Genomic DNA, 72,089 nt, shown 5'->3' with positions numbered 1-72,089 from the left:
CAGTTAACCTCAAAGTCTTCCTTTTAAAATTCATATGATCTGCAAATTCTTTTCCACTGGCACTTCTAGCAAATGTGGAATGTTTCTACCACACAATTCCTCAACCATTTCCGCAATTTTACTGTTATCAGTTCCCTAAGGGGACTTGATTTGTTTGTTTATTTCAAAAGAATCCTATTTTTCTAGCATCCCTTACAGCTCCAGCAACCTTTAGAATTTCTTATCTACCTTTGCAGTTTTCCCTCTGCTGGTGACAGTAATCTTATTATAATCTATTCCAGCCTGCAGAGAATTCTAATGAAATCTCTTCAGTGTGCCTCAGCACACTTGTAATAAAGGCAGGGTGACTCACACACTGAAGTTTCCAAGCAGTGTTTGAGGAGGGAGAGAACTGGATAATTCAGAGAACTGGGAAGGTTATCATGACAACTATTTCAGTTTCAAACCTGTTGAGAAGGAATCAGACTGCTGTGGGTTGCTGACTATTTGTTGGATAATGTGAGATTCTATCCCTGCATTTGAGGAGTGTTTTCATCCAAGAATTTCAAAACTTAATATGCGTGTTCAGCCACAGGGAACAGAAAGAAACACACAGAACTGGGAGGAAAATATACTGAGAAGATCTTTGTAACAGGCTGAAATCAAGGACTTGATGTGGTGTTCTGTCATGCCAGCAACAAATTTGTATTTCTTGATCTTACACTGCTGACTAATTAGGCTTAATATGTCCAGTGTGCTTTGAATGAGGTATTAAGTGCACTGCAGAATATGTTTCAGCTCTAATAACCAGTAGGAATAATCCTGTTAAGGTGATTGGGCCAATTCCCTGGGTGGCATGCATAATGCTGGCAGTAATTCCAGTATGCTGAATTACATTTCCCTCATACACAGGCATGGCCATAGTTTTGTAAACCTAATGTGGAACAAAATTAGCAAGGCATCACCTAGAAGAAGATCTCGCTTGTTTCAGATTACTGTATTTTCATAATTGAAATAATATCTACTAAACTATATTAATAAATTAAATCAAGCTTAGTAATGTTCCTAAGGGGAATAACATTTAGCTAATATTCACCAGACACTTATTTAGCCAATTTGTTGGTTTATGTCCATGTGTCTTCTAACATTCAGTGTATTAGTAATTTCTTTTGCTGTTTAAATTTGATTACCTTATTCTATTTAAAATTTCTGTAATAAAATAAAATACCCGTATCTCAAAACTATCAAGTTGCAGAAAATAGTTTTTACTTTCTCAAGTCTTATCAATGCTGAATGAGGAGCATTTGTCCTAACTAATTAGGTGCTTAGGAATATAAACACAAGGATTATATTTTCTTAGCAAGAAATACAACCACATCTATCTAGCTGTCTAATCTATCTTATTTTATATAAAGCTATATTTACAGATCCATAGAGATCTTCTGTAGCAGAACAAGCTGTTCTCCCCATGCCCCAAACCAGTGAGGACAGTACAGAAATCTACAGTAGATGTGACACCAAGTAGGTTCTTGCTAAGCTAAAAATATTTCTTCATGAAATGTTGGCAAGGAATGAGCTGATTTATCTTAAATAACACAGCTTACCTAACCTTGTTTTCCCATTTCCTGGTCCCACTACTGCATTGATGACACTGGTTCCATGCCAACACCTTCCCAGTCATCTTCTGGTCTCAATCACTGTCCTTTCACTGACCTACAGGTAACTTTAAAACCTCCCATTGACCCAGGATTGTCTCCAAGTCCTTTTATATTACTTCTGAAACAACAGGTTTGCATAAATTGAGATGTGGACAATAGAAATTTTTTTGGCATGGTTGAGAGGCAGCTTTTCATTTTTCTGGAGGGAAAAGTCAGCTTGGATGACCCTGAGAGCAAGTCCATTCTCAGCATCCCAGCATGTTTGTAATGGTTAATCCCCGCTCACAGGACTTATAAAAATATAAATAAAGTGTAGGTATTTCCTCCTCCAGCACTCCTGTGGCAGTGTGTGTGACAAAAGCTTATCTTTTCAAAAGCCTCTTAAGCCTATTGCCCATTGGGAATCTGTTAGTAACTTTAGGAGCAACCAGGGCACACTCTTGCCTCAAGTTACCATCAAATATTATTAAACTTGGGAGTTTTTCCAGCCAGCCCTCACACTACATCTGACTTCATCTCAGGTCAATCGAGTTATCAGATCAATGTCTTTGGTAGACTTCTAGCTCCTTTCTTGTTTTCTCTTAGTTTACTCTTGTTTCTTTCTGTGGAGGTAATTTCTAAGTTTTGTCATTACCCATCTATAAAAATATCTCATGTTTTACTGACCTGATTGCACACTTGTAAAATGAAGACTGCATAATCACCATAAAAGACTAGAACCAACTTAACTGGAGATATTAATGTCGGTCTTAGGGGCCTGATTACGAGCTTGCTTAGATCTAAAGCTATTTAATTGCTTCACTTCTGCAAAACATCTTTATGTTCTAAATACGTTTTGTGCTACTGTAGCTTATGATTGCATAATGTCCCTCACTCTTTTGACAGTGACGTGGGTAAAATTGGATCCATTTCCAGATCCAAATCTTGCTAATTTCTAAACTGAACTTCCTAATAGTTTTGCATTTAGATACGGAGTTTGAAGTTTCATCCTTAAACTACAAACTATTCAGAGTACGGGACAGCTACTCCCAGTTTAACAAAATACTAAGAGCTGTCATTTACAAATAATTCAGGCTTAACCAGATGTTTGGCATGAAGCACATTACCACGAGTCTGGATAGCAGGAACAAAGTAATTGTTCCTGAGGGCACCACTTGCCTTTGTAGTAACTGGCAAAATGATGGTAGATTTGGAATAGAGAGGTAACATTAGAATCACATTTTCAGTACAGAGAAGGGGCTCCAAAATATTCATGGAAGCTCAGTGAGAGACCCTGTCTTGCAGTTGTTCTCTGCACTCAACCATCCTCAGAGATGACTTTATTTTGCCTTCCAAGTCTTGATTGTGATGTGGTTAAGTCCAGTACAAAGCAAGGACTTTACTGAACAAAAGTATTTTTCATTCCAGTCAGAGGATCCTATGTTCTCTCAAGAAAGGCTCTCACTGCTGGTGACCAGAATTTGAAATGCAGTAACTAATTTTGGTACATTTCTTCAGGTTTCTTTCTTTTTTTTTTTTTTTTTACAATGGTTTCATCTCATTATAAACTCAGTGGAAAAAATTCCCATGTCACCATAAAGCTCCAGTCCCTGCAGTTCAGATCACAGAAACAGTCAGTTCCCTGTTTTTGCAAATGGAAGAGATTGAATTTTGATTGTCCTCACAGCCTTTTCTCTTCTGCTCATGCCATCATAAATCTTTTTAGAGGCATTTCATTATGTATTGTGACAGTTGTGCTTATAGAAATGTTTTCACTCCTCTTTACAACCATTCTACAAAGCACACTGGAGATAAGTTTTTCCTCTTACCTTTTGTTGCACCTTTTCTTCTACCTACAAGAAATTGGAAATGTTTTCCTGCTATTGCTCATTTAGAGATCTCCTTGGGTACTGTCTTCTTTATTTAATAGACCCTTTCTTGTTCTCTGCTCTATTTTTAGTTTAGTTAGTCCTATTTTTAGCTGTCCTTTATAAAACACAGCCTCTTCATTTTTAATATTGAGGCTTAAATAGTCTGATTATAGTTAAAAATTACAATAGCTGTTTTTTGACCATATAGATTTTACTTCTGGTCCTGTCAGTATCTGTCATTTTCATGAGATTCTTTTAGACTACGGGAGGCTTCCTTGCAAATCTGAATCTGGGTCTGACTTTTCCCTTCACAGTGATGCACTCTTTGCAAAGAGAAGAGAAGTACTTTCTACACTGATCTGTTCCTTGAAATTTTTAAAATGCAACCTACCAAAGTCTTGAATAGCAGAAATGGCATCATTGTGGATCAGAGTTTAAGCAATTATCATACAAAATTCCTTCATGAAAAAAAGGGAAACACTTATACATCATATTTTCACTTTGGGTGGTATCTCTGGCAGTGTTTGTATCACAAATCATATGGATGGCATGTTTTTCCACCTGTTGTAATAGATGTAACACTACAGCCTTACAAACATACCAGGTGCTTAGTGTGATTTTCTTCTCCATTTTGTTCAGATCATCTACTCTTTTGGTTTGGTTTTTTTTAAATGATTTTCTTTTAGGAGATGGTAATTGCGGCAATTTCGGAGCCTTTCATTCTATAGTTCATTACAAAGCTAGGTGTGGAATTATACGTTATTTTACATTGACTGGTAATTGTTCTAAAATCCTCTATCAAAAAAAGAAGTAAAAGTAATTGTTGACATGTTAGATGCTGTAGGCTCTGCTGTACAGAACATGTCAGATCTACGAGGAAAAATAGAGTGGAAAATATAAAGTGCTACAATTGGTAGAAGAAGTTAAATTATACTACATAACATCAATTGAGATGTCTTTGAATACCACTGGTAATCATCCACCATTAACTGTTGTTTCTCAAACTCTACAGTGTATTTTATGAGGTATTTTGACCAATTCAAGCACATATGAATAACCTTTTGTGTTATTTCTTCCTCCAGACTTGTGCTGTTTAATCATTCACCCAACAGACAAGCACTATAAATCATTTCAGTCATTCAGCCCTGCCAACCTTTCTGCAGTAGCTTTCAAAGAATGAAGAAGTCACAGCAGGAGACTTCCTCAAGTGCACTTTAAATCATGTGTGGCAGGCACCAGTAAAGATATCCTCCTAAATGTAAACATGGTGTGCCTAGGCCAGCAAACAGACCATTATTTTAGACTGTGTAAGCATCACTGGGCCTCATGGTTTGCCCTTGAGTGCCAGAAGTTTCTATGTGTTTATCAAAGGTTATAAAGTATTGAAGAAATAGCATATGATCACAGAAAGTTTCTCCTAAAACATAAAATGCCCTCATGGTCCCAGTAAAAATTTTTGCTTACAGAAAGACTTTTCATTTGATCCTTATGTCTCCTTGCTTATCAAGGTCTTGATATCCTTAATTTTTAGCAATAAAATCCGGTGTTGGCCAAAGTGACTCTTTCAGAGTTCTTGGGCACAAAGCACTGGATTGTGCTGCCCCTGACTGTTTGGTCCCTTGAGTTGCACGAACGCTTCCAGGGCTGAATCAGGGCATTGTGCAAGGTTTAAAGGATGAGAGGAATAGGCATTCTCCCAGATATCAAACCATTATTGCATTCAATAATGGTTTAATTAATTCAATAATATCTTGTGCCTTTTAAGTAAGATGGTGCTGTTCAAGACAGTTGTCTTACAGTGCATCTCTTTAAAACTATTCTATCAGCTTGTCCAACTACAACGACAATTCTGACTGAAAGATGAGGATCTAATTAAAGCAAGTTAAGTTTTTGCTGTCTTGTAAAGATTTAATCTTAAAGGCACTGGACCATCTGGTACCAGATGGCACCATTTCCTTCACTGTCCAACTCAGCAGGTGCAGGAAGGCATGAACCAGCCTCTGAGTGACTGCTCTGTGGCAACACAAGCTTGCTTTCTTCAAGCTGATCCTTCCAATACCTGAAGCTTTTGGGAGGAAAGGGGATTCAGACACTCCCTTAGAATCAGGAAAGCCCCATTTCTTCCACAGGTCCTAAACCTGACCCTTGACTGTCAGACTCCTGCTGAGATTTCACTGTCAGCACTAGGGACCATAGAGGCTAGTGATACCAGTCTGTTTGGAGGGAGACAGTGCAGGGAGGGACCATTTCATGATGGTTGCTGCCCCCTTGTCCTGGGTTTGCTCCCTGGCACACTCCTGAGTAGGAGGCAGTGGTGCTTTCACCTCTCTGAGCTCCTCCAGTACCTGCTCACAAGAGTCGAGATGTGGTGGGCTCATCGATCCTACCTGACACCAGCACCAACGAAAAGCCAGGGTTCTCCTCATCACAGGCAAAGGTTTGATGAAACATTTTGTGTTTCGTGACTCCTGCTACATTTGCCTCAGCAGGAACCCCATCACCTCCAAAAAAAAGGGGTCTTTCCTGGGTGAGGCAGAGCCCCGAGCCTCCCGTTCCTGCTGAGCTTGCTGTTCAAGTGAGTCTCCAGTGCTGCTTCTCCTGCATTAAAAACATACAGAGAATTGCATAAGAAAATGCCTTTTCGCGAGAAAAAACCTTTTTGTTCTTTTTTCAAGATCCAATCTCCATTGAAAGCATTCAGCTATGTTTTTTTCTTAGGCAATTAATTTAACTACAACAAAAAAGATTTAATACTTGATGACTCATTACAGGATTTAGGGATATATCCAGAGTTCATTCAGCTTCCACTCTTGAATGTCTTCAGTGCAAGGTGCATCAATCTTTTAGTCCTGGAGCTGCCTGTGCTCCTTAGAATTTATATTTTTTTGTTCATCTCTGCTCTTCAAAATTATTTAGATGGGAATAAAGGTGAAAACTGAGTGGATAGCCAGAGTCACATACTATAGTCCAGGGATTCTCTTTGATGCAAGAAGCTTTCTCTCTGCAAGATCTTTTCCAGCAAAAGATGTGTGGATTGTGACCTTGATATCTGATCTCTACTAGAGGAATGAACTTCTTTTCTTATCATATTTTCTGCAATCTCTTGGGACTAGTTTTGTATATTATGTTCCATTCACCTTAGATTCTTTCTTAGAAGGGAGACATTTTGAGATCTCCAGAAGTTTCATTTCAGTTTGAAAATACACAAAAAATTTGTTTTTTAGAATGAAAACATGAAGTAATAATAGAACTCCAAATGAAGTCTCAGGATCACTCTCCTTTTGATACTGAGATTCAAAGTCACCACCACATGCTCCCACAAGCACATCAGTTCATAAAAGCTGATTTCTTATTTCTATGGGGCTTGAGCTCCCAAGTATGTGCATGAGTATTCTGAAAACAAGATTTCAGACTAGCAAATACAAAGGGGCAAGAAGGGATTATTACAGTTTCAAGACAAGAAAGATGCAAGACAGGATGCAAGGGGAAAGAAGAGTAGGGATGCTTTCAGTTTAAGTGAATGTAAATAATACATGCTGATTTTCTAGTGAGAGATGAACACATCAGGCCAGGTGCTGCCAGGAGCCTAGGAGGAAATGGGATGGAATTCCATTCCTGCTCTCCTTAGCACTGTGTCCTTGTTCCACACCTGCATCCAGACAGGAGAGGTAGTGAGGGGTGCTGCCATGGGTTAGGGCTTGGTGAGGGACATGTACAACAAGAATTGTAATATTGCTAAGTTAGTCCTCTGAGCCTCCCCAGGGTGCTGCCACAGGAACATCTCAGTGACTCAGACTCTGCTTTGTGTGCTGAGAAATCTGATCAAAGGCTTCATAAATCTTGTCACTGAGGATGGGGCATAAGACACAGTGTTCCTGCTCTCCCATTTTGGAGCAAGAAAGACAAGAAATTAATTTAAAAAGTAGAGCTGAAGCTAGTAATTCTCCAGTGAGAGTTTACTCTTCTGTCCCTATTTACCCTAGATCTCCATTCCTAACATACATGGAAATAAGAGAGAAAATATGTCAAAAATGTGACCAATATTTTTTAATTAACTTACACTTTCATTAAAAACATATTGGTTCACTGAGCTTTCCAGCCTTCATTCAAAACCTCTCAGACTCTTAATGACTCATGAGCAAGGATGTTTACATCTGCACTTCAAAGAGATGTCAGAGGAGCAGATACAGGGTACAGAGCAGACTTCAACCCACATCGTGGCGCTCAGACATCACTTTGCTGCCCTGCAACACTTCACATACACAAGTGGAAAATGATAGATAACCCCAATTTATTTTTTTCTAGTGGGCTAATGGTTAGAAATGGACATAGATGAAAAGGAAAGGGAAAGACAGAGAATAGATCATGGAATCATAGAATCATTACAGTTAGAAAAGACCTCAAACATCATGGGGTCCAACCTTTGACAGAACACCACCATGTCAACAAAACCGAAGTACCAAGTGCCTCATCCAGTCATTTCTGGAACTCCTCCAGGGACAGTGACTCCACCACCTCCCTGGGCAGCCCTTACCAATGGCTGACCATACTTTCAGTGAAAAATTCCTTTCTGATGTTCAACCTAAACCTCCTCTGGTGGTGCAGCTTGAGATTATGTCCTCTTGTCCTGTCACTTGTTGCCTGGGAGAAGGGACCGACTCCCACTTGGCTACACCTTCCTTTCAGGCCTCTGTAGAGAATGTTAAGGACTCCCCTTCTGCAGGCTAAACAACCCCAGTTCCCTCAGCTGTTCCTCATGGCTTATCCTCTAGAACCTTTGTTGGCCTCCAATGTCTTTCTTGAAGTGAGGGGCCAACAACTGGACACAGCATTTGAGGTGTGTCCTCACCAGTGAGAGTACAGAGGGACAGTCATCACAGGGACAGACTGATTATCATGACAGACGCTGAAAGGGTAGGGTAAACAAGGACTGATTTCTCCTTCCCCTCATTTGCTTTCCCACTGCCTGTGTGTTCCACAGGTGGCTTAGTGGAGGTGGACCTGTGTTTGCATCCTGATGGTGCAGGACCAATGACACACACACACAGTTCTTTGACTGGAAATGTATCACCAAAAAGACATCTTGGCCAAGTACAAATGTTAGCTGAAAATGGCAGCATCCTGCTGCCTGCTTCTGAAGTACTGGAGGTGTAAAGAGCTCTGCTGTCTCACCCTGTGCTCTTTGCAGATGCCCTCTCACATGAAAACTCTTTTGATTTCGGCTCAAGGCTCATTCCCAGACTTGTACAGCAGAGAGGCTCCAAAGGTCACCATCTGCCTTTAAAAAATGAACACATCTAAGAAACTCCCAAAGCTACACAGGAGATGTCTCTTGACTTTATATTATTTGGTTGTATTTAATATTCTACTAATTTGCCAGATGCTTTCTCCAGGGTTTTGACAGTGCTTCTGCTGCAGTAAAAATCAGCACTGCTTCTTGGATCTGATTGCCTAATTCAGCACTGTCCTATGGAAAACTATCTCACATTGTTAAACAGTTTAATTTACTGAAAGACTTCTAAACAAATTCATTTACCAAGCAGTCAAGGTCATGGAGTATACATATATTTTAAGGTTTTCAAATAAAAATGCCCAAAAAAAAGGCCAGGCAAACTGATGTACTAAGACCTAGGAGTGAATAAGGGATGATATTTAGCATTTGAAAGTTGTAAAGATGGGTGAGGCTAGTAGAGAAAGAGATGGAGGTTCAGCTGGGAAGCTGTCACTGTCTCTCCCTGGGTCATGGCCTGCTGTCATTTAGGTCCCAGCTGAGTTATGTCGCTCCAGACTACATTATTTGATTTTTTTCTTACCTGCTCAGGACCTTAGCCAAGGGCTGGTTTCTCCAACATGCAATTCATTATGCCCACAGTACAACCTGCAGTCTTTTAATCTTCCTTGAGTTTTCCATATCTGTTGGTCATGATGTTTTGACTTCATCTACTCTTGTAAAATTGGAATTTTACTGAAAGAGGAGCTCTTTGGACTACTATGAAAATCCACAAAATCCATCAAAAATATCTTATTCAAACATAAAAAGACCCAATTTAGGCTCAGTGACATCTGATACCAGACTTCTGTAATAGCATTTGCAGCCTCAACTTCTGCCCTTGACTTCCTCTTCCTATTTTGTAATTTTTACTGTCCTTTGCCCATTCCTCAAGTACATTTTCTCTTTGATCAACTTCTTGGTTTATTTTTGATCCTCCCTATTCCATGTGTGAAAACCTGTCTTTTTTTTGTTCTTTCTCTTAGGCCTTACACTTTCCCTTCCTCTACTTTTCATAATTTTCCTGGCATCTTCTTCTTTCCTCCTCTCCCTCCTTCTGCTCCTGGGGCTCAGCTGTGGCCATTGGTGACTCTACACAATTTCCACAAGGAGCTTACAGTTGTTCAGGGAAGGGAGGTGACCCTGTGCTCCCCCAGCTCACCTGAGGGCACAAAACACTCGTTCCCATCTCTCCATATCCCTTCTCCTTGGGGAAAGCTGAGCAGAGGCTGGACTAGATGGCCCTGGAGCCACCTTCCAGCCTGAACAACTCATGTTGAAGAAACCCTCACGGCTTTTTCCCTGGATTTAGAGCACAGCAGTAACTTGCTGAATGTGAGGCTGCAATTATTGCACGTGAGCAACCAGAGCCCAAGCAGGTACTCAGACCTCTAGTGAATTGATTTCAGTGTTGCTCATTGGGACTGTTGAGTCTCTGGGGAGAGTATCTGTACTGGGAGGGCTGATTTAAAACTTTTCTTCCCTTGCAGTCAAGATCAAATACAACAGGGAACATTTATTTCCTGCCTAAGGGGCTTGGCATTGTCCTGCTAACAACAATATTCCCTGAATGGATTTTAACTTTTTTTCTTGTTAATCTGAAATTTGTATTTGAAAGTTTCCCTTAAATGCATTTAGACATCTCCCTGGATGACCAATTATCTCAATTCATATAAACCTCTCATGCGTGAGCATTTCCTATGATAGCAATAAATGAAATTTAGTAATAAACTCTCATAAATTTATTAAGGTCCCACAGCCACAGATCACCATTGCCAGTTCACATAATGCTTCCCTAGTTACTTAAAAGCTGTATTATATGCCATTACACTTATAATCCCACTTAATATTAGTCCACATAACAACCTCTCAAACATTTGGAACTGAATTTACAGTCTCTCATCAGTGCCTCTCTGAGGTTTATTGCAACATTTCCTCTCTAAATGTTTTTGTGGTCTGAGAAAGGATTATTCTCATTGAAATGTCATAAGCTCAACAACTCACTTATTACTCCCCTCTCTATTCTTTATGCCTTATGGTTTTTTCCTACTGGCTCATTTATTCTGTATTCCACTCAAGCTAACCCCTCTCAATGCAGATGACAGCTTTAGGTCCTGGTTGTAAATCTTCAGTACAAATAGCTCTAGATCCTGCACGTTACCTGCAGCAATGGCAAACAATAACTTCTGGGGATGCCATTGCCTTTGTAGCCTTCGCTGCTATCTTGTAGAATAAGCTTTACATCTCTGCCTCCCCCTGATTATTCACAAAAACACACAGCAGTCTGAGTTTGTGTCATGCCAACATCTCCCCCTGACTAATGACCCCACATTCAGGTGGGTCAGGTATGTCACAGACCCAGGCATGAGTTTCCAGCCTGAAATATAAAACCAGTTCTCATCTAGTGCTGTAAAGTTCAAATAGTTTTTGCTATTAGAAAAGGCTCTGTAGCATGCAAACCACAGTGAACTGGACCTACTGGTTTATGCTGTCACCCTGAGACTTGGATCAGAGGGCTTTTGAATTTGCCAGGTGAGGCATGACATGGGTTTTACCTTTTTGTCACACTTTCTGCAGGCAGCTTCTACAGGAAATGTCTGATGAAGTTCCCCCTGTCTGAAGAGTTTCCTGGGCAAGTACAGAACTCCTCACGTTCACAGTGACTTTTCTCTCTGTGATGAAGTATGTCAGGATTACGTGTCAAAGCAGCCATCAATAAACACGACAGCATCCTGCTTTTGCAAGGACTTTTGTGGAAAACCCTCATGAACCATGAGTTTGCCAAGAATCTGAATGCAGATCCAGGATGTGCTTGCCAGAGCCGAGAAAGGTGAACCAGGCTGGCTGCTGATCTTGTCTCTATTCTTCTGCTTATCCTGCCAGCAGCTTTTTTCCCAGTTACACTGCACTGGACTGGCTTCCTGTCCTTCACAGCCCTTGCTGCTGCATCTGCCCCATGGATGGATATGGCTCAGCCTCTCCCATGCTGCTACCCTCCAAGATCTGTCTTTTCTTGTTGTAGATGACTTTGTCATGGAATAAGGCTTTTCTGACAAAATGCTCCAGCTTTTGTGGAAATACAGGAGCACACTGTACATGATGTATGGATTGGAAAACAGCTCCTGCCCGGCAGGCTGGCAGAGAACACGAGCACTGCTGTGTGATCCATACTGTCCTGAGCTTTTTGCAGCTCTGCTCAGCAAGGGGCAGCCAGAAAGCTTCCAAAAGAACCAGGATAAAGCTTTTCCCAGATAACACTGATAAGATCAAAACATGACTCTATTCCTGTCTCTGTGTAGAGTTTTAATTAGGACTTTTTGGCAGGGGGTGGTTTTCCTCCCTCACTTGATGCTGTGGGCACCAAGACAGAATTTTCATATTCCTTGGTGATAGGAAATGAAATTAAATAATGAAATTAAATTAAATTAAATGGCGCCTCAACAAGAGAAAACAAAAGGGAAAGGACACCTTTTTCAGCAGAAGAAAAGCAGCCTGGTGATTAATCTCTGCCACCAGTGGGGTGGCTGAGGCACAGACACAGACACGGTGCGGGTGCTGGTTCATGGCCACCCAGCAACTCCTGCCAGGCTTTAAATCTGGGATTGGCCCTCCAGCCCTGAGGGGACTCCCTGCTACTGCAGGACAGCAATGGGGAATTGAAGGCATTTGCCTCTCTATTGCTTCCATAAAACATCTGGGTCTTTAGCTAAACAATTATAATAAAGAAAAGTTTGTGTAGGACTTCTGGAAGGTTTGGGATATGCCTTGCTCTCCCAGCTCCTCTGGCAAAGAGGCCAAACACTGCACTGAAGGTGGAATCTCAGCCAGCCCTCTGCAGCCTGCTCCAGGGAGTGCTCCTGCAGCCTCACCTGCCATGCCTGCTCCTGAGGAGATGCCTCCATTCCCACCTGGCTTGGGCCATTGGGGCCATTTCCACAAGCAGCAAGATGGGCTGGAGCTTCTCCAGGGAAGCAAATGGCAGAAGGTGGGCAGAGACAGCACAATCTGGATCTCTAAAATGTGCTTTTTTTTTTTTTTTTTTTTTGGTGGGCAATCCAGATTGTCACACAGAAGGCTGTATCACATGCAACCTATATATTGATAGAATTACACTGGATCAAAAGATAAACCTTTTCTGTGTATTTGAGCTGTAGCATTAGTGATTTTGAAATTTCCCGAAATCCCCTTGCAAGCCTTCTTCACATCAGTTTAAATTAGGTGGATAATGATATAATTGTTATCTCTTTGTTTTGTCTTTATGGATGCTACATTATTTTCTCTTTTGCAAGTGTTTTTTTCGTTTTGTTCTTGCTATTATTATGCTGGGGCTTCAAATAGCTGAGCTGTCTGCAAATTCATATCTCCTCAGAAGAAGCATTTGGCTCACCTGCTGACGGCAGAGAGCATAAGTTGGAACGCTTTCAAAAGAAAGATCTTATTTTACCAGCAGCAACTGTGCCTTTCATTCAACCTGGACCAGCAGATAGGAAGCCAAGGGACTGTTCAAGAAGCAATTCCAGGCAGATTACAATCTAAAATCAACTTTGAAAGAACTATGATGAAAGGGAACTATATTATTTCTTTGAGTTTTTTGTCTTATTTTCCCCCCTTGTGGTTTTTTTTTTTTCAAGAGAAAACAAGAGTGAAAGCAATTTTCATTCAGGAGGAAAGTAGAAAGTATATTGATTCAGTTTCATGTCCCTCAGATTATTCTTCTCTCTCATTTGTGAGCTCCTAAAAGAACACTTTCCATCACTTTGGTGATGTGATATGTCCAATATTTGAAATTTGTATATAATGATTCCTCAGTGATTTCCTTGGCTTGGGAATTTTTTGGGTTTTTTATTACTGTATGATATCTGAAATAGGTTTTTGTTTTATCTAGAGAGACTCTTTCATGCCTTTAATGAAATATATTTTATTTTCAAGAGAGATCATAATCTTGATTCTCTCACAACTTTAATTCTACTGAATGGAGGACTGTGCCCTGGGGCTGCACTTCTCAGAAGGGGAAAAGATCACAAACAGCAAAAGGCACAAAGCAGTAACACCAGGTAAAGAGTTCCTGTTTCCTCCCACCTGGTGCTCTTGGAGAAGAACTCAGATGTGCTGCATGTGCTGCATGCTGTGCCTCTGTGTGAGTACAGGTGCCTTTCCCAGTTTACAGCATGCCACAACTTGGAGCAGCAGCAAACTGTACAAGGGTTTGAAAATCAAGGACTGAGGCAGTAACTGCCTGACACCTAAGGTCTAATTGTTCTCCACCAAGAGATCAACTCTCCAATTTGCTTTTGTGGTCTCTTACTGTAATGCAAGTCCTGAAGAGGACTGTTATTACAATAAGAGATGGATGCTACAGAAGGGATTATTTCCATGTGCATGTGGTTCTCCACACTATGGTGCTTCCTGAGGCCCCAGAACCCATCCTGCTTGTGGCCTGCAGGAGGCTGTGGTGACTCCTGCCATGGTGACCATCCTATCATGGTGGACACTGGAATCCATGCTCTAGTGCAGTGACTTTGCTGTGCAGAAGTAGTGCAGGACTCAGATGTACTGTCCTAGGGCCACAGACTGGGCACCCTGGTACCCACCTCAGGCTAGTTGCACTGCTGAAAGCATGATGGACTTGTCCTCTTTCTCCTCATCATCCCATGGAGCTCAGCATCTCTCACAGCTCTCCTGTTACTGTATTTCCCATGATATGGATGCCTGAAATAGTGCTAGGGCAGCCCAGTGACGACTGTAATGGGAATACAGAACATCTATACTGCATGAGTTGAAAGGCCCACCCAGCATCTTGCTGGGCCAAAACCAGATTCTTATGAGGGAGCACAAAGCAGGACAAATGCAAAGTAGTACCTTCCCAACTACTGGGTTCTTTCAAGGGGCTTCCTGAGCCAAAGGTTGCATCCAGACTGTCACATTCCCTCACCACTGGTGGACATTAATGCTTAGGTGAATTTGTCTGATCCCTTTTTTAATTCACTTATAAGTTTAGCCTCTGCAACCTCCATGAGCACTTAGTTTCACAGTTTAATTGGATGTTAGGGGAAAAGGCATTTCTTTCTCATTGTTTTAATCCTTCTGCTGATAATTGGGGTGCCTTCTAATTCTCATAGTGGGTGGAAGATTGAGTAATTGTTCTGTGTTTACTTCAGTTATCATTATAAACCTCTATTATCTCCCTTCTCAGCTGTCTCTTCTTTTCAGCTAAAGAGTCCAAGTCTAATTAGTCTGTCCTCATTTCTGCAAGGCTGAAACCAGCTCAAAATAATTGCCAAGCACGATCTCAGCACACTATCCAAATCATACCTACAATACTCTGGAGGTTATTGGGCTGCTTATAAAACCAATGCACATCTTTCCAAGGCCTGCTGTGAATGCAAAGGGCATGCCCAGGGTACTTAGAGCAGAAGGTTAACACAATAAATAGGTGACATTTTTGTTCATAGTGTCACTTTTGATCAGCTATAAGGTGTAATTGAATATACTGGTAAAGACCATGTGCTTTTATGTACACAGGAAACTTGCACCTGGCAACACAAATACCTGAGAAGATGCCAAGTAAACTGTGCTTCAATTCTGATTTCTACAGAAGGGGAAAAGTTAGAACTGGCAAGGTTCAACAGTGTGAGTTCTGTAGTGGTCTGTTGTTTTCTGACATGGTTAAATCCAGCTGCAATGAAATGGATTGGGTCATCATGCACCAAGAGCTAAGATGTTTTGAAAGTACATAAATACAACTTAAAGATGTTAAGATTATATAAAATCATATTAGTAAATGAACCACAGGTACAAGAATTAACACCTTAAGTATGCTTCATTTGAACTAGATTAATATCAGAATCAAAAACTTGTCTTTAGCCAAATCACAAGGAGGGGTGTTCTGTCCTTTGATTATATTCTTCTCCATGTTACAGAATGTGCTCTTTGCAAACTAATCTTTTAGTGCACATCCATTACAGGATGTAAAAATGAGACAGACATAACTTCATCTATAAGCACTTCAAAATCAATCTGATTTCACAAACCAAATTAAGACTGAGATTGTACAGAGTATAAAAGGACTATGCAATCATGAAGTTCCAAATCTGCTGAAATAATCTGTATAAATTTCAAGTGAAGGGAATTTCTTTTAGATGTCACATGGTACTGCAATGCCATATATATGCCATATATGTTCAAAATAATCCCAGCAGTCACAGCAGCTCTTTGGTTAGTATCATGTACAAATTTCTGTGCACAATCTGACAATAGTCTGAATTTGTGTTTAGAAGCCAGTTTTCTCTGGCAGTAGTTGCCTCCCCCATGCCGGACACACAAATTGTATTTTCTCTTCCCGTGTGGCTGTCAGAGATCCAGGGGTTTGGGTTCCTCCAGGCACTGGCAGGACAGGAGGCACTTTTGCCTCCTGGGCTCCTGGTCCCCCTCAGTGTAGATTGTTCCCTTCCACTTTACACAAACTTTAGAAATAAAAATTTTGAAATCTAGAATACTATTCTAGAAATTTGGGAGTTTCTAGAACACTAGAAATACTGGAACTAGAGGAAAACCAGATTTTAAAACATGTAAATCCTCTGTGAGATAAAACTGACCATCTTTTTCTCACTCAGCTCTAATTCTGACGCATCAACCAAGCATCTTATCATGTACCGAAATTCAATAACCTTTATAAACCAGAGATTTAAGTTCTGTGATGAGGCCCAGATTTTCAGATGACATTGAGACTTAGAATGTGGCTGTTGTCTGGGCTGCTTAAAGGGAAATGGAGGGAAGATCCTGAATGATGTGAGGTCGTTCTGCCTTGCCTTGTTTGCCCTTCATCACTCTGCACAAATCAAGTGCAGCTCCATCCACCTGAGTGTGAATTATCTCCCTGGTAGTCAGCAGCACTTGCAAAAATCTTGCTAGGGCCAGCATCTTTTAAACTGCTTGGTATTTTCCACATTTTGAAGGTTATTTGTCCAGTGACTGCCACCTGCCTCCTCCTTATCTTTCTTCCAGGCTAATAAAAAAACACAGCTATTAATACATTCAAGAAACCTGGAATAGTGATTCCTAGATCTTTGAGATTTCATGCTACCTGGCTATGGAAAATCAATTTTCAGACTCTTGAAATGGAAAGAAAACTCCCAGGTGCAGCAAAATCATATATCAAAATGTTCCTCCAGCAACAAACTAAAAATTAATTCAGACTTTGGGACAGAGTGCCACATCACTTTTCTGTTTTCTGCTTTGCTTTTCTAAAAGTGATACAATGTCCTCATTTATGTTCAAGGAACCATAGTAACCTTCTTGGTCTGGAATTGGGATATATTTTAAGGCATACATTTAGGGAAATGAAAATCCTGATATCTCATGGATGGTGGGCTCTTTCAGTTTCCTTTAGGATTCAGAGGGCACGCACAGGGGACACTGGTCCTTTTGAGTAACCCATAGCTGAACAAAAAAGCTGCATCTTGCTGGTAGCTGAAAAGAAAAATCCTGAGTTTTCTGAAGTGTGGGGCTACTCAAGGATGACACATGGAAGCAGGTAGAAATGCATTGGTCCTGAGCTTTCATCTGGTCTCTCCTTATGAGTGCAAAATGAATTTGAAGGGCAATCTGGGGAGAGTTTCACAAACACTGAACATGGGTGTAAATGATTACCTAGGCTGGGTGTCAGCAGATACTGACATGGCAGCAACTGCTTAACTCCTTCTTTCCTTTTTGCTTACCTGGGTATCAAGGAATGAATTGGGACACGTCAGTGGCTCACCCCAAGCCCTGTGGAAGTGTCCTCTCTCATACATGTGCTGCTGTCTTAGAAAGCTGGTGACATGCCCCCTTGATCTTTATTTTGTTTTGGGTTTCATGTTTGGAGCATTGCAGATGTGTTGCACAGTATAAGCACATGGTGTGTTACATGCTTTGACTACTGAGTAAAGCAATAAGGAAGGAAAGAACCAGAGCCCAGACAGAAGCAGGAAAAGCATCTGCCAGAGAGTACAGCCCCAATCTCCAGTGACTTGTGCTTGCATTGACGTCAGTCAGCACAAAGTGTATGTTCTTTCATGCACCCTTGTGATTCCTGGTTGTTTTTATTTTATGTGTGTACTGCATTGTTTCCCCAGCAGCAGTGTGCCCTGGGTAGGTCTGATCCTCTGTCAAGGAGCAGAACTAGAGACAGCGGGGCTGTGTCAGCACAGCAGAAGCCATGCTGGGGTGGTGGGATTGTCATCAGCAGCCGCTCTCAATGCAGCAGGACAGCTCTCAGGAACGCAAAACAAGGTGTATTTTGGTCAGTCTGTAGCTCTTTGAATTACAGGTGATTCTGTAATCTTGGGAATCATCTCTCCTCTTTATTAAAAACCTAAAACTCAACTGTTCACCAAGTATACACAATGGTGGAGAAATGGTGATGTGGAACACAGAGTGCTGGAACATATAGCTTTGATATATGTTTTGTGTGTTAAAATCATGAATATCCATGGTCTGACAGGCTGGTTTTTCTTGCTGTGCTTAGTGCAGATCTAGTACAAGGAGAAGCATCTACTGATTCACTGATCTGGTAAGCAGTAGATTTTTCAAGTAATATCCCCAAAGAGTAAAAGAATAAAAGAATGTCAGTTTCATGTCTCATGCTAGAGACACAGCACAGGGACAGTAGATCCAGCAGACATTCTGTGCTCTGCTCCTTATTTCTAAGAGCTACACACCTATTAGTAGTTTTAAATTCAAGCATAGAATTCACTTTCTATTTACATTATTTCAAACCAATATCACAGGATAAGTCAGCCACTGAACAGAATCAGATGTGTCTTACTAAGAAATGCCAAAAACCTGCCATGCGCCACACCACAGGTGTGACAGGGGAAACTGGGAAATCAGCCTCATATCCATTTTAAAGGCTCTGCTTAAAGGCTCCCAGTCCTGCTCCATGTCACCAGCACTGCACAGCAGTGCTCCTACCTGGAGCCTGTGACCCAGCTCTCCCAGCTCGGGCTTTTCTGGCTCATGCAGATCACATTAATGTGCTTAAGGGAACTGAGGCATCCTTGCCTTGCAGCTGAACTAATGCTTCCATTCCTCACGAGATGCTGAAGGTGCTTCATGTGTGGCTGGGGCTCCTCTGCAGGCAGAGCACACCCACACACAGCCCCGAACCCAGCAGGGCAGGAGCCCTGAGGATTTCAGCATTTCAGCAGCTGTGACCAGTGCTCAGCACACTGAGGGGGCACTGTGCAGTGCCCTGCAGCCTCTCCTCCCCTGCCTTCCCACCTCAGCTCACCCTCCCTGTGACCAGCTCAGCAAAGACCCACCTTAGGAAGAAAAAAGAATTGAATCACCAGTTTTTCAAGGGATTTCCCCATGAAAATGGCTTTGTTTAGATAGAGCTGCTCCTTGTGCTCAAAATGTGTAAGCTGAAGAGCAGCAAGCTCTTCTCTGCAGCAAGCTCTGACTGAGTATTTGCTTTTTTCCTTTGCAGACCCCCCTGGATCTCCTCCATTCCATCCTGCTCATTGTGCAATTAAGAACTGAAATGGGAATGTGATCGTTCAGCCCAGCACTGAGGCCCCTGTGGACAGGCACTTCATTTCTCTCCTATCTGCTTTAATGGCAGTCCCCACATTTATTCCCCTGCTGCTTTGCTGTGCTGCTCTGGTGAGAAAGTCATTACCCTTTCCAGGGAAAAACTCCATGGCATACCAAAGGCCTGGAAAGTCAAAAAGCTGTTACTTTTGAAACAAGGAAAAAAAAAAAAGAAAAAAGGAAGAAAAAAAAGAGGAAGAAATGGAAAACCAGGTTTTGGAAGCTGCAGCAGTTTTCTCAAGGACAGCTGTAAATGGCATTTACTGCATACAAATAAGAGCCAGCAACGATGAAAAGAAAGCAACAAATAAACAAATCAATGACAATGCCAACAAAAAAGTGTTCAGCTGCCAAGAACATACTTTATCTCTCATTAGCATAATTATTGCTTAGAGTTTCAACTCCAAATGCCACAAACCATTAAAAAGTTATGTTATGCTTAAATATTTTGTCATTTTTTGGCAAGAAGGCAGGCTTAGGGAGAGGAGGGTGTGAATGGCATCGCTGCCTTGTTCCATGAAGTTATCTCACTCTTTTGAGGAATTACCCTCTTGCACTGATAAGCCAATGGCAGCCAAACCTGACAGAAGCCAACATGGCCCCAGTGCAGCAAAGAGTGGAGGGAGCTGCTGCCAAACTGCAGATTTTTGAGATGCTGAAAACAGAACCAAGGATTTTCACCAAAGGAAATTTCACACTAAACTTTTTACTGCTAGGGAAAGGTTGGGAGAGGCAGAGAGCTAAGGTCGAGTCAAGGACAGTTGCTTAGATTAATTTTTCTGGATATTGCTTCAGCTGCCTCTTTCCCCAGACCTTGCAGCATGCATAGACAGAGCCTAGGGACCCAGAGAGGCAGTGAGCAGAAGTTGGTGTCAGCTGGGCAGGAAGCAAAAGAGCAAGCAGTTGGGACTCCCTCAAGCCAGACAAGGGAGAGAGGATGGCATTTCCTAATCCTCCTCAAAGCAGTGTTTTAAACTGTGTAAAAAATTATCACATATCCCTCCAAATATGGCCTTATGTTTAGGCAGTGAAAAATCTGCATGAAGACAATTTTTACCCAGACTGATCCATCCCATTTAACTTGGAAAACAGTTGCTGGCTTTTTAGGAAGCAATGACATTATTGAGTCTTTTATAAATGGATAAATTTGAACTGCTTATTTCTGCCTCCATTTCTTGTCTCAAGGATGGTCCATATCATTTCCAAAATAAATTTAAGGGAACTTTGTTAGTAACCTCTCTGGGATTAAAGTCCTGAAGCTGACTGAGTCATGCATAATGGATCCAGCTCTGAGAAGTCCCATCAATTAAAACCAGGTGTGCTGCAGGAAAGTGCTCTGGCGGCAAATCACCATCAGAAGGACCTTTCAGAGTCAAGTCCACCCTCGTTTTATTGCAGGGGCCTGCTGGGTCATTACCTTTGGAAATCAATTCTAAAGTCTGACAGATGCTTTCAGCTGGCAGAGCTGTGCACTGTGGCAGGCACCAAATAGCTGCAGTGGCTTTTGTGGGGTCTGTTGATAGCTGGTGGCTATAATTAGCAGAGCCCTTTATGCAACTGTCGTGTCCCTGAGAGAAATCAATGCTGCAGCATTGCTTTACCTTCCTGGCCTTACCTAGACTGCTCTAAACTGAAATTTAAAAAATAATTGCTGCAAACGCAGCCACGAACTGCAGGCTTTGAACCATATTTTACAGAGCTTCTATAATGTATTACAAAGTTTCAGCTGTAGCATTAGGCAGTGCAGAATAAAGCTGTTTGCTCATACAGTTGCCTGGGGAGACCTCAGGGCTGGGAATCTTCAACAGGTTAGACAGATGTTTAGCAGGTATGAGACAGTATCATTTGTGCAGTTGGTTGGTTTAGAAGCCTCCCAGAGGTCCCTGTTTTCCTTATTTTGCAATGGTTCTTGTACATGTGGGATGATCGGGTTACTTACAAATTGTTTGGCAGACTGGAGGACTAATAAATCTTAATTGGGCTTCTGAGCGGATTCCCTTACATCAAAAAACGTGGATGGTATTTACATTTCTTTCAGGAAAAGCAGAAAATTCTCCCTCCACAGGATTTTCTGTTGTTGTAAATCTTACAAGATCAGAATACCTCTGAGACCCCCAAAGCTTGGACTGAAATTGGCTGGTTAGTGCAGTAGTGATTAGACAAGTGCTGACACAAGTACCTGCAAACAAGCAAGCACAGAGAGTGATTGTGAGAGCCCCATTACACCATGAAATCAGGCTGAAATGTGAAGCTGATGCAGGAGCCTTATGAGGCAATTTAACAAATGACCACTCTGTGGGGGAAACAGGAGGAGGTACATAAGGTTTTAATTACACTGATTATAGAGTGGGTTTTTAGTGCATTGCAGCTATAATTTTGTGTTAATCAGGCAATTCAAAGCCATCAGAAGCTCTTCTTAAAATTTTCTCATTTATTTTGTGTCACTGGTAAAGAAACCTGAGTGTACCAGTGTATCTAATTCCTTCATAGTAGCTGTCACTAGTAAAACACCACGGACTATAATATGCACTAAGGGTTTATTAAGTGGGGCTAAAGCAAAACAGAGATTAATGGCACGAATTTAATGTGGAATTTTATTTTTGTATGCTTCAATGGCACCTACTCCTGAAGGCAGAATGAGAGCTGCAGGTGATGAACTCATGCGTGAGTTTAGTGCTGATGATTTTTACTTACAGAAAGTAGAAGTCTTGGGGACATATTTGATCCCCTGTGTAACAGTGCAGGAGTATATCCACTCTAACATCTCTCAGAAAACCAAAGGGAATGTGCCAAGTAATGTTAGTCAGCTGTGTTTTTTCATAAAACTCTCAATAGTGACAAACAAGTGGGGAAAGTTGAGTGGGGAATTCATTTGAACCTCAGAGGTTGGTGCAGATGATCACTAAAAGAGCAGATCTGAGCAGAGAAGACGTGGAAGAGGGAGCACATCAAGGAAGAGCATCAAGAGGTAGGCCTTTTTTCCCCCATATCTTCTGCTGACAGAAGAGGGAATAAGTAAAGTCAAAGGAATAACACTGAGACCAGGTCAGAGGAGCTGATGAAACACTGTATGTATCTATCTAAAGAAGTACAAGGTATTAAAACAAATCTGACCAAGAGTTTCAAGTTTATCTTTCTGCTGTGGTCCTTGCTTTTCCCAATTTGTCCACTGCTGGTTTTCTCAGTGTGCATTTTTACAGTTCCATGCAAATTTATGCCCAGGGTTTCTGAACAAGAGATGCGTAGGTGACCAGCAAGTGCTCATGGCAGAATTGCATGGGAATATTTTGCTCACCTTTCGTTTGCCTGCAGTAGGTCTTCCCTTTGGACTAAATATCAAAATGCTGCCTGAAAAAATGCCAAATGGGATGCGCTGGAGTTCAAGACTGCAAACAGGCTCAGGAAAAAATTTGTCATAAAATTCCACATAAAATTCATGCTGTTAATCTCTGCTTTCCTTTGCCCCCTCTTAATAAGCCCTTAGTGCATACTACAGAGAGTCTGTAGTGTTTTACCAGTGATGGCTGCTATGAAGGAATTAGACCTGGCACACTCAGGTTCCTTTACCAGCGACACATTGATGGCTGCTGCAGGCTAGAGCTCTTAAAAATGTCATTTAAGCTTCTCCTACCTTCCTGTGCACACATGCATTAAGAGGAATCATCCAGGGGAAGCCACTGGAATTTGATGAACCTAGGCTTATTCCAGATGATTAGATGGGCACGGTGGAGGCCATTGGGAATGAGCCCTGGAAGCACAAGTTAAAATAGATTATTTGTTCATTTAGAGGCTTCGGGTCTTCTGCTGTCATGTCTTACCCACTGAGGGCTTTTGCTTTTGCTGGTCTCTGAGATAGAGTGTGATGAGGTTCTATGCTTATTTCCAGACTGAATTGGGAATTTCAGACCTCTACCCTTATTCCAGCTCAAAATAATGAGTGAAACATGCTGCCAGTGAGCTGTCATCCCTCTGTCCTCTTTGGGATGTTTATGTGGAGCTGGAATGGTGGACACAATGTCTTGCTGGGAATGGCAGCATTCAGACAGCCCTGTCCCTGTCAGACTGCTCAGGAAGGGCAGGGCAGCAAAGAAAATACTTTGCTTTGTGGGGCTGGGTTTTTGTTTATTGTTGTTTTGGGTTTTTTTCTAATATGTCTGTTTTAATTAGCAGCTTATAGGAAAAAAGCCCCAATATGCAAAATAGTTTTTCAATTGCTTTCCTAAACTCCCTGGTGCCACCTGTTTGTAGCACACGGTGTACTAATGCTGGATACAGGACTCCAGCAGCCAGGGTGGGTAGCATTTTAATAATTCAGACATGGTCTGCTTGTCAGAGCTGTTTTCTCTCTTTTCACACCAGCACAGCAGCGCTTTCCGTATGTGACAACTGGAATGTTCCCTCCAGACTACCCCGTGCACAGTCACTCCACACCGCTTTCAGAGCCCAGGCAGCAGATCAAATGATCAAGGATGCATAAATCTTCAGCAGAAGGCAAGGCTGGTACACAAAGGAAAGATGAACCACTGATCTCTGGATATCTTCTTGTCTTGTCCTGCTGTTGGCTATTCTCACAATTTCAGCAGCTTTTTGAGGTATGCCACCTCTACAGTTCACTGCAGGTTCTTATTAACAAAGACTCTTGCCAGGGATCATTTCTGATTAAAGGATTAAAGCACAAGGATGAAATTGAGAGGGAATCAATTTTGATTTCCAAGTCTTTAGATGCATGAAAGATGTTTTCTTAGCTCTGGATTCAGAAAAAAATTCTGTCTGTGTTGATATGTGTCATATTTGCTTCATCCAGCTGCTGGAGAAAAGAGGCTTCACTCCCTTTGAAGTTTACCCTTCTGAGCTTAGTGCTGGTACAGTAACTGAAGTAGCAACTTTGCCCTTTGAAGATGCCTCATTTCTGTCTCAGTGTTTCCTTCCTTTTTTTCTTTGGAAGCTGATGGAGTTAAGGGAATACAGAGCCAGTGTGAACTCAATATCAGTAAGGCTCTAAAGTCCTGGTAACAAGAACGCTGTAATAAGCTGAGTGAAGCAGTAGCGTTATCATCATTAGGTTTTATCATATCTATCCCTGACAAAAAACACTTGTTCTGGTCTCTCCATGCACTCTTGAGGTGTTGGAAATTACTCCCTCACCCTGACGACACAGGGGTGAGTCTTGTAACTCAGCACTGCCTTTAGGCACATAAACCCAGATGAAGCAAACACCCGAGAGCACCCCATCAAATTCATTCACACACCACAATTCCTCTAGCTCCTTAGAGATATGCATAACTGGAGCAATTTCATCATAAATTTTACATTTTTCATTTACTTTTTCTGTGTTGTTAATTAGCAATTAATTTTACAGCATCATTCTGACTTCTTGATTATTCAGACTTCTTTATTTAATATACTTTGGGCAGATTAAAAAAAAAAAAGTTAAAAAGTTCAGCTTCTCCCAGCCATTTTCATCATTAATTTCCTCCATTTCTCATTTTTAATTGCTGTGTTATCTCTCTAGCTCCATTCCCACTCCAGTACATTAGAGGGGAAAAAACCCATCCAGACCAACCTTCTGGTTTCTCCTAGCCCCTTTGGCTAACAGTAACTCATTCCAGGGTTTTAATTGCATTTTTAAGTAAGGCTGCTACAGCTATTGGCTTTGAGCCTTTCCTCATGCACAGTATTTTGTTAGCATGCAAAGCAGTGCACACTGTTCAACAGGGACAGCCTCTCACAGAGGCAGAGATAAAAAGTAGAGCACGTAATGCTGTCTGCTCTAAGAACCTGGGCAGGGAATATGGAGATGTTTGTTAGTTAATTTCTTGGCTGTCTCCCATGTTTGGGTTTGATTTAGTCACCTCATCACTGTCTCGGTTCTCTGCCTGTAAAATATCCTCTCTCTTACCAGCTAGTGGCACAACTACTCAAACATACTGAGACTTCTGCCTCAATCATCCTGCCATGAGCCAGCAGGCTCTTTGGCACACACCCTCACCCAGGTACCAAACAGACCCTGCCTCAGCACCAACACTTCTGGCATTGCAGGCTGCCAGGATGGCTGCCTTCTCTCACGTGTGCCAAACCCTGCACCAGCTATTTTCCCATATCCAAAACCCTTATTGACTGCACAGAGCCCAGCAATGAGCAGAGTGATGTGACTGCCTGTCCCTACCTAAACCTTGCCCTTCCTCTGTGTGTTTGCCCATCCTTTGTGTGACCCAGGATGGGAGTGCATGCTCTCTGCTGTGGACAGAGAGAAAATCCATGCTGTCCCTGCTGAGTGCTGCAGTTGTGCCACCTTAAGCAGAGCAGTCACACACCATTAATGCCCAGCTAGTGTGGAGGACACTCACCCGGGCGTGGGTTCAGTGATCTGCTATAACTGTACTGTGCATGACTCATCTCTCTGACCTTGTGTTAACATAAAATCCAGACTGGTGCTAATAGGAGTTGGGTTTAAACAGTTGTAAGGGCACACCCTTGGCACCACAGTCATTAAAAACAGCATTATTTCATTTCCAAGACCACGCGGATTTTAGCTTCCATATCCTAGGCCAAATTCTGTGTATTTACTTTTTGTATCTCAGAGTGGTTTCTGTCCTTTTCTCTAGCAACCATAGTTTTGCTTCCTACTCTAAACCCTATTAGACTGATCATAAACTCTATACAGTACCACAGAGAATGAAGCTGATAGTGTACTTGTATATTGGAAAACATTCTGAGAAGACAGCATATAATGTTCAAACATAAGAATGTGTCTTATTAATAATTGATATATTCTTCCAACTGTTCTGAGTGTTCATAAAATGCTCTGAGTTTCTCCAATGCTATGTGAGCTGTGAGAACAGTCACTGCTTACACAGTGACAAACTGTAATCAGAAATGAACCTGAGGTGTCATCATTGCTCTGCCTCCAGATTCAGCAGATTTCACAAAGCATTAGAAAAGCATAACCAGCAATAAGACTGCAGGGTAATTAGCTCATTAAAAGCAGGGTGGACTTCTTATAAAACAAGCTAACATACCTCATTTATTTCAGCTTCTTCAGGAAAATCTCTTCAGGCTTCCGATAACCACTGAGCCAGAAGCTGACTCAAGCACAACATTTAGGGAACTGGTATCAGATCAGCCCTTCCCATGATGAAGCCCCCAGCCAGGTTCTGAGGAACAACTGATCAAGATGGAGCTCACAGTTTCCCCTGGCCCAGTGAGGACAACCCCAAAAGAAATGAAAAATGGAGCAGCTGCACAGAATAATTATAGGAATAATTAATAAATAACTTCTTAAAAATTACTAGCATTTTAAAGTTAGTTTCTAGAGAGAAGCTGCTGACTCTAATATGGCACCCAGAAAGGTTTATTCCTATGGATCCAGATGTCAAGAGATGTTTGTAAAACTAAAGTGTCACTTTAAGAAGCTTTAAATGTATAATTATTTATAGATCCCTGCTAGTACTTCATTAATGTCATTAATTTCTTTATGAATCCTTGAGTTTCATTATATTCACATATACTAATTTTTTTCCAGCTGTCTCCACTTTTTCTTGATAGTCAAAACCTTGTTTTCTAAGTGTTTTTTATTTGTTTGCTTTTCATTACTTTTTCTTTTGAAATAGAATCTTAAAAGAAATGTTTGATACAATGATATTTACTAGAAAATTATAACCCTTGCAGACTTTTGAAGTACCCTGTGGATTTTAAAGGAAAACTGCATCTTCTCTAGAATGTTAGAAGAAGCCTCAAGAGTATCACCAGAAGATGCTTGTAACAGTTCAGAGGTTTGATAGCAATATTCAGTAGAACCTTCTGAATGTGTTCATAGTTCTCCTGCAAATTTAATAAGCCCTCTTGAGACAATCTCAGCTCACTGTTTGTTGATGGATTTGCTGTTTGCCATTTCCTTGAAAGTTCATGGCCTGAAGGCTGAATTGTTACATGTCCAAGACCCTTCCCTTTGCTTTATTTGGGGTCTATCAATGGGCCATGTATGGGCCATTATGGGAGCATATAAGCAAAAAAGGAAATTAGCTACTATCTCTTTGTGTTTGGGAAGACACAAATGATGTGTTTGAGAAGATTTTCAAAGTCATGGGAACAAGGCACTTCTCAGATTTCATATGGTGTTGAGCTAGGCTGTTTCTGGAAGGGGAGTTTGCTTGCAATTTTTTAGCCTTTGAGTAATCTCTGTAAACCCTTCTCGGCTGCTTCACGTGCTTTGCATTTTCTTTGTTCATCTATTTTTAAATACCCAGACAGACACACTATTATAGTTCAATTTATTCACCACTATTGATTTTTTAGGCTGGCATGTGATTTGCTCCCATGACTGTTTGCAGTGACAGATCTTTGGAGTCAGGAGTTTTTTATAAAAGAAATTTCATTGTTTCACCAGCCACATGGTTGGTAAGCAAGGAGAGCCAGGCAGGCTGGGTCACCTGAGCTGGAAATCATGGTTCTACTTACTCATATCACAACTTTGTGGAAGTCCATGTATATGTCATAATTAGATCTGAAATGTCTGAACTCAACGTTGTGTAGTACAAAGGCCACCAAAATGGGAGATGTTACCTACATAATGTAAGAATTGTTCCTTTTTTTCTTTTTATGCTAGAGTTTAAAGCTAACAGTTTAATTAGGTTAAAGTTTCAAGTACAGTCAGAATTCATGTGGGCTAAAGTGTGATTTTTTTAAGTTCATTTCTGGCTAACAAGGGGAACTATATCTTCTGAAAACCAGAGGTCCCAAAGGGAAAATATTTCCACTGCATTATACTTCAATTGCTTGAAACACAAATCCAGCAGTGGTTGAACACCTGAGAACAAGGTCTGCTTGGTAGAGGAGAGGGTCAGTTCTGCTGTTTCCAAAGAGGAAGGCATCCACATCAGAACTGCAGGTGTGACAAACCATCTACACTGCTCTTGTTTACTCTGCTCGATGCTGGCTGATGATCTGGCCTTGTGCACCTTCATTCCCCATTCCCTCCCCTCCCTGTCACTGCTCAGAGACTGATTTGGGGACCCTATCTGAGCTGGTCAAATGTTAGAAGTGGACTGCAAGACAAGGAGGAAAGGGTAGTGGAGGCAGCAGCTACTCACACACCACGAGGACACGTGGCAGAGCTGCGAGGTGGCAGGGGACACCACAAGGTCCTGGTGTGTCCCCTTCCTCTCTCCATCTCTGCACCCTATACGTATCCTATATACTGTAGGTGTTATCAGAAGACACTAAAGCACAGCAATGTCTTGATAACTTGAACTAGCAATATGGTGTCAACAGTTTCTTTAGGAGTCGCTTTTTACTCTTCAGTATAGTTTTCAGAAACAAGTCTCAATTTGGAAACAGCCACCACAGGTGGATGAATAAAAAACCTAACCTCATAAGTAATGGCATTATTGAAGGCAATAAAAAACTCAACAAGAGCTGGTCAGTTGGCATTTTTTCTGCAAAAGGACAGCTATATAAATATCTTTCATACTAATAACTGTTTATTTATACAGTAAGATTGCAGAATGAGAAACAACACTACAATTGTTGAAATTCCACTGCTCTTTATGTAGAGTAAATAGCACTTCATATACACAAGCATTATCTGTAAACTACAAAATAGAGATATTTATAGTAAAATTCTGTATTATCCTTAGATACAGATGAATAATTTTCCTCACTATCTTACAACACACAATACATAGAGAAAAGCAAATGAAAACAAATTATGCCACAGGAGTGAGACTGCATCAACTATTAGATTATCTTTTAGAGATGATATAAAGACATCATCTCCTGAAAGCATGCCACAGGGTCATAATTTTCAAAAGAGGAAGGCTGTACTCTGGAACTATATACTTCATAAGGACTACGGTCTGCAGAAATGCTAAAATGCACTGAAAGGAGCGACATTTAAATCTAATTATAGACAGATTTTCTAACTCAGCAGACAATATAATTTCCTCTATAGTTTAGTGAAGCTATTTTAAAAATAGCTTTCTTGATTATTCCATTTTCATAACCAGAACCATTACAATATAAAATGATGAGGTGGAAATGCAGTTTTCTGCTTTAACATGAAGCAAAAGAAATATGTCTTAGGGAGTTCATTTGGGGGGCTGGAGGAGAAATCTTTTCTTGCTGCAAAGCATCACACCATTTTTCATCAATTTAATATCTAAAAGAAGTGCCTTGGGAGCAAAGTCATGAAAGTATATTGCACAATTGTATGTAAGATACTGTGATATATATTTTTCATAAATGTTTAATGTTTTAGGATAGTTACATCCAGATTATCTTTCAGTCTGAACTTCCCAGAAGACAGAGAGAATTTATATGATCCTGTGGTAATAGCCCATTTTGCTCTCCCAAAATAATGTCTATCTATCACAGAATATGAATGGAAATGTCTAAGCAGAAAGAAGCCTGTGGCTAAAAATTTTGGAGTGTCTATCTTCAAGTTTCAGAATTGGCATTTGGGGAATTAACCACAAGACTCTTGGCTGGTGACTGGCATCAGAACACAACTGCTTGCTCTGATGCCACTCACTATTGCTGGGCTTGCAAGGGTTCCTCAGGGGTGAAGAGATAGATGAGACTCTTGACTCCATGATCAGAAGGCTGGATTTATTAATTTATGATATATATTACATTAAGACTATACTAAAAGGAATAGAGAGAGAAGTTCAGAAGCTGCTATGCTAAGGATAGAAAAAGGAATCAATCAACAAAGGAGCTCTCTCTGAGGATTTCCCAGAGAGAGCTTGGCCCCTAATTGGCCCTTAATTTTAAACATGGAACATGGGCCAATCACAGGTGCACCTGTTGCATTCCACAGCAGCAGATAACCATTGTTTACATTCTTTGGGGCCTCAGCTTCCCAGAAGAGGGAAAAATCCTAAAGAAAGGATTTTTCACAAAAGATGTCTGTGACAACTCACCATCAGCCCTTTCTTCTTGGATGAGTTTTGGACACGGCTGCATGCATACAAGCATTCAGAAAATCCTGCAGGAATGACTGACAGGTAAAGAGTGAGGCCCAGAGAAGGAGCAAGGAAAGACCCTGCCAGGGAATGAAACTTTCTGGCAGAGGCCAGCTGGGAAATCAGACATCCCTTCCACATGCTGTAGAAAAATCCGCTTTCCCTGTGCTTCGCACACAGATTTCATTTCCAGGCAGCAGGCAACTGATTCCATCATTGCCTTCTCCTCCATGCAGGGACTTCAGTCACTGGGGATTAGAGGTTTAGGAGGCAGGCAAGTCCTTCACGGGGTTGCAAAAAAAGTACTGCTATCAACTGCACATGTCAACTCCTAATGATGTCAGTAGGGGTTTGATGGCACTCCTGACAATGTTATTAAATGCCTCTCCCAATCTCATGGGGACTGGCTTTCAGAGAGTGATCTTCTCTTTCTATTGCTCCATTTTTCAGATAAAAAATCAGAAAACCAGAATTTCCTCACTCGCAAGCTGTCAGGAGATTTAAAACACTGAAACTTGCTCTCTTTTCAGTGCTCAAAATTATTAAGTTGTTCAGTAATTATAGCACAGTAATATAATATATTAGATAAATTTTGTGGCTAAAGAGATTTGATAATATCATGAAGATATAAATATTCAATAATATTGAGGTTCTTTGTAACCCTGGACCAAATCGCTATGGTTTTGATTAGCAGGAATAACCATCATCATTTTCTTCATCAATATAATCCCATACAACCTCACCCATTGTGTGATTCTTGTAACTATTTTTACTTGACATAGTATTTCACTTCTAGTTGCCCTAAGCATTGGAGGCAACTCCACAAGATCCTTTCACTGATCTTAGCTAGGGGAGATTTGTCCTTACTGAAATTCTGACAGGAGATCATTTAGCCTCTAGCTGCTTGCTGCGTATTCTCCTTGAGTTCTCATGCTTGTTTCCCCTGTGGAACAGGACTGAGAATCCTTTGAGGACTAAAGGGACTACCCAGCTTAGTATCCCTACTAAATGCTTAGTATCAGTGAAGCTTAATGTTAAATATGTATCACCATGCACTATTCTCACAAAAATCTTACTCAAACATTCTTTTATTCCAGTCTGATTCTTCTGGTTTTGCTCCCTGGAATGTACTATGTTTTATACTCCATTATTGTAATCAAAGCTCAGATTAACTGAAGAAGAGTATACAGCCCAGAAGCTGCTTCTCTATAGACAGTACTTTCCTTTTCAATTCAGTAATAGGTTTTAGATGTACTGAATTTCATCAGCAGATTTATCTTTGTTTACCAACAGTGTTTTGTGCTGTTTTGCAGGTAAATTGCACTCTATAAATAATGCTTTTTCAAAAAGAAACATTTAACGTGGTATGGTAGTCACACAGCATATGAAAGCCTTTGTATTTTATAGTCAAACTCCCCATGGTAAGAATTTAACTGCAGTGAAACAGAAGACATCAGCACAATGTGAAAACTATTCATTTGTCCCTTTGATTGGTGATATTAAAATTAACTCCAACAACCAATAATATTAGGGTTTCTCTTTCATCTTTCCTTCTCTGCACACTGCCTAGAAAAAACTTCAATTTACTTAATGAACACAAAATAAAAGTAATTGTCATTGGGGCAGTACATCTGATTACTATTAGTTATAACTTCATATAAATCATTCATATTTTGATTGGTTTCATGTTGATGAGGTGTATGATGAGGTGGCTGACTTGGAAACAGAGGATCATCCAATGCATAAAACCTGTTAGCAAGATTATTCCTAATTCTAATCTGTGTATCTAATGTCCAAAAATTAATTTAACACCAATTCAGTTTCATTGGAAAAGCTATGCTGAGGGTCAATTCTGCAGCCTGGTTTAGGATTTGATCATTGGTTGTTTGCACAGAGGTAATGCTTAGGACTTAATTTATGAAAGGATAGCTTGAAAAATATACATAGTGTTAATTTTATTTCATTTTTCTGTTTATGAAAATATAGTCCTACATTTGCTTTGTGGGATGTGTAGGAGAAGAGGACTTTAACTAGGAGCAAGAAGAGGCACAGGTAAGACTAATTTAAACAAAGAAGTGGGGGAGGTAGAGACAATCACAACGCAGCAGAAAAAGTAAACCCACAGTTGGCAATGTTTGAAAGGGCTGTGAATTTTGGGTCCCAACCCAACATAACATTTCAACTTTTTCGTAGATCTGTCTTAAAATCAGGTGTGAGACATCAGAAGACAAATGGCACAGTGAGAAATGTGGGTTGTTTACCTTGGAAACTGGGATATTTCAGTCTTTTACTTTTTATTCCTGGCCAGGCTGAAGACATTTTGAAGGATCGCAGGCTGGATTCCTGGAAAGAGTTTCTAAGAGGAAGGAAGGAATGATCTTCTAGCATGTGTTGTAATTGTTTCCTATATATGTCTCATGAGTCAGACAGAATAGGATCAGGTCACTGACACTTGTTTTGCCATAACAACAAGAAAAACAGATTTTGGTGGTAGGGGTGATGGTGGTGTGTTATTTTTAAACTGCTTCATGCATTTTCTAAAGTACAGGGGGAAAACCTGTCACATTTTTAACAGAGGTTCTTCTGGATAGAGCTACATTTTAAGCCATTTCTTTAACAGCCTGTAGGCCAAATATCTTTTATATTTCTGTATCTGGTAAATGTTATAAGAGTGTGCAGTGGACTCTGATGGAAGTGGATAAAACAATATTACTATTGTATTATATTTAAAATGAAGCAACCCAATAGTACAGAAGCTCATATTAAAGTTGTCTTCCTTCACATAAGTTTTTCTCTTTGTCCTGTGATGTTCTTTCTATCTAACCACACCTTTCCAAGGTAACCTTACCTACACTTCCAAGAGTGTAGGATTTGGCCTTGTTGAAATTGTATTTTCTGTAAACTTTATAATATCTCACATGACTCGAGATTTGCAAAGGTATAGGGCTGAGTGACAAAACATTTCCTTTGTACTTCTGATCAATTTGTTAGGTTGATTGAAAGTCGGTGGGTGATAAGAAGATTCAGCCTCAATTTTGATTGATGAGTCAGATGACATAGTTGAGAAAAAGTAGGACACTAGCTTGTGCTCCCTATAAGTGGATAAAAATAAAGGACTAAATTTTCAAAAGATTCAGGTCACTGAAATAGGCTTTGGTGTTCATTATAGCAGGTGCATGTGGCAATAGTACCCATGGGCTGTTCCAGGCATTGCTTCAGTGAGGCAATGAATAGCACTTATTAAAACTTAACACTGCTGAGGCAGAAGGGATGCCTGGAAAATGGACCTGTCTAAATAGCATGGCTGGGTGGGAGTATCCCAAATTAGATGGTTTGCCTGTGTTTCCTCATTGGTGAGTACTAATTCCTGCTGACTTCATTGTGGCAATGTGGGCCTTCAGCTACAAGGAATAAATGCCATGGCTGAGGGCATCTGGTACAGTGTGTTGGTTTGTGCTGCACTCCCAGAGAAGAACTATTAGGCCTCTGAGCTGTCAGGACCAACCACGGAAACACAAGGATTTGCCCTGGAGGAAGAGAAGGATACCTGAAGATATAGAAGATGCAGAAGAGAGAAGAAGACACAGAAGAGAGAAGGATACCTGCTTCAGTGCTCCCCTTCACCATGTGCTGGCTCTAAAGCCTGTGCCCAGGGAAGAGGTTGCCTGGGTCCTCCATCCTGCTGGGACATTTTCAGGGAAGCACTGGAACTTATGCCACCCTACAGTTAAACACTAAGCTCCTTTAAATGGTAGGATCCAAACAGCACAGGAAATACACAAGGTCACACACAAGTGCTGTTTTCAGGTATGCCTGAGTATCTGGGTTAGAACATATTTTACATATTAGACACTGCAAAGATGGGCCTCTCACTAGCATTGCTCTCTAGGAGCCTGGAGCCCTGAAAAGCCAAGCTGCAATAGATCCTAGCTATCAGCTGTGGATGCAGCAGGAAAGACATCCTTTCCCAGATTTTCAACCCTACTTCTTCCACAGCTGATTACTTATTGGGCAACATCTAGGCAGCATCTGAAACTCATCCTAAGAACTTGCCCTGTATGATCCACATGCAGGCAGCTACACCCAGCACCAGACCTCCCTACTTTAGTGAATAATCTTGGCCTGGGGATGATGTGCACTATCCACTGGGTCTCCTATGGGCTGGAACCACTGTGTTGCAGGCATGAAGACATTCACTGCTATAAAGGATAACAGCCTCAGAAACATCGCCAGTCGCTGGAGCCCAGCTGCCCAAGGCAGAGCCAAAGAGCAGTCAGTGTCCAGACCAGGCTCCAGCACACTGGCCCCAGTACATCCAGTCCAAGCATGCACATATTGCTCCATCCAAACTCATAGCCCAGGGCAAGGAGGCCTCAGAGAGCAGTGCTGTGCTGTGTACACGTGCTGTGGCCCAGGAACACAGAGTCAAATGGAGCTGAAGCTGAAAGCTGTTTTGACAAGTTAATGTGACCTTTCTGTGAATGGCTAAGAGGGTGCATGAGCAGTGAGAGAGAATGTCACCACTGCTGGGTCCAAGTTTTTGTCTGCCACTGTAACCCAAGTTCAACAGCCCATTGCATAACACTGATTTTACAGCAAGTACACAAATCTACAGCGATGCAAACTGAATTAAAAGAGGTGAAAGGATGTACAATATAGCCCAACAGGACCACTAAACTGAGACTGGGACTGCACTCTAGTTAACCAGAATCAGAAACCAGGAAATAGAGCCCAACTACTGTAAAAAGTAACTACAGACAGACCATTTAGTGTGTAATCCATTCTAAGTCTGTATGTTTTGAAACTGGCCCAGAGAAAGCCGGTGGGCTTTGCTGACCCCATCATTTCCTGGGTGCCCAAGAACTGGCACATGTTCAACAAAACCAAAACTGGTCTCAGAACTGGTAAGATCAGGATGGAGGCTTGGACACCCACAGTTGTGTGAGCCCACTTTAGCTACTGCATTCTTTTATTTCCTACCATGACCACTTTTAAGAGCAGATTGCCAAGCTGGGGGAAGAAGGACACAAAATTCTACAGAGTAGCTGGAAAGAGATATGAAGTATTTTGTGACTTGAACCTTATTTTTCAGTACAAAGTATTAAGTATACCAACCATTTGTCTTTTCAACATCTTGAACAAGAGATTAAAAAGACCAATTCTGCTGGGTGACCATTACAGGACTGAGGAAGGCAAGGTCACTTTATTGAAAACGTTGAATTTTATTTAAAGTAATTGACTAATAAGGTAGGTTGACATCCTGAATTCTCTGAGCTAGTACATTTCTTTAGTGTTAACACAATCCTACAAATAACAGGTAATTGCCTTCCTCCAAAGATATGGCACAACTTAGAATATAAAAGGAGTGAGGAGTTTGAAGAAGCATGCTATATATGTAATTATATTTATATAAGACCATATATGTGTATACATGGGTGTGTGTATTTATGTACATATATGCAGCCCTCATCCCCATTGGACCTATATCTCTTAGAGAAACCAAGCTGCTTTCTGGATAAAGTCATTGGTAAACCTGATGGTAAATATATGTGACATTACTTTTTCCATGACATAAAGTGCTTATCTTGATAAAACAATTATCTATCAGTTATTCTACCTGGACACCAAGATCATTGGTTAGATATGAATACTTATTGCAAGTCTAAGGAAAATTACATTTACACTGAACAAGGATGACTCACTCAAGAAAGAAATTGTGCCTGACCAAGCATATAAATTTCCTTGATTCTAAACACTACTACTTCATGATGCAAAACTTCCCCTAAATATAGGTCTAAATTAGGCACATTAATTCCTTTGCTACCACGCAGCAGTAGTCTTAACCTTTGTGAACAGTGTTGCACCATTAAGTAAACAGCATAAAATGTGGATTTTTTGAGGAAATCACTAAATCTCAAGTCTCTCAAGTAGAATTTAGCCAGGCAGGTTTTGTTGGAACTGGCATGAACATGGACACAGAATTTGCTGACTCTTTTTCTTCCTTAGCAATATATCTATTGTCACCAGTATGCTGCTGATAAATTTTAAAGACCTAAATACATCTGTACTCTTTTATTCCATCTCCATCCTCCTGCCAAATTAAGAGAGGAATGCATCCCCTCTGCACAGATTTCTTTTTCCCCCTGAAAAGTCAGGCTCTGTTGCTTCAACTTTTGTAAGTTTTACTTTATTTGACTCAAATCTGTAAGATTCCATTTAGCCAAAATAGAACACCTTACCCATTGGAAACAGAACACATGGCAACCCATCTTACTACTTCTCAACTTAACTACATTTATGTTAGTGCCTGTGAGGATGTAATTCTTATAAATTCACATCCTGTCTGCCCACAGGGCCATGGCATTCGATCACAGCCACTAGCCAACCTTGTACTAACTTCTGTAAAAGCTGGCAAACGGAGTATTTAGAAACAATTGATCAGAAAAATTTTCTTCTATAAAAGGAAATGTATTATGTTCCAGCCTTCACTTAACAGATAGACCAAATCATGAAGGATTCTATTTCTTATCAGTGTCATCAAAAAATATTCTAGGGGCAGAATCATTAATAGAAGTTAATTCAGAGAATCTCACATTTATGGCAATCTTTCTTCATGTATACATAATTTAGGACTGATCAGACTTCAAACTTGTCATATCCACTGAATTTATATCCATGCCAAATTTGAAGAAAGGTTCTGAAGGACAAATCAGTTCCCTGCTGCTATTCAATATTCAGCTGTCAGGGTAACACAGCTTTGATACTGCCTCATATTTTCCCCACTTAAGTTTCTACTGCCTCCCACACTGTCCTGGTTCATCCCACCGTTCCTCACCACCACCTCCTCTGTTCCCTGTACTGTGAGTTCCTGCTGTACCTATGCCAGAGCAGAACAGGTTTGGCAGGATAAGTATTGCCTGGTAACTAATTTTATTTACTCAGCTTCTGGAACTTAAGGTTCTACAACATAATGAGAGGAAGGGCTTTTTCTTCCAAGACTGATGGGAAAAGTTTTATGATCTGGCTAAGAGACTACTCTTTTAGAGAAAAAAAAAAAGGAAAAGAAATAATCTTTTCAGTCAACTTGAAGTTTCTGTGCATATGAGTAATTTTCACTTTTCTTTCTGGTGCTGAAAATATTTTATAGTCTTGATAGAAGTAGTAGTGCCAAACATGGGTGTTTCCCTTTCCCCAGACTCATTCCTGCTCACTGACTAGAGCTCAGTGATTACAGCAGCACAGTCTCCACGTCAAATCTCCTTGTTGGCGTATGCCACCCGGCACAGATCAGGCTCTGGTCAATGGAGCCCTGCTGTGAGCTATTCTTGCTTTTCACTGAAGCTACTATTGTTATCCATTGTCATTTTCAGTCACTGGACAAAAGTTCAGTGATCCCCCTCTCTGGTTGCTGTCTGCCACCAGGCTGTCCTCTTCCTCTAGCCACCATCTCCTTATCTTCTGATGTCTCAAGCCCTTCAGCGTTTCATTGGAGATATTTCTGTAATTAAAGATTATTCTAGTTAACCAAGAACCTCAGAGAAGAACAGACTGCCATTAACACAAAGCTTCTTTACTTCAATTCACTTCTCCCAACAGAAAATGTCAGTGATTCATACAGCTCTGAAAGAGCCTTACACTTAAATACAAGAGAGGGTTTTCTCAGCCTCTGGACTATGCCACAGAAGCTGCTAGCCCAGTGATGTGATAGGGGAGTTGTCCTACCTCCCTAGGCAGCAGAGTTGGAGACTACTAATTTTCTCTGTGGTTTTCTAGCACCCCAGGACACAGCTGTGGTTTCTGTCTCAGTTCTACGGTGGAGTAGAATGTCTGCCTTCTTTTCTGCCCCTGTAGACAGGCAGCTGGTATTACATTTGCAATGCATTGCATTTGCATTTTCTGTAGCTCAGAGGGAGTTATGTGCAATGGAGAGCACCAGTACCTACCAAGAGTGGGTTTCTTCACTCTGCTTGCAGCTGGACTTCTCCAACAGTAAGGAGCCCAGTCACCACAGAGTATTGCTGGTGGACAAGCAATGTGATGATGTTTAACTGGATAATCCACTTATTACTGGATAATCCACTTTATTAACTGGATTCATGTTTTACTAAGAGGGATGATCACCATAGAATCAAACTTCTGCTGGAGAAAGGCTGTTCTGTAACATCCTGCTCCCCAATTCCAGTGACTCCCTGCTGAAGCACGTTGTGACATCCTGTTATACAGGACATAACACGGAGTTCAGTACACTGAATCCTTGACTAGCTTAATCTTTGACTAGCAGAACAGTTAGGAATAAGTTAGGAGAGTATTGCAGGCTCTGTTCAGCGGAGAGTCCTCCTTTTCTTTTCAGCCCAACAAACCTCCAAGTGTGAAAGGCTTCTAAAAATGGAGAGTGACTGATTCATAAAAATGGAAAACTGAAGGAGGCTGGCTCAGCTTACCCAGCCACAGTTTCCTATAACTGAAGAGAGGTGTGTTCTTAGGCAAACATTTTCTAACCTTTAAACAAATATTTGGCTTGAAGGTTGGGGAAATTCTGCTTCAGAGCAAAGACATGACCACTGCCTGTCACGAATACCACACATGGGCTGCCCCAGCACGTCACAGAGAGTCTGCCTGCTCAGCCTGTCTCCTGCGCACCTCCCACATCCCCCCAGTGCTCTACTGACCAACCATTCAAGCAGCCGCTGTTTGCATGCAAGAGCACATTTACATTTTAATGAAACACGGGGGTGGGGGATGTGTTCAAGGCCCTGGACTGACCCAGCTGTGGCGGGCAGTGGGGAATAGACCATCAACTGGATGAGCTGTTCTGTCAGGCCAGATTTATCCCATAGCTTCATGTAGCTGTTGTATAAAAGGAAATGTTGACATATAATTTTAAGTTTTTAGCCTGAATTTTTTTTTTGCCTTTCATTTTTCTATTCTTTTCCCACAGTAGTCCTTAAAGCTTAGAGGGGTATGTCACAGCTTAAGATAGGTTGCTGGATTTTATTTACTCTGTCCAAACTCCCTGGCTCAACCCTAGTAAATTTCTAATCTGCAAGTTACTCCTTTGTGTCTGTAAAAAATTGCCATTAGCTGAGAGGTGGAAGGGCCATGGCAGAACTTTGTGACCAGGGAACCCTTTCTCCCTCCTTTACTAGAAGCTGTCTTTATTCACCCTAAAGGATAGTTTGGGAAGCTGTAATTTTTACTTCTCCTTTTCATCTGGCAGGGAGCCTCATCTGGCAAGTTTACTGTGCTGGTTGGAGTTTGAGATGGATGAAGGAAGAAGCATTCACAGTGAAACTTGTGAAGATCTCTGGCTGGGGCTACACAGAGGGCTGGCTGCACAGCACATTTGTATTCACCGTGGATGCTGCTCTGAGCACTAGCCAGGCACTCACACTATTAAAAAGAAAGTGTCTCACAACCGCAAAGACTCCTTTAGCTTGTTTGGGGAGCTGCTGGAGGTCACCTGGTTCAAACTGCACCCCCAAACAGGCCCCATTTCGAAGTTAGAGACCTGAGGGAGGACTTCAACAACTGACATCTGGGTTTCTCCTTGAACTCATCACATCCTGCGCTGAATGAAAGTCAGCCTCCCGCTTCACACTGCGTCACCTTATGCTGCACTGGAATGTGAATGAATGAATAAATAAGTAAATAATAACAACAAATAGTGGAAGAAATTGCTGTTTTGGGGGTTTCTCACCGCAGGGGGCGGGGAGCAGCGGGGCCAGGAAATCTCCAGAGACTTTTGCGCGGAAAGGGGAATAAAGCTCCGCCGCAGCGCGGGGCGGGGGGAGGCTCTCGGGTCGGCTTCTGGCAGCGCCAGGGGGGGATTCCACGCGTTACTCGGAGACAGGGAACAGCAGCGAGAGAAAGCGCCGGCGTCCCAGCACGAGGCGGCGGGAGCAGCTTCGGCGGCAGCAGGAGGACGAGGAGGAGGAGGAGGAGGAGGGGGGAGGCCCTTCCTCCCTCCCTGCCTGCGTCCCTCCCTCCGCCGCGGTACCTGCGCCGCGCGTCCACGTGAGCGCCACATCAGCGCCGCTCCGCGCCCTCCCAGCCAGCCCGCCGCTCGGGGGGCAGCCGCCGGCCGCACTGCCCCTTCCCTTCCCCGCTCCTTCAGCCCCCGCTCCCCTCAGCGGCGCGGCCCGGCCCGGGGCTCAGCCGGCCCCGGCTCGGGAAGATGCTGCAGTCGCTGGCGGGCAGCTCCTGCGTGCGGCTGGTGGAGCAGCACCGCTCCGCCTGGTGCTTCGCGCTGCTGGTGCTGGGCTACCTGCTCTACCTGGTGTTCGGCGCCGTGGTCTTCTCCTCGGTGGAGCTGCCCTACGAAGACCTGCTGCGCCAGGAGCTGGGCAAGCTGAAGCAGCGCTTCCTGGAGGAGCACGCCTGCCTCTCGGAGCAGCAGCTGGAGCAGTTCCTGGTGCGGGTGCTGGAGGCCAGCAACTACGGCGTCTCGGTGCTCAGCAACGCCTCGGGAAACTGGAACTGGGACTTCACCTCCTCCCTCTTCTTCGCCAGCACCGTCCTCTCCACCACGGGTAAGGCAAAGGCGCTTCGCCCGCTGCCGGAGGCCTTCCGGGGAGGCCCGGACCCCCGAGGGCCCCGCGGCGGCGGCGGGGCCGGTGTGGGGCAGCCGGGACCGGGGGCACGGAGCGACCGCCGGCCCCGTGGCCCTGGGCATGAGGGGGGCTCTGGAGGGAGCCCAGTTCCCAAACTCTCCCCTGCCACGGGCGTGTTTTGTCAGGGTACATCACCCATCCCTGACCCCCGTGAATTCGGCGCCAAGAGCCGGGCTGCCCATTCCTCCACCCTGAAATCCTTGGCGGTCTCGAATATCCGGCGAGATGCCCGGCTCTTTCTTTGAACTTTTAAATGCTTCTAGAGGTGACTCCTTTGCGTTCTCCTTTGGTGGTTTTTGGTGTTTTTTTTTCCTGGCTGATTCTTCCCACACGGATAGTCGGGGATGGACTGCTAACCCGGTTATAATGAAGTTAAATTTCATTTCTTGTTTTACTGTCAATTTCCATTTAATACTTGCATATAAGTGTCTGAATGATAATGCTTCCTTTCTTCCAGATAGCAGTTTGCATTGGTGTTTTGAAAAACTCGAGGAGACGTTCCTCTGACCATAGTTTCTACAAACACTTATTTTTACAGTAGTTACATTTCACAAACCATCACAGTGGACAGCATTCTAAAGGATGAGTGCAGGGGATTTGTGCGGGGAAGCTGGGTTCTGATGATTTGAATGCAGGTCACTGACACAAATAATAAGGACTTGTCAAATAAGAAAAGCTTTAAAAAAATCACCCCAAAATTTGTCCAACCAGAGAGGGCTTTGTGTCTTGGCAGTACATTAATATTGCTATAAAAGATGCACTGTTTCTTTATTTTTTTTTTCCTCCTTGCCCCCAAGTTAGCCCTCCTTCTGTTATGGGAAATTTAATCACCTGATACTAATAATGACATTTAATAATTTGCTTACCTGTTCATAAGTTAGTGCTTCCTGACTGATCTCAAACAGGCAGTGCTTATCCTATAAATAGTTGCCATTGAGCATACAGACTAGGGTTATAAGGAAGTTGTGTTTTTAAAAAGTAAGACAGGGTTATGGGTGTCCCCCCAACACCTCCCCTCCCCACTTCTTAATTACTAGAGTTTGTAAGAAGAGAGAAGGTTACACACTTGAAGCAGTTAAATGGTTTCAGTGAATAAATTTCCAAGAATTAATCAACATATAGGAATACTGCTGATGAAAAAAGCATAGAACTGTGATAGTACTTCAGCACCTAAATTTTTTCTTTCAGTAAAGCTATAAAGCACTTAAAACTTAAGGAGCTGAATTGACCTGCTTTTTTAATTTCTAATCAGTTGTACTGTTAGGTACTATAAAATGTAAATTATTTTGTCCAAGAGCTATTTTTCTATCCAAATTAGTTTTTCTGTAGTGTAGTAACTCACATTAAAATAATAATTTAAAAAGGTCCTAATTTTTTGTTTTAGTGACTCAGTCAAAAAATGTTCGCAGTTGGGACAGTGGGGCTGGGTCTGAGTTGGTGACACCTTAGCACTTGGTGCTGATGCACAGCTAAGGATGGTTGGCTGAGTAGTACAGCTCAGGCAGGGATATCTCTTTCCCACTGTCTGTCTGCTGAAGGGCAAGGCGTAAGCTGGCCCTGTATGTTTAGCTGGCTTGATCACAGAGGCCTTGCCAGGGAAGAAGACTCAATGTACCATTGTCCAGATGGAAAACCTTTTAGAAAATGCCACTTGTATGGCATGTGTGCAGAACACCCAGAGGTCTGACATGCATGAGTTGAGTTTTGGTATTTCTGTGTGCTTCATAAACTGGGGTCATCCAGTCATCACTGATGTAATAGACCAGGCATCAAGTGGTGGTACTTCCTTCTGTGTCTGATAGTCCTTTGCCTTGGGCCCTTTGTAACCAATTTCATATGTTTCTTGTTCTATGCAGTGGCCTTCAGCTGCACTTAATCCCTATTTAATACAAATTAGAGTTTGTACAAGTAGACAAGTATAAATCCAGACCAGTACAGTACCTCCAGTTCTTGTTCAAAGTATCCCCAGAGCACAGGTATTTCTGGTGAGGTGCATTTTTTTCCCCTCAATTGACTCTGCACCTGTGCAAGAAATCTTTCAAATCTCTTGAAATGGTCATTCAAAGGGATGACAAGCAGAAGAACCAGCCTGGCCACCTCAAACACTTGTTCAGAAGTGCTTGAACGTACAAAATATGCTGTATTGTTATAAAGTGTACACCTGAAATGCCCTCCCTTTGCCAAGTATAGTAAGGGCAAAGGCAGAAAAGAGAACCCTGCTACTGATGGTTCCAGCTGAGGGTTGTTTCTGTGTGTAATTGAAATTACAGGGAGCGGCTGGGTGTTCCTTATGTTCAGCTGACTGAATTTGTCTCTCATATGTAAATAAATGCACACCTACCCCTTGTACAGAGGACAAGGCTCCTTTCATAGCCTTTCAGTTTTCTATATAAAGCATGTGGGGAAGTGTTTAAATTTGGCAACCCTGACTTTTCTTCTTGTTCCCTCCTGTCCTTATTATAGTCTTTGGCTTCTTACTCACTAGAGAAAATCCACGAAGAAAATGATAAAGCCAGTTATGAATTAAAAAAAAAATCTTAAAGGTGATTGCAGAATAAGGCAAATTGCTACTTGAAAGCAATTAATATTGCTGTGCACATGGGCTGTCACAGGACTGTCACAAGCTGCCTGAAGGACGGGCAAGCAAAGGGCAGTGAAATGGACTGGTGGTGAGGCTTCAGCAGATTGCAGCAGTGACAGGTAGCAAGTTTCTCTTCTGACTTTATTCCTTCCTATGCAACTTAAGCAGTTGTGCAGAATGCCATATGAGCAATGTGTAAGGTGAAGCACTTTGGTCATTAATAATTGACAGCTAAACACTAAGAATATACAGTTGTGTGCATTTAAGTAGTGTCTGCCTTGGAAATGCCCTGTAATTAATACCTGACACACATCTATGGTCTGCTTGTCTCAGTGCTAGATGCCATCAAATCATTATGCTGAAACAGTTCTTTCTGGTTGGCTTTGTTGTGGTGCCATCTGTACTAAAGTCTTTTATTTCTAACAATAAAAATGAAGTAATTTTTTGCACTCACCCTTGCAGGTGGTGTTTTCACTCATCTTGGTGTGCTGTCAGTGTCTAACATCTTATCCCATATTGGTACAATATGGGAATACTGCATTACACGAGTTGTAAGCAGAGTGAAGCAGCCAAAAAGATTGATACTGGTTGTGTTGACAGATATGAAAAGTACACTGACTTCTGCTTGTTGGAGGAAAATAGGTAGGGAAGGAAAGGAGCAGCCAATTTAGGAACTTGGGGCCTTAAATTTTATGTTTGTTTCTGGAATGAGTCCTCTCAGTGCAAAGATATTCCATGGCATTTTATACAAACGGGCTGTAAGACTTATTCTGACTGTCCAGCTTTGAGTATTTTTACCTTCATCTACAAGCCTTGCCACCTACAGGCATGGCTGGAGGTTTCATATAACATCTAGACACCAAAGGGATGCTGAGGAACAGCTGCTTTTATCCTCCTCTGCTGTGACAGGGTTGGCAAGATACCCTTGAGAAGGAGGTGAGGATAGCCTTGTCCTGATTTAGGGATTTGCAGAGGAAAGGTGAGAAGTTGCATCTTCTACGATGGCAACACATTTTAAATTTTTTGATTGAGGTCAGCTGGCCTGTCATTTGAACCACAGGAGTTAAGGCAATAGGAGAGGGAAGGATTGTCAGTGTTTGACCACTTCTGAAGCCTGTAACATGGTTGTCTGCAAAGTGGTTTGTGAAAGCAGTGTTTTCTCCAGAATTCAGCCTGTACCAATCTCATTGTTGGTGCTGAGCGTGGGTGTATTGTGCTGCATTCAGAGACCGTCACCCAAGATCCACAATGGGCTGAATTTGGGTTTTTGCTCTCTGTATTTTGAATGGAGTAAGGAGCAGTTGTAATTCAGTAGTTGCAGATAAATGCTCATAGAGGCTGCTACTTTGAAAGTGCTTGGTTGAAGGGCAAGTAAAGATAGAATATGGCTTTTAGGAAAAGTTTTGCATTCAGGTTATTTAACTGCCAAGCTGTATGAGGAGTTAACGCATCTATAATTTGATTTATAAGGGTATTCTCTGTTAGATCTGACTCTCATAAGCATTGCTACTTGCTTTGAGAAACTAGACTATGCCTTTATTTATGACAAGTAGAAGGCTGTGAGGTTGTGATGTACTGCAAAAGAAAGTGCATTCTGTATGAAGAGGCCAGGGAAAGAGAAACCTGGCAGTCTGCATCATTTTCTCCGTGTTCTTCTCACGAGTGCTTGATTTTCTTGCCTTTCTTCTCCCTCAGGGGAACAGGCCCCACATCCAGTGCATATTTAGTGTGCATTACAGATCTGAACAAATCCATAGAAGATGAGTGAAGGCCATGAAAGCATGACAGTGGAGCATTACAAAGACATCATAAGATTTGTAGGCTCTTACAGTAGAGCCCTCAGGTGGAAGAAACTACAGAGATCTCTCAATCCTGTATAGAAAGATGTGAATATAACTTAAGGTAATAAATAATAAATAAGAGGACAGTTTACAGAAGCTTTAGGGAAAACAAGGTTTTCTGTCCCATGCTTGAATTCAATCTAAAATGCATATGTTATTTTTGCTGCTGTCAGAATATGTGGGCTGTGTCCCTGGTGATGCCAGTATTATCTCATTAATTCGCACCAAATAAATATGTTTCATAATTCATACCAAATGTCTGTCTAGAGACCTGACATAAGGTTCTCTGTTGCCTCTTATCTGAAAATATACAAACTTGGTGATGGATTAAACTCAGATCTTTCTCACTGACAGTCACCCCTGACTCCAGCAGAACACTGAAGCTTCATTGTGCTGTTGCCCTGACTGCAGCACTCATAGATTATTTAAATTGTTGTGGTGAATTGCAGCTATTCACCAGGGTGAGGATGCCAAACTTTGGGAACTTTGTTTTTCTCTTAAGAGTTGTTTGTTACTTGGAAATAACATCTACAGGAAAAGGTAATTTGCTGGGGATGATCTCGGAAGCAAAGGGAGGTTGTGCTGTACTCTGCAACAGAGTGGTTTTTATCCAGCAGACATTCTAAGAGCAAAGATGGGTTGAGAAAGAGGCCAGAGGAAAAGGATTACATTCTATAAGCTAACTGTTTGGATCTGAAGCCAAGGGGTTGAAGCCTACAGGGTTTTCTGGGACAGGGTGATCACAGCTACTGGCCCCAAGGCTGTTGGCCTCCAGATCAATAGACTGTCCTGGAACCAGGCATCGTACCTCTTGCATTAAGTGGTATAAGCACAAAGTCAGAGAGTCGTTCTGTCTGCCTGTGTGTCTGCTTTCTTCCTTCATTCTGTACCCATAGAGCAGTTCCAGATTTGCTGTTGTCATATTTTAGTCTGGCCCCAGGGTCAAGATGCTGTCTCCTGGGATGTGGGAGATTTCAGTTGAGTTCAGCTGAATGTTATTCTCGGTACAAGGATTTGAGCTAGGGTTTTCTAGAACTCCTTAGGAAGAGGAGACAAAAAGACCACCATCTAGGGAAGTTGTGAAAGTTGAGTATGTATGGAATAATACTGAGAAAATAGCTTGGATGCTTCTGGTATCTCTGCCTTACAACACAAAATAATGGGAAAGTTCAATGAAATAGTAAAAATTAAAAAAAAAAATCACATTTACAACCAGAAGAGAGGGCACTTAACAAGTTAAAAAGCCCAAGCAAACTGAAAAAATACCCTGAAAACACAAAACCAAGCAAACCTACCAAAATACACATACCAAAAATGTGTGGTGTGAATATCTCCAAAACCCCTGTATTTTGTCAAAATCCATGTTAATAAACATTTTTTTGAGAAAGGTATTAGGTTCTGGGCTTCAGGACAGAAGGCACTCAGTTATCAGAGATGAGTAACAGAGATGAGCTGCAGCCAGCAGATTGGTCACGTTATCTCTTGTGTGCCCAGGACAAAGGTCTTGTTTTCTTCTACTGCAGTAAGCAGAGGCAGAGAGGAAATCTGGGTCTCTCCCTGTCCCGTGTTCCAGGCAGGATCATAGTTCCTTGTTTCTCATGGGGCTAGAGCAATCAGCTAAGCCAAAAATCCTGCTTGTGCTTGCTGAAACAAAGGGTGTCAAGTCACTCTAAACCAATATTTGGCCTTCTTTACAAGCCAGTGAGTAGGAAAAACATCTCCTGACAGAAACTGGGGAAGCCATGGATTACCAAGACTGTATTATTGTATTACCAACACTGCTGGCTGCTGATGGGTGGAATGTCTTTCTTACAAACTCTGTCCTCACTTCTGTATCCTCCAATTCCTCTTGCCTTGCTAAATTGCCAATGATGAGGAGTCTCACCAGCAGCTCTCAGCAGGTGAAGGACTGCATCTGCTGCCTCTGTAGTCCTTCTGTGTTTGGCCTAGGGTCATTCCTCCTGTGCTGAAACACAAACAGTTGAAAGCAAGAGAGTCATCTCCTGCAAAATTGCCTTTCATTAAATATTTTCTATGTTTCAGCCTTTTTGTAAAGCTGGAATTCGTATTATTATTCTACCGACATCTCCAAATCAAGTCCTAAGTTAAAAGTCATGTATACTTTCAGAGCAGGATTTCTAAAACTTAACAACCACATCCTGCAGTTCCTGGCCATTACTTGGTAGGATTTTCACTTTTTTCTGAATATAATTTTTTAAAGGTCTTTTAAACCTGTTGTTTCTCCTGTTTACATTTATTTGTTAGTTGTTTTGGTTCTTCCCTTGTTTCACTTTGGCCCACTGCATCATCGTTTTAATAATCTGTGGAGTTTTTTAAATAGAGTAACATCATATCTATGGACTATGGTCTATTTTAGTCACTGCTCCAGGTTAATTATAAAGTAGGTTACAAGCTACTAAACCATATGAAGACCAGAGTATTTCTTGGCCTGTGAAGAAGTAGAAGTTTAGCATTTTGAGGAAAAATTAGGATTCCTATGAGAGTTTTGATGCCTTCAGCATTCAAGAAAAGTAATAAAAAGTTTCTTGGGAATTGGCTACCTAAATACCTACTGCCTCTCTGGGTCTGACCTCAGCTGCTTGAGAATTAGGATATTTGTACAAAATTCAACTGATGACCTACAGTAGTTACTGATGGCGACCCAGAAGGTCTAGGAGAAAGGTACCAGCCATCTTTTTCATGGAAGAACCCTGCCTATACCTTAAACAGATTGTTTTTTATGAGGTCAAAACAGCAATGTGGTTCTGGTTAAGAGCAGCACTGAAAGGAATCAATGGAGCAGAGCTTTTCAAGTGGCTGTGCTTCACAAAAGTATCGAAGTGCCTCTTGGAAGAGCATATGGATTGGAAAGGAAAAGATACACATTCAGCTCTGAAAACAGAATGTACCAGCGTCCTTGTAGGAAAAGCAGATATGAATCCAAGTGGTACACCAGCTGTCACCAGACTCCAAACATTTACTAACTGAGTATTATCATGGTCTGTACTCCAGATTGATTCTGTGCCAGTCACTGCAGCAGCTTTGGAAGTTATCACATCATCTTTGAGGAACTAGGGAGATCCCAGTTGCAGGTTGGGCTGGGAAGCAGGTTTTACCAGCGGAACAAGCTGGCCCAGTAGTCTTCCAAGTACCCTTTGCTTGTGTGTGAGAAATTGAGTCTGTGCCCTCTGACAAAGTTGCATACTATCTAGTGCTAGAAACTTTACAGCAGAATTCCATCTTTCTCCTGCAAATTGTGAGTTCAGACTATTACGATAACAGCAAGTGGAGGCTTTCTGCCTCTAACCACAAATTGAAAACTTCTGGCCTGACCAGAATCTCTGTATAGAATGTTTTCAAGCATAATTTAATATCATTGCAAATGCAGCTTTTGAGAGCATTGGAGCTATGAAAATGGGGTTTTGTCATATATTTTGTTCCTCATGCATTTCATGTCTGACACACTGAGTATTTTTTCTGAATATGCTTAAAATAGCTCAAAATTAAATGAAAAGGCTAAAATGAATTTCATTTTGCTTGCAGTATGAGTACCTCCTTCTGTGTCTTTCAATTATTTAAACACTGTTTAAATTGACTCAGCTGAATAACCTTAAATTCTTTAACAGTAGCTTCTTCACAGAAGGTTTCTAAGACTAGACATACAAGTGGGTTTAAGAGAGACCAACCAGAATTAGATACTGAAATGATAAGGTTAAGATTGTTGATGTGTCTTAACCTTATCTTTTTTTTTTTTTTTCCCAATAAGCAGAATGAGAGATGAATCTAGTTATAGAGGCCCCATCTCTGGAAAAGTTCAAGGCCAGGTTTGGATCGGGCCCTGAGCAACCTGCTCTAGCAAAAGGTGTCCTGCTCATGGCAGGGGGAGTTGGAGCAAGAGGATCTTTAAGGTCCCTTCCAACCCAGACCGTTCTATGATTCTATGAAATGCATACTAAAACTATAATTATTTCCAAGTATGAGAAGATTTCTCAGCATTAAGAGGCTAAAGTAATCCTTCCGAAAATCTCAAATGATGCAGCACTGACTGGAATGGGACTTAGGTATGATTTTATTTTATAGTCTGTATTGGGTTTTCTTTTATGTGACACTTGGTCTTCTACTTTCTTTGATATTTTAAAACTATATGGCACACTATGAACACTTATTTTGCTCAGTTGAGTGATTGGCAGCCTCAGACATTGCAACATGCAGTACTAGTGCCAAAGTCCAGAAGCAAGTTAAGAGTAGGTATCCTCTTTTGTTTACAATATAGTTTGAAAAGGAGATGTTACCAAATGCAAACACAAGGCAAAAATCTAATTTCACCTCTTCCCTGATAGACTGAGACTCTACTGTATGTGGCTTTAAAGTGGAAAAAACCTCATGTTCTGAAAGTAGGAGCATATCCAGAGATCTACTAAAAATTAAATAGTTTGGTTGTTTAACTCTTGGGGACTTCATTATAGAAGTCCATACATCTCTCTTCACAGAATGGGGAAAAGACCCTTAAAAATTGATCCTTTTATTTAATATGGGAAGACCTTGAAATCTTTGCTTTGTATGTTATTCAAAGTAACTATTTTCCCAGCTGTATGCTGTACAAGAATTGCATAGACCTTTTCCTTTGAAGCCTACAGCCTAAAGGAAATGAGAAAACTCTAATGCAAACCAAAGAACTTCCATCTCTTGTAGAGTTTTGGAAGCTCTAGGCTGTATGATTTACTAATGGACAATTAAATTTTAAACACTTCACAGCAGGTCTTGTTACTTATTTAGATATGTTATATAGGTTGATGGTTGGACTTGGTGATCTTGGAGAGTTTTTCCAACTTTAACAGTTCTGTGATCAGTGATTTCCATGGCTCTGTTTTGGTTAGTGTTGGGATGCTGACTGATCAGTATAGCAAATGGACAGGGCTCAAAGAAGTATAATTGTGTTATTATTTGAAAATGCCAGCTACTGTAAACTCTTAAGTGGTGCACAGAAATTAAAGCAAAATTCTGTAAATCATTTGAGTGATTAGTACTTAGGAGTGAATTTCTCTAACGTGAGGATTGTTTAATTTACCTTTGTGCATTTACACATCTATTGAGAAGTCCAGGACTTCAGTCTGGCTCCTGGTCCACTGTTGCAACTTGGGTTGGGTATTCAAGGAACTGTGGACACCACAGGATGCAGCACTGTGTGAATCAACAATTCATGTTGATAAGGGAAATAACTAAATCCAAGACTCATCTCAGGCCTTAGATTTAGACCTCAGTGTTATGTATTTACATTCTGCCTACCTGTAGTCGAAAGATACATCTTTAATTTTGAGTTGTATCTTTTAGTGCAGCTCTGTGTAGTCAGTGAGGCCACCTGAATGTTCAGGTCAGGTTTTCTAGCTGCCACCTGAGAGTATTTTGTATTCTGCTTTGAGGAAAATGTTATTTTTCTTAGGAGTTATTGTTAGCCTTGAATCTCAATCAAAGCAAAAGATGGAAGCTCACTCAACATCTCAAACAGAAGTTTGAGCTCCTGATTTTAGCCTTGCATTACACCATGTCCTTAGATGTCATGAGGGAGATGGTGATAATCTTTCACATTTCTGCATAATGTTTTATCAGTGGAACTTGAAGCATGTACATACCAGAAACTGCTTTTTTTCTGATTAGTGTGCTACTGTTATGTTCTGTATCTCGAGAGATCACAGTGACATTTCTGTATGTATTTTGCTAAAGGATAAGCTAAGACAAAGGAAAAACAATCATGGAAGATCACATATGAGCCATTAGTATGGTTGAGAATAGGAACCCGTGTGTTTTGTCTTGCACGTCTCCATTTCTGCTGCTGAGCTGTGTTCCCATACAGTAAGCTGATTTCCCATCCTGTGGGTGCACTTCAGCAGGTTTTTATTTTCTTGCATTTGATGTTCTTTCTTCTTTTCCTTTAGTAATAGTTTTTCTGCTCAGTAATATTAGAGGAAATCACAGCTACTTGAACAGACTTTTACAGAAGCCACATCAAAGTGTGCAGTGCACATTTCTGTATCTTTACTTCAATGGAGAACCCAGAAATGCTGCCTTTCCCTTCCAGGGAATCATTCAGTAGTGTACTGTGTGTAGAAAACACTATACGCCAGATAATGCTGCCCACATAACTGGTCAAATGCCTGAGTAGCCTTTGTGAGAAGGTGGCAGTATTTTCTCTGCTTTAGCATGCTGGATGCCTCTCTTTACCTAGCAAAGGGTTTGCTCAGGGTGTTGTAAAACAAAATGGCTGAGCCTACCTAACAGCTTTGCCAGTGGTAGGAAGATGTTTTGGATCCCTGATTCTCATCCTAGGGTCCAGCCCTGTGCTAGGTCTATGGCCAACAGGACCACAACAGTAGGCCAAGTCAGTTTATCAGACTGGAAGGAGCATATTCCCTTCCTGCTGGATTAGTTTGCTCTGAGTTACTATATTTGAGCAAACTGCAACCAATACAAGAGGGGGCAGAACTGACAGCAATCTTTTTCCTAGCAGTTACTCTGGGATTAGTTAGGCATTTCATGTAGCTATGTGGTAGAAGCACAGAAAGAATCTAAAAAGCACAGCCAAATCAACAACAGGTATAAGAAAGGAGCTGGTAACCTAAGAAAGTGTTTCCTGTGCTGATAATGTATCTGACAATTGCTGGCTGTCCCTTGTAAAGGAGCATTGTTTCACACATGGAAATTAAAGGATTAAAATGTCAGCTAGCAAAGCTGAAAGAATTTTAACTGGACTCCTTTTAGTTAGTTCAGATGCCATCATTAAAATATTTCTCTCCGGTGTATTTCAGGTCCGCATGTCTTCAGGGGAGCTTCATTTTTTCCTGCTGGGTAACTACTGTCATGTGGTAAATTGCATTGTCTTTGGAGTTAGTAAGGAAGTAATGCAGCCATACCATTGTACCCAGTTTACAAATTCTTATCATTGACAATTACAGGAAACTGGATGTTCATGGGACCAGACACTCAAAGAAATCTGTCCCTTGTAAAGATGTGTTAACTATCAGTATACTCATTGCTGCTCAGACTCTTCTGTGCAAGGTCTTTCTTTTGGAATGACCAACAATTTTACATTCCCCTCCCCTTTATGCTGAGGTCTGAGGGGTGCCATGTACAGCACACTGGTTTCCTTACAGAGTCACAGGTTGTGTCAGTCCAGCCTTTTCCGTGCTGGTCACTGTTTGCAAATGCAAGTGCTGGCAGGAGGGTGCTGAACATGAAACCTTCAGCACAGAGGATGGATGGCTAAGCATTTCTGATATGTGTGCTACCTTACTGGAAAAGGATTTAAGGAAATGGGTCTCACAATCTTTGGTCGGTGTTGATGGTCTTTGACTGACTTGTGAGTCCAGAGTTGTGATTGGGCCACTGGAGTATTTTTTGATGAATTGTCATACTGGATTTAATGTTGCCTGCTTTCATTATATGCACACCTATCTTATTCTGGCCCCGAGAGTTTAGAATGTATTCCCACTAGGAAAGTCACCTTATAGTTGTAAGAATTTTTGGAATCATCAACTATCCCACCAAGAGGAATTTTTGTAGCAAAGTGAAGTGCGTCGTTTTAAAACAAATTGCCATTAGTCTAAACAGACAACACTGGTTTTGAAAACCACAGAGTATTTAGTTTGCTCTTTGTCTTTACATTGCTGGCTAAATGTCTTGTGTATGTAGTTTACCTTTCTAAATGCCACATTCCTGTTTATTTCTAAAAACCTTCTAGATAAGCAAAAACCTCTACATTTCATCTGCTTGTGAACATAAATTGTATGTGCAACCTCAGTTCTTTTCCTTTCCCTTTATTTAGTGATAGGACGTACAGAGCTGTGATTATCCCATTTGTCCTTATTCCAGTGTAACTAATCAAATTTGTGTTTCCCACAATTATTGTTTGCTATGTGGGATGTTTTAAATGTGTGAGTAATTGAATAGGACTAATGTATCTATAAAATCTGTTTATGGTTCAGTTAACTAGTTCTCACAACAGTTGAGGAATTTCCCCATTGAATTTTGCAGATTTGTGTTCTATTTTGAGCTTGAAATGGTGAATATATTCAACTTGACTGTATTCAGATGTGAGAGTATCATCAAGCATTATATTTAGGACTGTAATTTAGAGTTTTGAATAAGTCATCTCATCTGTAAAAGTATCTCACTTTGGTCCTTATGTAAGTATTGTCTCATAATTTATTATTCCAGATGGAACATGCTTGCATGAAAGTGGAGTGTGATGCACTTCAGTTCTGTGTGGTTTTAGTTGCTTTAGTGATTTTTTCCTATTTGTGTTAAATTGTTTTGCTTCTATTTGGCATTATGTGTTGTTAAAATATTTATGTTTCTGAGAAATAGCTATTGAAACAGAAGATATCCACATTCAAGTACATTATGGTGACTGACTTATATATGAAATATTGAAATATCTTACAAAAATAGGCAAGAACTATGTGTCTTTCTCTGTCAAACAAGGGAGTTGATGCTTGTAATTTCCCTGAGTTCCAGATGTCAAATCAATAACAAGATTAGAAGTAAATATTCCTATTCCCCTGCTGCATCTAGTAGATAACAGTTTCTTCTATGTGAGGTTGCATTTTAATGCAGAGATGCTGCTTACAGATTTGAATTTAACTCCACAGCATGAAATGGCCTAATTTTTTAATGTTGTGTGATAATTCCTTACTGCCCACAATGCAAGTTTCCTTCACTGTTTTCATGCTCTGTAATTTCTGATGGTGCAATAAAGCAATCTTTGTTTCAGAGTGGAGGTGGAGAGCCTACTAATTTGCAGCTGGTTGTTTCTTTTTATTTCCAGATGGTGGGAAGAAAAATTGTGGCTCATTTCAATGCGAGAAATTAAGTTTGCAAGACTAGATAGGTATTCTTCAGTAACTAGAAATGTGATTAAAACACTGCAGTAAGTGCCACTGCAACACATTCAAAGCTTTTGACACATCCCAGGGTGCATTTGGGATGGTAACAGGTGTGAATTATAAATTTTTAGAAATCTCTTTTCTAGTGAACTGTACCAGGCTTCAAGCAGAGCACTACAGTGCACAAGTGCTGGGTTCAGCAGCAGCACCTGGCACATCCCTGTGGTACACCATGCATACACAAGGTCTTTCAAGTGGTAGAAAGCTGAAGTAATTGATAGAACTTGAAAACCTGTTACATTAAAATTAGAGGGGCTGTGGAAAGACAAAGTTGCAGCATGGAATGAATCTGTGGTTCCAGACCTTTTCTGTAAAAAGAAAGATCCATCTTCTCTCAGTCTGTTCAGAAAGTGTATGTCCTCTGAGGCTCACTGCCATTTAGATGCTAAGTGTGTCTTAGCTGCTAAAAGGAATTTCTCCATAGGTGCAGACTTCTGGAATTACAGACAAAATCTAGATGTGTAAGATCTATTGTGTGAGATATACCACTTCTATGCTGCAGTCAAGGTGAAATCCTCATCGTGTTGTTTTTCTGAATCAACATGAGAAGATCAATATTGTGGACAAGCTGCTGGCTAAGTCTAATCATTAATGACATTTTATCTCTGCCAAAACATTGTCCATGTTAAGTTCTTTTTGTCCTACTTTGAATATTTCAGGATGTGAACCTCAGGAAGAACTGTAAAAAGGCTTGTACTCTGCCCTGGTTTCAGCTGGGATAGAGTTCATTTTCTCTTAGTAGCTGGTACAGTGCTCTGTTCTGTATTGACTATGAGAGGAAGGTTGATAACACACTGAAATTTCAGTTGTTGCTCAGTAGTGCTTGCCCCAGGTCAAGGACTTTTCAGTTTCCCGTGATCTGCCTGGGAGCAGGTGCACAAGGAGCTGTGAGGGCTCATGGCCAGGGCTCCTGACCTAAACTGTCCAAAGGGATATTCCATGCCATAGAGCATGGTGCCCAGTGTATGAACTGGGGGAGGTTGGCTGGTAGAGACCAATTGCTGCATGGGGATGGCATGGACATCAGCCAGCAGGTGATGAGCAATTGAGTGGGCTTCTTTTGTCTGTCATGGCTTTTATTCCTTTCATTCTCCTTTTCATTATAATTATTGTCATTATTATTATTGTTATTGTATTTCACTTTGTTTCAATTGCTAAAATTTATTATCTCAACCCATAAGTTTTACTTTTTGTTCCTAATTCTCTGCCCCACCATGAGGGAGGAGTGACAAACAGCTGTATGGTACTTAGCTGCCACCTGGGGTTAAACCACAACAACCCCTTTCAATACCTTGAAGTTGTTATTGAAGGTCTTAGGAAGGTTTTTAAAGAACTTGTTTCTTTGACTGCTTGTTAATCTTGATGATCAGTGGCTTTGAAAATCCATTAATAAGGGAATGCTGCTGCACACACATATCTGAACATTCCAGTGCAAAAATCTCATCTCGTTTTCTAATGTTTCAGAGGACTACAAGTTAAAGTTTCCTAATAAAACTCACTCACATTTCTCTTTTAGGAAATTTAAGTTTCTGAGACTTAGGTAGTTTGTTCTATTAGGATACCTTACTAATAAAGTAGTCTGTTGGAGCCCCTACTTTGATACAGATTTTTGACCATCTGTTGCCTAGCGGGCAAGTAAACCAATAAAAGAATAATTGGAATTTTCCTGGCTGGATTCTCAGAGTAGCCCTCAGGAAGTCTCACCTTGCTTTTGACCTGTTGGTTGAGTTTTATTCAACAGACTTTTGTAATTTTTACTTCTTTCTCCATTGGAAAATGAATCTGAGGTAACAGAAAAGAATTGTTGAAACAAGATAAGAGTTTGTTTATTTATGCTAAATCTTTGCTAGAGGCAGATCTAAAGATGTGATGTTTGTGTTTTGGATAGGTATTTCTAGAAATGTGCCGTTATTAAGAGTTCTGTGAGGGAAAAATAGCCCAACACCAGATGGATCCTGGTTGGATTGCAACTAAACCCTTATAGGATCTTAAATCCAGGATGACACTAAGAGGAACCAATTTCCAGTATAAAGATTTTGAGCTTTAAAAAAAAAGGATAAGTGCTCTTAGCTTAAAAAAAGGAAAAAAAGAAAAGAAAAGAAGAAACACAAACCCAAATGGCAAACCTGGAAATTCATGCATACCTCTTGGCTATCATCTGTGATAGAAGTAAAGCCTGAATGCTTTGGCACAGAGGTTTAGCAGACCTCTGCCTGCTGAAGTCGCTCACATTTAGTCTTTGCTCCTGCCCTGCAGCTCACTGTGAAGCACACAGAGGACAGGAAATCTTTAATGACACATCCAAAAAACATGACTGAAGTTGTCAGGGCTCTGTGGGAGCATGGGTCCAGCCCACACAGACTGCATGACAGGCTGGAAGTTTAGCATATCCCAACAAAAAGGAGTTTCTCAGCAGGCAGTCTGATGGGAGCCATGTAGCTGACAGGCAGGGTTTGAAAATATCTTCTCTTGCAGGGAAAGTGGGAAAGCTTTGCCTGCTGAGTGCCTGGAGAGCACAAGTCTTCCTGCAGGGAACATGTTTTTTATACAGGCATATTTACTAGCCCTGGAATGGCAAATGTGCCTCACCTGGAGCCCTGTCTCACACATGGTAGGCATCTTTCTGGTGGCAAGGAATGTGTATGTTCATGTAGGCTCTGCTGGAAGGGTGTAACAGTTCCCTTGGGTTGATAATACCCGTTTTGGTTATACATAATCTATCCAGGCAAGATGAGCAAAACCCAGTGTTGGGTGGTGGCAGGAAAGAGTGCTATCATTTTCCAGTTAAAGTTACTGTCTGTCGAGCTGTGTTTCCCTCTGATACTTCTGTTGAGAAGAGATAATACTGTACCAAACACCCATAATAATCATCTCAGATTTGGGGGGGAGATACTGATTCTGTCCTTAATCTTATGTCTCCATTTGATTCCTGTGCAGTTGATTCCATCTGCTGTTACACTGCTCTAGTAACAAGTCCCTCCTTGTACACACCCCCCCACATCTTAACTGCTGATATGGGAATCACTTCATCATTGGCATCGCTGCTGTAGGGTTGTGATGTTTTTCACTTACTTGCTGTGGGCAAATACTGTCTAAAACAGCAGTGAGTGTAAATGGACAAAATAGTACAGCTTGGTGCCATTTGCAATTCCCATCAGACTGTAGGTGTGCCTTTCCTTGCGTGGTGGTGTGAGAGAGACAAGGATGGTCTTTCTGATGACAGAAAATGAGAGTTGGGAAATACTAGCAATTTGTTTGGTTTGACTCAGAGTTGTATAGTTTCCCTTTAATTAACAGAGTGTTCTTGTGCGTTACCAGGTGACCTGGGGTTCAGGTAGCCTTGCAGACGTGTAATACTGTTGCTGTTCATCTTACTGAGCTATGATGGAAATTCAGAAACAATAACTGAAAGTCTCTCCTCCAGAAATCTGGAGCCCATCAGGGAAGCATGGGGAGCTGTGAAATTAAGCCAGTCTGGCATACCTCTCCTATGGATTACCATTGGAGGAGCTGATGTTAGGGAAGCACTGAATTCAGCTTCAAATTCTGAAGAGAGCTGAAGTCTCCCTATTTCTTGGCCCTCTGCTTGGGTTCAGATCAAGAGTGCACTACAGATGATTTTGACTTCCTGCTTTGGTTCACCCTTGTGGAACAGTTTTGGAGTGTGTAGACTGGACTTGTTTCTAATTAAACAACATGAAGCAGTAAAGAGTACCTCAGCTATTATTGGGCTTACAGCATTTGTGAACAGAGTAGAGCAAATCTGAAGTAAACCCTGGCTTCCCTAAATATAATCTTGAATTTAGGTACATGCTACCAATGTTCTGCACTATGGATCAATACTTATTGTGCTACAATACTAATGTTAACAAAATGACCATGCAAATTTTTTTGTTCCTTTTTTCTTTTTTCCTATGTCTATACTTTGCATTCCAGTGGTCAGAATAATTGATTTTGCGCAGGAATTGGCAGATATCTGACCGCTTAAGTAATATGATCAAATACTACTTTTTTCATGACTTTCAGATATAAGATCTAAGCTCCTGTTGCAACCATACTGTTTTCATGTTCTAAAGTTTTGCTCACAAGACCAATACAAAAACATTTTCTTTATCATGACATCTTACAGTTTCTCCTGCTGCCTTGCTGGTATGTGAAGAGTATCAAGATGATAATGTTTTGAATAGTAAATTACCATCTATAAATATGTAGTGTCCAGGAATCCTCCTGCACTGACTGCAGATTTTCTCTTGCTGATTGAAATGACAGCATGTATCTCTCTAGAAAAATGTAAATGATCTTACAATAGCAAAAAAGATACAGGACTTCTTGTTGTAAATAAATGGCTCAGTAATTTTTCTCTAGTTAAGAAAATTATTGATACATAATGTATGGCCTTATTCTGATCCTACTTGTTTGACTCATTTGAAAAGACTTAAAGCACTTTCAGTTTTCATTGCATAATTAAAGGGGGCAGGTGAGCCAGCAGCACGCCCAGATGGCAGAGAGGGCTGATGTTATCCTGGGCTGCGCCTGGAGTGCTGCCAGCCAGGAGGGAGATGATCCTTGCCCTCTACTCAGCTGGTGAGGCCACTCCTGAAGGGCTGGCTCCTGTTCTGTACCCCACAGTGCAAAAAAACCCAGAGAGCTGCTGGAGAGTGCATCCAAGAGCTACCAAGGGATGAAGGGACTGGAGCATCTCTCCTGTGAGGGTTGGGAGTGACTGGGACTGCTGAGCCTGGAGAAGAAAGGTTTTGTGGGAAGCTCACCAGTGTATACATGAATACCTGAGAGAGTAAGTGAGGGACTAATATTGCAGGTGGCATATGGATGCTGCTGTGTTGCACACTGCCCCTGTCAGATCATTCTTTTCAACCTTTCCATTTATGTTCACTGGCTGGCTAGTATTTTTTTACTTAAGCTGAATATTTTGAGGACAAGGAGATATATTCATTCTGCTTTGGTAGCACAATAAGTATTAAATAACTGAATTATTACAGGATACAAAAATACTTTCACATTTGTTTTAGTTTCGTTTTAAATACTTACATGTTAAATTCTATGGGCTTACTACATCTATCTAGAAATCATGTATACACAAATTATTTGCTAAATTTTTAATGTATTTTTATATGGGTAATTATTTTCCACCAGAACTGCCACTCTGTTCAAAGGTCCAAGTCAATGAGAGCCTTTGTTGTCTCTTCATGTAGGACTCCCCAGGAAGTCAGAGGTGGGATGGGCTTATTGCAGGAAGGCTTTTCAGACAACTAGGAACATACTCAGTAGGAAATTGGAAGTATTACTAGTCTTGCTTCCAGAGTAGTAGTATTTTGGATTTTTTGTATTATTATTAATTATTCCAAAGTAGTAATATTTTGGATTTTTTTATTATTATTACTGATCACCATGATTTCTGAATGAGAAAATGTGGCACGTCCATACACAGTAAACCCATTTTCACGCCACCTATTTAAGCCAACGCAGAATGTATAAGAACAGGAAGTGAACATCAGTGGTTTGCTAGCACTGGTACAAATCCACAGGCAGTTTAAACAATACCAAACATACGACTGTAGAGCTACCTGTTCTTCTTCATATTAATATGAATAAAGTGTGAAAGTATCCCTTGTCCTCATACAAACATTCTCCCCAGTTTGATTCATTAGCATCCCCCTTTCCCAGCATCTGTGGATGCAGTTTCTTTGGGTAAGTGTAATATCACTTCTTGTGCAGGAATCGACAAGGCAGATTTTGGATGCTTTGCAAGATAAAAATGTTTTGACATACAGCTGTTCTGGTAGACACTGGTTTTGAAACTGGCTTGGACCATAGAAGCAAATATATCCATGCCTTGTTTCTTTGATTCACATATTTCTGACAATCAGCCAAATTGCTCATATGAGTATTTATTTAGTATTTAGTATTTATTACTAAACTGACTGTGTTAAAAGCCATTTCAGCTTTTCTTGGTGCAGCAGGTGACCTTTGTGAGTTGATTATATGAACACAGTCCTTTCCACAGTCAAACCTAGCTGCAGGACATTGATTCTGAAGAATTAGCAGTCTTTGGCTTTGGTAACTAGTGGCAGCAGAGAGCAGAAGGAATCAAAACCACATAGGAGATGCATGTAAATCAGCTGGAATTTCTTTAGAGTTTTGGTTGCTTGGTTTGTACTTTTGGAAGAAGCCCCTTCATTCTAGAAATTGGCAAAACAAAACAGTTCTATTCTGACAAGTGGTTAGGGTGAGATATTGCTGTGAAGAAGATGTAATCTTCATGGTTACATTAATTTAAATACTGTTTTGCTACTTTTAGTCTAGTGAAGTTTGAGGGGTATATTATTCACAAGGGCTGGATCAGCACCATACTAAATCATCTCAACTTGAAGTCGAAATCACTTTTAAATCACGCTTACTGGTGTGGTGTGAGAATGAACCTAATGACTGTTTTCTTTAGTGGCAAAACTGGTTTAAGAGGTTTTTGCCACACCCTTCATTACGTCTCTAATTGTGCCAGTGCAAGTCTTTGAGAGCTGCATAGTAAGCTTTTATTAGTGAAATGGACTAGGTTTCAAAATCTCCTTCTCCTTCTTTGTCCTGTCCTATTCTTCCCCTCCCTGATTATTTCATCAATTTTGGTTTACAGCACTTCTTCCTCTTCCCTCCTCTAATGCACACAAAATCAGTTTCATTAACTCAACCGAGGAGATAGCAAAATATAATTTCCAAATGGATTTCCTCTGCTTAGAAATGCCTGTCACAGTGGAATTTTTCCTCCTCATTTCTGCAGTATAGGGTGGCGTATTTCAGCCTGGCTAGAAATCCAGGTTCCCTGATTTGTTTAGCAAAACGGTGTTAGGGAACTTTTCCAGAGTGTTTCCAGTTTGGTAGCGCAATAAGTTTAACAATGAAATACATCTTTCTTCATAAAACTAGGTCTCAAACTATTATTTTCTATAGCAAGGAAAGGCATAGCAGCAACCAGGGTGATCTCTCTTACTACACAGATCTACCATCACCTGACATTTCCTTTTTGTCTTGGAAGATAATTGACCAGTTATAAAGAAAGATGTATTTCACTGTTAAACACAGTGGAAAATGTCAAAGGCTTATAAAATGAAAGTCTAGAAATTATGTAAATATTATCAATGACCATCTTCATCATACACCAGTGAGTCATGTTATGCTTGGGATGAATTAAAGATTTTTGCATAACTTAAAAATACATAGTACATGATGCACTTAATTTATTGGGGCATTTTGAGATTATGAGCTGATTTAAAGGTCTGACTTTTCTTCAAGGGCGCTGACTCAGACCAGCAAAGGGATGAGCACACTTGCTGTGTTACGCTGCGTGGTGTGATTCTGCCATCTGAATGGGTGTGTTGGGGAGGACACTGGATGTGCTGAACATAACCCTCTCCGTGCCCTGACAATCTCAGGTGCTGCACAGGGCTGGGGGTGTGGCAGCAGGTCACCTGGGGCCAGAAGGAGCTGTGGCTTGACAAAACCTGTCGTAGAATGAATAGTACCTCTAAACTATGAATAGGCAGTGGAAGAGAGAGGCAGTGCTGCAACCTGGTACACACCTGCCAGGCTTCATCCCCGCAGCCTGGGAGAGGCTGGCTGAGGGAAGCTTTCTGTGGGCTGTAGCAGTTCTGTTTGTCTGTTACTTGCCTCACTTGATGTAAGATCCATCTCCACCATTCAAATATCCACCCTTTGGGGCATCATCTGGGCATTTGTGTGGAAGTCTAGGCTGGGTTATTACAACACAGAACCATGGCACCTCTGCACTCTGGCACTAAATGCTCAGTTCGGGGTCCTGAAAAACCTGTAAGGCAGCCACTGCCTCTGAACACACAGAAGAGCTCGTTAATGAGCTACAGGAGAGACTGAACTACAAAGAGACAAAGCAGCGATGATACACAACTGCTTAGATTGGTCAAACCAGTGCCTGAGAAGGATGGGAGGGAAAAACACCCCCTGCCAACAAGTGCCAAGCTAACAGAGGACAGAAGAGTGTGAAATACTCAAAGGCAGTGCTAGATTTGATACAGGCTGTAATGAATTGGAGACATTGTTGGAAGCTACCTAGAGACTCTGGAGAACAAAGTCCAATGGTGTGTATAAAAATGAAGGGAGAAAATATATCTTACCTGGAATATAATGGCCAATTCTGTGTATTTACCTACAGAGTGATCTAACAGGAGCAATTAGTCAACAGCTAAGACAGAAGACAAAATAACTGAAAGGGGAGGTTGAACAAGAGGTATACAACATACTGAGAAGTGTAGAAAAGTCATGACTGAGCCTTTTTAGAAAGATGTAAGAGCAGAAGACTAACTTGAAGTACAGCAAGAGGAAAATTTTTTATTGAATACATCATTGATGTGTATAACTCAGCACCAAAGTAAATGTAAAAATATATAAGTATTTTAAATTATTTCTAAAACTAAACACTTTTGTATGTATGTTTTCACTTTTGTGACAACCTTCAGAATTACGCCAGAACTGCTAAAGACATTTTCTATAGTTATATAAGCTTATAATAGTAGAAATCCTCCAAGCCGTAAGAAATTTTTAAGAAAAAAATCCCCACATGTGACCAGAGAACAGAACTGAAACTCAACTGTCAACATCTTGTGGAGTTTTACTCTTTGTGTAATCAGTCCAGTATGGTCCATGTCAACACATTCAGCTAGATAGATCATTGGTACTTATTTGGCAAATTCTGCTGGTCTTAGATGAAGTCTTTTCCTTTTTTTTTTTTAAGTGATATCCTTTATCTCTAGTGTCACTGTGAGTAGCAGTGCTTGGCCAAGTTTTCTGAGGGTTTGATTTTTTCAAGGGCCAGTGCTTTTAAGTGGGTGATTGTTATCTGGTATTTTCATTATACTGTATGAAAATTTAGCATTCAATAAATCTTGTTTTCTTCATGATCAGTAATACAGTTATCAGACAGGCTGCATTGATCATTTAATTCTGGTCAACCATAGCAAGTGCCCTGGATAGAATAAAAAAATACCTTTGTAAGTAGTGCCCTTTTCTCATAGCAAAAATAGTACCTTAGGATTGCAACTGTAATACTCCTGATCATGGTTGTTTCCACTGAAAAAGGCAAATGGGCACACACACCTCCCTGAAGGGGACACAGTCTGAAGTGCAAACAGGTGCAGGAGCAGAGATGGGAAGCAATAGAGCACAAGTGTCTGAAAGCAGACAATGGAGTATCTTGGGCCTTGGATCTGTAATTTCGTCTCTTTTAAAGTGTAGCTGTGTTGGTTTGGCGTGTTTTAATGACTTTTGTAACGTGATAACTAAGATTATAGGCAACTTTCTTGACACTCAAGATTGTCAAGAAAAGTTACATAAAAGCAGTTGCATACTGGGAAAAAATAGACATCCTTTTCTTCTCCCCTTGTCATAGCCTGAGATATGTAAAGGTAGCAGAGTAGGAGAAGTGGTTAGTTCTTGAAGGACTGGTTTGTTCATTCCTCTAGAGATTGTCACAGGTGGTGTTCCTTGTAGAACTATGTTGGGCTTGTGCTGTTTGACTTATTTCTAAATGACCTGGAAGAGGGAAGCAACTAAGTTTGCTAAATACACAACATTAATTAAGGCAGTAAGGATGGTGGAAGAGCCCGACGGTAACTGGGCAGTAAAGTGTCACATGAAAATGAGTGTGGATAAAATCATGCTCAGCCATAGTTTCAAACATTAAGTGATGGGATATGCCCTGGTGGATGTAAGATCCAAGACTTCTGATAGACAGAGCCAAGAAAGCCTCAGCTTGGCAGTAGTCAGAAATGCCAGTCAAACCTCCAGCATTATTAGGCACAGAGTAGAATACTTGTCTACAATTTCATAAATCTGATTGAACTGCTCTGTGCAGTTCTGATCCTCTTATCTCAAAGCAGATAAACAGAAGGTGAGCAGGAAAAAAAGCCATTAATTAATACAATTTACTGGGACTCAAAAGACTGAGCTTGGATAAATTATTCATAATATCATTAAAATTCAAGTACAACTGAAATTTCCTGTTGGTTAGCTAACACAGAGAAATAACACCTCATGTGTTTCTTCTACAAGACTTTGAACATGGTAGTGATAAGACATTTTGCCTGTCTCTCATTGTCTGGAGGTGTCTTTGTACATCTTAAGAAAAGGAAATGTTATTTTGAATTTACTCCTCTGGAAAAATTAAAAAGTAATGATTCTATTATTAAATCCATCAAAGTAAAGAAGAAATCTCTTTTGTTCGTATAGAACTTGAAGGGACTTGCAGAACAGCCAGTTTCACAGGAGCGCAGGCAGAGAGTTCCCAGGAGGCCTCATGGAATGTCTGCCTGGTCTAGTGCTGCACTGGGCAGACTGGGGTGGTGCAGAGTGCACTTCAGAAATCAGAAGCAGCATAACCCTGAATTCACTGTGTGTTCTGCCTGGGCTGCTCAAGATAGCTCGTTGCAGTAGCTCTGGAAAATGCCTTGCTGTACAGCAGTAATATAACCCAAATGAGCTGGCTGATCTGGGGCTGCAGAATTGGGAGGGCCTGTCTGCACTTGCTTGGTTTGATGTCAGAGTAAAGGGTGCGCAGACTAAATTTTAAGAGATTTCCTTTTTCTAGCTGCAATGAAAACAAAATACTTTTTTTTTTTTTTGTTTTTCTTTTCTTGGCTGGCAAACAGGAGAAAGCATTCCTGGTTTATGTTGGATTTGCTGTTCCCTTCTGTGATGATGACTCACATTTAGAACCAAATTCTGTCTGTCAGAGTGTACTTTGGCAGCATGGCCACTTGCACTGGGTACAATTGCACAGGTTTGTGACATTGGGATTGCTGGTACTAGCAGGGGATCTATTCCTGTACTCTGAATGCAACACTGTTCATCCTCCTGGTGTCTAAATGGTGAGGCAGAAATCTAGCCACAGTGGCTAAATCCTTGGAGTTTTGCTGTGAAAAATGTTTGTTCTGCTTTTAGATACCTTTTGTTGGATTATAATCTGTGGAGGCATGGAATTAGATAGTTTTGAATGTCAATTATAGTACTTCTATGTAATTTAATTGATTTTCACAAAAGGTGTTAGAGTGTGTTGCTACTGTAGATGTAGGAACATTTTTCTGAAGTATGTATTGTTCCAGTTTACAAGGTGGGTAGTAAACTTTGTAAAACTAAATAAAAAGTTGAGCAGGAAAACCCAGAATCAGATACAAATTTCCTGGCATAAGCTTGCACTCTTGACTAGGCCTTACTTCCTTCTCTGAAATAAGCATGTATACAATGATGATCACAATTTTGAAATACAAAAATATTTGGGTTTACTTGCTCATGGCTAATACTGAGTTTTGTTTGCCTGCTTAAAACAGACCATTGAACAGCATTTGTCAAAAGAGGCAGAATCCAGAATTACTGATAGTGCATCTTATTCTTCTCACTCAATACAGCCCATATCAGGCTGGCAGCTGAGCTCCTAACTTTCACTCAGCTCATGCCTGCTGTGCTTTGTTGCAGGATATGGACACACAGTGCCTTTATCTGATGGGGGAAAGGCCTTCTGCATCATCTACTCGGTCATCGGGATCCCGTTCACTCTGCTGTTCCTGACGGCCGTGGTGCAGCGCATCATCGTGTACGTCACCCGGCGCCCCGTGCTCTACTTCCACATCCGCTGGGGCTTCTCCAAGCAGGTCGTTGCAATCATCCATGCTATGGTCCTCGGCTTCATCACTGTCTCCTGCTTCTTCTTAATCCCAGCAGCAATATTTTCCGTCCTGGAAGATGACTGGAATTTTTTGGAGTCATTTTATTTTTGTTTCATTTCCCTGAGCACCATTGGTCTCGGAGACTATGTGCCAGGAGAGGGCTACAATCAGAAATTCCGGGAGCTGTATAAAATTGGAATTACATGTAAGTGTCAAACTAACCAGCTAAGTAAAAGGCATTTTATGTTAAAAATAAAAAAAAATCAACATCAAACTGACAATCAGACTTCTCCTCTCCATTCTGTGAATAGTGATGCTTTGTCAGCTAGCAAACTGGGCAATAATTTAGGTAGCTCTGTAAAGAGGAAACTGTTAAGTAAGGTCAGTTTTTATAGTTAAGGAAGAAAAAGCTAAAACAAGAATTCCATTTTTCTAATCATAGATGTTTACTCTCTTATTAATAGTAGAAAAAAAACCCCCTCATGTAATTGTTACTAAAATAGTTAAGAGCATCTTGGGCTAACATTTCAGTGCATCACAGAGCCAAGACAATCCAGTAACCTAAGGCCATCCCAATAAGGCTAGATGACAGGTGGACAGAAATGAGTCAAGAAGCCATGGAAAACGAGGAGGAATATCAAAGCTTCTGACTCCAGTTGTAACAGAACGTAGAGCTGAAGCTGGCACTGGTACATACCAGCTGTCAAAACACACAAGTAGACTGAGATGGTAGAAAAGAAAGATTGAGAATGCTAAATTTAAATTGTTTCATTATATTTCACATAGAAGAAATCATAATGATCAGTGATTTTAAGAAAGTGAATATTTTAAAGAGAAAATTACCTTTATTTTGGTATTCTGAGTAAATGTATGCTGAGGGCAATATTTTCCAGTGACAGTGTTTTGAAACATGGCAGTTTCTCATACAGCTTCAACCTGAGCAGTCTTTGGATCATCAGAGGCATCAGTTAAAAGATCTAAACACCCAAAGCAGACCTTTCCTTTCAGGTTCTTTTCTTAGGCTGGTCTGCATTCAGCTATGCTTCTGTGCATGATCCAGCAATCATGATGTAGGCAAAGAATCTGTTAACTTGGTTTTGTGTTTTACCTGAAGAGAGGTTTTTTCATTCTTTGAAGCAGGGCCTTGAACTAGCCAACAGAACACTTTGTTTTATCCTGCCAGCCCTGTTGCTGTTGCAGATTTCCTCCTCTCCCTGTTATGTTTATCTTATAAATGGCATTTTTAAATTATTAACCTGCTGATCTGCAGAGTTGATTTGGGGATGCTAAGTGGTGAAGTGAATGGAAAGTCACACATGGCAAAGGCCTTGTTACAGGCTTGCTCAAAATCTGAAGAAAAACATTATGGCACAGATTAAAGCTTTTTTCAACAATTAGGAAGTAAATTGCAGGAAATATTAAAGAAAATACTAAAAGGAAAAGGAGAAGGAAAAAGTAGCTTTTAGGCAAAGTTATGACATTAGAATATCTAATTTCAATAGATTTTAAGGTTGTAACTTTTAAATTATTATTTTTCCTTTCATGTGAGCAATTCAAGGAACTAATGTTTTCTCCTGAACCTACATTTTCTATAAGATATTTTGGACTTCTTCATCAGAAAATGCTTAATGAGTACTACAGGCTTTTCAAGAATTTTTAGAAGAGCACAAGTCCTGTTCTAAATCAAGTGACAATCAGCTGGACTGAGTCTCAGAGATTATTACAAATTCTTAGTGCAGATTTATAGATGCTTTTCAATTGATATAGCTTTGTCATTCTTTCTTGTGTTAATGCATAGCTCACATTTGATGTTGTAACATAAAGTTTAAAATCAATTTTTAAATTTTAGCTGTAGTGCTGATTTAGATGAGTATTCAGTATTAAAAAATTGATTAATGGTTCTTCTGAAAGGAAAAGGAGAGTGTTCCTGCCAGTGAATAATCTGTAACTACAGGTGAGATATTTATGCCTTTAGGCAACAGAACAGTGACCATATGGAAATTATAATCATTAATCTGTGTTGATTTTTCAGCACACTTGTGTTGAAAAATGTCCAGTGTGCAGCCCTTGGACGAGTGCATTCTGCTAATAGTTATACACTTAGCTTCTGCTTCATTTACCTTATTGAAATGATAAAATAAATAAGTAGTCATGCTCCTCATTGAACTGTAATGATCAGAAGTGGGGATCTAATGAATTACTGAGGTTAATAAATATCATTTTAATACCTTCCTTTAAACTATACACATTTATGGAGAATAAAAAAAAAAAAGAGCTTAGTGTACTGCTGGTCATAGAAATCTCCATTTCCAAAAGTCTCTGTCTATGAGAGCTGACTATTACCTCTAAAACTCAGTCAATCAGTACATGGCTAAAGTCATCTGTAATACATTTTAGATAAGACTTCCAGGTTTTGGGTAATCTGTGTACCTCAGTAAAACATTGCAAATGCACACAAAAGATGGAGTAGCTGTGTCAGGTTTTTCAAATTCCAGGAGTAATTTTACAATAAGTTTTCATTTTGGTTTTATTGGGTTTGTACACATTCCTAGTTGCTTTGTTTTTCCAGGTATTTCAGGGTGTTGTATGTCCAATAATTTTAGAGGAAAATAATTACAAAGTTTTCATGAGGCGACAAGGTAGTAAGTGATTTTTCCTGCTAAACTGATACGAATAACCAATAACCATAATTAGCTCCCATATTTTTACTTCTGCTTGTAATATATAGGAATATTGTGGTAAAAGTTTATTTCCCATCTTTTGATCAAAATCTTTTGAAGGCCACTTAATCATTAAAGTCCTAAGTAAGTAAGGGAGTGGCCTGTTGTAAATTTTTATTATTGCAGTTTTTTTAATGCCTTTACCTATGCTTTTTTCTCACACAGTTGTAAGGGATTTGAAGCCACTAGTATTTCTCTTTCTGTTTATGTTGGGTCTTCTAGTTGTAGAATTAGTAAAGGAAAAGAAACAAGGATATCACAGTTCAAAGCTCTGAAATTATGCCATAAAGAAAATTAACATAATGGTCAGAGATGACAGGGGTGAGAAAAGTCACAAGCTCGATACTGGTCCAGCCCTACCTGGTTTGCTAATATAATTAATTTTTAATTTTTTTTTTTTTTTTTTTTGCACTCAGGTTATCTGTTGATGGGCCTTATTGCCATGTTGGTGGTTCTTGAGACTTTCTGTGAACTCCATGAACTCAAAAAGTTTAGGAAGTTGTTTTATGTGAAGAAGGACAAGGAAGAGGACCAAGTGCATATAATGGAACATGACCAGCTCTCCTTCTCTTCCATCTCAGACCAAGCAGCCTCCATGAAGGACGATCAGAAGGCAAATGAGCCTTTTGTGAATTCCCAGTCCCCAACTTCCAATGACAGCTCTCTAAACAATTAATACACGGGTAGCCATACCAGTGTTTTGGTGCATTTATGCTACTTACCATAAGAAATAGAAAGCCTCATATTTTTTTCTCAAATTATAAAAGCTGGAAGACTGTGCTACTTTAACAAGGATTTATCACTTCTGACATAGAAAAGACTTCTGGGAAAAATGTGGGAGCCACCCTGGGAAGAGGGAATAAATGTAAGATGTGGCTGGGAACATAAGGCCATTTTGGTTGAGGGATAAGGATTTAGGTGTACCACATTCAGAGATGCCAGAGAGAAAGGCTTGCACAAGCAACTTTGTTGAACATCTTTAGGAGACTAGGCCTTCACTGACATCCAGCTCATTGAGTTAAATGCCCCATCTTGCAACTGGTTGACAGCAGATTTTGGGATGTGCACTTACAATAGTCACAGTTTTAATCCAATAGCTAGGATATTAATCTGGAAAACATTTTCAGAGCAGTATCTCTAGATCTGGTGGAGGGGGGAATATCTAGGTCATCCCTCTATTACCCAGTAACTTGTAGGTGTAAACAATTATTCCAGGAAGGAAAAAATAATACTGCAATCCCTCATTTGCCCATGCCATTTACATCTTAATTTCTTACTTCTTTAAAAGGGCCTCCAATCACCAGAAAAATGTTGTCCTGAAGAAAGTGTGCCTTGGGTCTTCCGTACTGCTTGTTTTTTGTATGAAATACTTTTCTGAGAGATAGCAAAAGCAACTCAAAGCTCTGGATGAGGTGACATGGTAGGGAAGGAAGACAGATGCATTTCAGTCTTCTGAAATGGGCAGGAGTGGGTATTTAGCTGCATGGAATGGAATGAAAACAAGTCAACAGATGCCATGCATGACTGGCACAGTCATGTGCTTGTGGCATCCTCCTGCTAGGTGGCTGAAACCTGCTCAGCAGAAGGACTCGGTGCTGTTCCTCCCACAGTCCAGCCCAGCCTGTGCTCTGCTGAGCTGGTGGGTACACAGAGGAACAGAAACAGCATCACCTTGAACAGAGCTCCTGTTTCTTCTTTTGCTTTTCTAACTGGTACTCGGAACACTTTGGAGGAGAAGGGAATGTTTCAGGGCAAAGCAATTTTTCAGTTTTTCGCATGGCAAGAAAAAAGGAAAAATGTCACATTTGGTTCGGATGGAACCGAATTTTTTTCCCCTTGGGAAAAGTCACTAAAAAGTCAAGATCTTGCTCAACTTCGGAAGCTGGAACCTCTTTGACTGTAACAGCAGAGGTGTTTTAGTCCAGCTACCAGTCACTGTGCTGAATGCAGGGATCTCAGAGTGAATTTCAGTGAGCATGAGACAAGATTTAAGTGGTTGTAGTACTTTCTCTTCTGGCCTTAAGAATCTTATGATAGGGGAATCCTGATAACACTTTGCAGTGAACAAAAGATCTGGAGCACAAATAGCCATAATAGGACAGCCTCCCACATAGGAACAGTGTAGAGGAGAGCCTTTTACCTGCAGCGCAAGCATGCCAGATTGCCTGTAATTTGGCTTTTAGTGTTTAGAGCTGAATAATAATTTACTGTAAAGAAAACAAATGCAGCGTGTCTAGATTTAGCGCACGTGGGAAAAATACTTGAAAGTAAATAACCCAAAATATACTGTGTTTGAGCTTAATTATAGCTAGCATCAAACAATTTTTTATATCTTTACTGGAAAAATTTACTTTATGGTTAAATCAGCTGAAAGTCTTCAATTGAAATTTATATTTGTAGAAAATCAGAGCTAAAGGTTTTGGTTGTTTTGAGTTTTATAGATTAGGTGAGAGCATATTGTGTTTGCATGTTCCCAGGAAAGTGGCTATTTTTATACTGCTTAGGTTAACACAGTTCTATTTATAATGAATGTTAACCAATATATATGTACATATATACATAAATATATTTATATACTGTACATATATCATAAATCACCAGAGTCTAACAGACTTAGGAAAAGCATTTTAGATAATTTTTCCCCTAGTCTCCTCTTTATACAGTCAATATTTGAAAACTATGGCATTAAAATGACACTGACATAAAATTATGAGTACTGTACTATAAGAAACATTTATACTATTTTTTTTTTCGTGGGACTTTATTGATTGTTTTCAGTACCTTAAAATTCAAAATTTCTTTTAATTTCCATGTAATATTGAGCTCTAAAGGATATGCACAGATGTTAAATGATATACAGAGTTACTTTTGCAGCGTGTACACAAATGCAAAATGTAGACACGTGAAATGAAAGCACAGAATTCAAAGCAGAAGCGATAAACTAAGCAGTATACTGTGATTGTAGGTTAATATTTGTTATTTTAAAATTAAATAAAAAGTCTGGCTTTTGCCTGCCTGCACTATGAAGTGGGAGTATTTTCTTTAGTGGCATGTGTGCCTTGAAGGAATCCTGTCTGCGTTTGTGCATCCTTTAGTCAGCCTTCTTCAGCTCAGGGAGGCTCTGTTAATGCCAGTGTTGTACCTAACCTTGACATTAATTGTGGCTTAGTATTGTTATTCCTTTATAAAAAGAAAAAAAAAGAAGAGCAATCCAAGGTATGTTTGGTTTTGTTTCAGAAGCTGACTGATTATAGCAAATAAAAAATAGTGACATAGCATTTATCCTGTCCTTATGAACCAGCTGCTCCAATTTGAGAAATCTGCAAAACTGGTGAAAATAATGGCTCTCATTTCATACAGCTTTTACATCTTCACATGAAGCCAGCATATAAGATGAGTTGAAA

General features: G+C 40.8%; 1 protein-coding gene and 1 long non-coding RNA gene across 2 annotated transcripts; both read left to right on the top strand.

Moving 5' to 3' along the window:
• The first annotated feature begins 21,932 nt into the window (after positions 1-21,932).
• Positions 21,933-26,742, top strand: LOC135444922 (uncharacterized). Its single transcript, XR_010439359.1, has 3 exons — positions 21,933-22,296; positions 23,688-23,920; positions 26,362-26,742. It is a non-coding gene; the product is annotated as an uncharacterized LOC135444922 (long non-coding RNA).
• Positions 26,743-40,291: 13,549 nt separating this feature from the next.
• KCNK1 (potassium two pore domain channel subfamily K member 1) lies at positions 40,292-71,712 on the top strand. The gene is made up of 3 exons (XM_064708509.1): positions 40,292-40,818; positions 65,775-66,170; positions 69,102-71,712. Exons 1-3 carry the CDS (start codon positions 40,464-40,466, stop codon positions 69,359-69,361), a joined length of 1,011 nt encoding a protein of 336 aa, XP_064564579.1. The 5' UTR covers positions 40,292-40,463; the 3' UTR covers positions 69,362-71,712.
• The last annotated feature ends 377 nt before the right edge of the window (positions 71,713-72,089 follow it).

Source organism: Zonotrichia leucophrys, chromosome 3 (genome assembly GCF_028769735.1).
Source record: "Zonotrichia leucophrys gambelii isolate GWCS_2022_RI chromosome 3, RI_Zleu_2.0, whole genome shotgun sequence".
NCBI classification, from domain to species: Eukaryota; Metazoa; Chordata; class Aves; order Passeriformes; family Passerellidae; genus Zonotrichia; species Zonotrichia leucophrys.
Note: the sequence above shows the minus strand (reverse complement) of the source record. Positions and strands in the feature narration are given on the sequence as shown.

Coding starts and splice junctions, on each gene's coding strand:
- KCNK1 (XM_064708509.1), top strand. CDS start 40,464: ATGCTGCAGTCGCTGGCGGGCAGCTCCTGCGTGCGGCTGGTGGAGCAG. Junction 40,819..65,774: donor CACCGTCCTCTCCACCACGG/GTAAGGCAAAGG, acceptor GCTTTGTTGCAG/GATATGGACACACAGTGCCT. Junction 66,171..69,101: donor GTATAAAATTGGAATTACAT/GTAAGTGTCAAA, acceptor TTTTGCACTCAG/GTTATCTGTTGATGGGCCTT.